The sequence below is a fragment of the Sciurus carolinensis genome, chromosome 17 (assembly GCF_902686445.1).
Source record: "Sciurus carolinensis chromosome 17, mSciCar1.2, whole genome shotgun sequence".
Lineage (NCBI taxonomy): Eukaryota > Metazoa > Chordata > Mammalia > Rodentia > Sciuridae > Sciurus > Sciurus carolinensis.
Genome location: NC_062229.1, coordinates 897610 through 964692, shown reverse-complemented (window position 1 = coordinate 964692; position 67083 = coordinate 897610). Strand labels below are relative to the sequence as shown.

The 67083-nt window shown below is 60.6% G+C and overlaps 3 protein-coding genes and 2 long non-coding RNA genes across 7 annotated transcripts in view; 4 read left to right on the top strand and 1 right to left on the bottom strand.

Moving 5' to 3' along the window:
- Mknk2 (MAPK interacting serine/threonine kinase 2) overlaps positions 1-1153 on the top strand; it is a 12732-nt gene extending 11579 nt beyond the window's left edge. The window contains exon 14 of the mRNA XM_047532053.1: positions 1-1153. This exon is cut by the window's left edge and continues 1183 nt beyond it. The gene's annotated coding sequence lies outside the window, so the exon portion shown is untranslated.
- A 2636-nt stretch (positions 1154-3789) lies between these two features.
- On the top strand, positions 3790-7675 carry LOC124969251 (uncharacterized). The gene is made up of 2 exons (XR_007105943.1): positions 3790-4052; positions 7334-7675. It is a non-coding gene; the product is annotated as an uncharacterized LOC124969251 (long non-coding RNA).
- Positions 7676-14727: 7052 nt separating this feature from the next.
- Positions 14728-30189, top strand: Btbd2 (BTB domain containing 2). The gene is made up of 9 exons (XM_047531508.1): positions 14728-15104; positions 22831-22950; positions 24463-24619; positions 25160-25265; positions 25605-25802; positions 28016-28208; positions 28353-28440; positions 28591-28737; positions 28954-30189. Exons 1-9 carry the CDS (start codon positions 14728-14730, stop codon positions 29113-29115), a joined length of 1548 nt encoding a protein of 515 aa, XP_047387464.1. The 3' UTR covers positions 29116-30189.
- Positions 30190-35854: 5665 nt separating this feature from the next.
- On the bottom strand, positions 35855-60476 carry Csnk1g2 (casein kinase 1 gamma 2). Of its 3 annotated transcripts, none has more exons than XM_047531220.1 (12): positions 60218-60473; positions 43337-43790; positions 38814-38854; positions 38654-38723; positions 38429-38577; positions 38122-38356; positions 37972-38057; positions 37821-37905; positions 37582-37730; positions 37267-37350; positions 37079-37185; positions 35855-36908 (listed from the first exon to the last, which is right to left on the bottom strand). In XM_047531220.1, exons 2-12 carry the CDS (start codon positions 43521-43523, stop codon positions 36854-36856), a joined length of 1248 nt encoding a protein of 415 aa, XP_047387176.1. In that variant the 5' UTR covers positions 43524-43790; positions 60218-60473; the 3' UTR covers positions 35855-36853. The 3 variants fall into 3 exon arrangements, with proteins under 3 accessions (XP_047387176.1, XP_047387177.1, XP_047387175.1); XM_047531221.1 differs by lacking the exon at positions 60218-60473 and adding an exon at positions 38947-39098 and having other exon boundaries at positions 43337-43470; XM_047531219.1 differs by having other exon boundaries at positions 37079-37350; positions 60218-60476.
- Positions 60477-60646: 170 nt separating this feature from the next.
- On the top strand, positions 60647-64028 carry LOC124968611 (uncharacterized). The gene is made up of 3 exons (XR_007105787.1): positions 60647-60966; positions 63494-63720; positions 63894-64028. It is a non-coding gene; the product is annotated as an uncharacterized LOC124968611 (long non-coding RNA).
- Positions 64029-67083: the final 3055 nt, after the last annotated feature.

Genomic DNA, 67083 nt, shown 5'->3' with positions numbered 1-67083 from the left:
GTGCCCCTTCTCAGGGCTCAGTCTGACTATGCCCATGTCCTGCCCCACATTTGCCCTGGGTCTGGGCTGTGGAAATTCGCCCCCTACCCATCCCCAGAGCTGGGGCCAGACCCAGGGGTACCCCACATCCCTCCCACCCCCACCTCAAAGGGCAGCGACTTGTGTGTGCCCACCTTCAGGAAAACGGCTGCAGCTTGGCCTCCCTTGGGGCCACCAGGAACTACCAGGGAGGGGCTGATGGGTGCCCCAGCTCTGACCCACCGCACCTGGTCAGCCGGCTGTGGGACCTGGGAGACCGCCGCCGGGTCGGTGGCCGTGAACTACTATGCAATACCAGTTCCCATTTTCTATGTGCATGCGCAGCCCTGCTGGTCCGGGGGGCAGCAGCAGGGGCTCTGGGCACTGCCCAGTCCAGTCCAGGCCTGCTCAGGTGTCTTGGGGCAGGGACTGGGTAAGCCCCCTGGCCTCGGGATCCGGGTCGGGATCGTTCGTCGCGTTAGTTAGTTTTTTAACCATCATTTGACTTGCTTCCCTGTTGAAGAATACTTGAATGTCGGAGGGGCCTCACGGGTGGGGGCTCAGACACTGCCCAGCCCCTCACCGTCGTCTGGCGGCCTGCGGGGGGCGACGTCCCTCCCCAATCCTCTGCCCTTCTGTATCTGTGGACTGACCTTTCCAAAGACCCGGGGCGGGGGGCCGCCCGGGCCGCCCCCTCTCTCCCCGTGGTGGCTCTGCGCTTGGCGCCTGGGGATTCCCTGCCTTTGTGTGAGAGATCGAGGGAACGGACCTCCCCAGCCGGGGCCCTGGCCACCTTGCCCCGAAGGCTGCCAGCAGCTCTCGGCCCCCTCCCCAGAGGCGGGCTGCCAGGTCCTCTCCCGTTGCCTCCACGCTGCGACCGGAGGACTGGCTAGAACCGTTACTGTGAATGGGCCGCCGTCCAGCTCCCGGCACTGGGGAAGGGCCGGCCGCTCGCCACGTGGAGAGGCCCAAGGCTCGCAAGAACCGAAGCAGAAAGTGGGGCGAAGACATCAAGCACTTTAACTCCATTGTACCAGGTGAACTGACAGCTCGAAAGTCTTTCCCTTACACCAACTGTCGATGCCAGAATTTTGTATTCTGTTTTGTAAGGATTTAATAAAAACCGTAAAAAATGGCCGTGGTGCCTGCAGGAGAGGGCTGGGCCCCGGAGGGCAGCAGGCGGCCCTCCCGGTCTTCCCGCGGGGCGGCGCAGTCCCCGTGTTCTCCACAGCAGGGCGGCTGGGCGACCTTGCAGGTGGCCTGCCTCAGGGCCGGGGGTCCCTCCCTGCTCCGCACCCCTGAGCGCACGCTGGTGTGGGGGGCAGCACATGCCGTCCTTGCACAGGTGGACACCGGCAGCCACCCCTGTACGTGATCTAAGGGCGTGGGGGATTCAAGCCTTCCCAGCCTGGCCAGTGCCCTCCTCGGGGCCATCGCCTCAGCTGGGGCCGAATTCCTGCTGTATGCAGGCTTCCCTACCGGGATCGGGGGCAGAGGGGGCAAGCCGGACAATGGCTGCGGATCCCAGCGGATGAAGAGATCAGGGAGAGCTTCCTGGAGGAGGGCGGCGTGGCTGGAAGTCCAGCTCCATCCAGAGGGCTGCGTGCCTAGGTTTGCAGATCCATCCAGTCGGGTCCGAGAGTGGCCAGGTGTGGTCACGTGTAGGTCCCACTACGCAGAGCTAGGCCAGGCACCAGCGGGGGTCGATGACGTTACCACCGAAGGGCGAGACGCGACAGGGAGGTGTGGCTTATCTGATGGGCGTGGCTAAACGTCGGGAGGGGGTCCCGCTCTCCCAGCAGCAGGGGTGCGAGAAGGCATGAAAAGAGACTGGTATTTGCAGACCCGCAGGGTGGAGGCGTATGGAACCGCGTTGGGGAGGCTGCAGTCCAAGGAACCTGGGGAGCCCCTGCAGCTGTTCATTTGTATTAATTTTTGCGGTGCTGGGGATTGAACCCAGAGCCGCTGCACCACTGAGCTACGCCCCAGTCCTTTTATACAATTTTGAGATGGGTTTTCCGGTTCTCGCTAAACTACTCAGACTGTTCTCAAACTCGGCGATTCCCTTGCCTCAGCCTCCTGAGCCTCCGGATGACGAGTGCGCCCCACTGTGCCCAAGTAGGCTTTATAGAGAGAAGATCCACACATCAGACGTACCCATTTAAAGCGTGCACTTCCCGGGGCTCAGGAGGATGCAAGTTCTCAAGGCCAGCCTCTGCAACTTAGTGAGTCCCTGAGCAATTTATTGAGATCTTGTCTCAAAATAAAAATAAAAAGGATTTGGGGTGTAACTCAATGGTAAAGTGCCCTGGGTTCAATCCCGAGTACTGAAAAAAATATTAAAAATTAAGTGTGTCCTTCAAGCCTGGTGTGGTGGCTGCACACCTGCAATCCCAGCAACTTGGGCAGCTGAGGGTTCTAAGTTTGAGGCCAGCCTCAGCAATTTAGCAAGATTGTCTCAAACAGGATGGGGGCCCCCACAAAAATTAATAATAATAAAATAACAGAGCGTGAACTGCGGTATCTTTCAGTACACTCACAGGGCTGTGCAAGCATGACCTCCAATTCCAGGCGTTCTCAAGTACTCCATTCCCAAGAGAGTCGCCCCCAGGTCCTGCACCACGAGCCATGTCCTGTCTCTGGACTTGCTTGCTGTAGACATCTCCTATCAGCAGACTCCACATGTGGGCCTTCTGTGTCTGGTTCTCCTGTTTGTTTGTTTGTTTATTCATTTGTTTATTTGTTTGTTTGTTTGGGTTTTGGTACTGAGGACTAAACCAAGGGTCATTTTACCACTGAGTCGCATCCCCAGCCCTTTTTATTGTTTGAGACAAGTTGTCACTAAGTTGCTTAGGATCTTGATAAGTTGCTGAGGTTGATGTCAAATTTGCAATCCTCCTGCCTCAGCCTCCTGAGTTGCTGGGATTCCAGGCATGAGCTACTGTGCCCAGTTTCATATTTTTTTAATAAAATTATTATTTTTTTAAAATACATGGCCATGTACGGTGGCATATGCCTGTGATCCCAGCAGCTTGGGAGGCTGAAGCAAGAGGATTGAAAGTTTAAAGCTGGCTTCAGCAACTTAGCAAGGTCCTAAGCAACTCAGTGAAACCCTGTCTCTAAAATACAAAAAAGGACTGGGGTGTGGCTCAGTTGCTAGGTTCAATCTCCAGTATAAAAAAAAAAAAAGAAAAGAAAAAAGAAAAAGAAAAAAAGAAAAAAAAAGAAAAGAAAAGAAAGAAAGTTAGTTTTAGGTTTGCAGAAAATTTGTGAGGACCACAGAGTTTACATACCCATTTCTGACCTTGACTTTGGCATGTCCCACTGACCTTCAAAGGACAGGGAGCACAGACATGATTTTGACGGGACGAGATGCAGCAGCCTGCACCCCTTACCCAGCTGGGACACATAGGCCAAGTGCTGGCTGCGCCCTGGCACCTGGTGGTGGAGACTGGCCAGGGGCATTGGGGTGGCCCTGGTCACCTGACCTGGAAAAGGCTCCAGGGTCTTCCAGTTCCAGGATTTTCCTGCCACTGCTCAGGAAGACCAGCCGTGGCCGAGGGCGGGCTGGGCTGGCTGAGAGGAAACCACAAAAATAAAATCTAGAGCAAGCTCCGCGGACAAGCTGTTCCTGGCAGGCAGCAGGGGGCAGGGAGCGGTCAGTGGCGTGGCCAGGCAGGGGCGGGCAGGATGTGGTGCCACCTGGGAGGCAGGGACTTGGCATGTGGCACCACCATGCTCCCTGTACACACGCACAGATGTACACATGTGCAGTCCACAGCCAGGCCTGGCAAGGGACAGGGAAGCTGGCCAGGGAGCCCGGGTGCGGGGGGTGGGCGCCGGGCAGAGCTGAGCTGTCCTGCTGGCTTGCTCAGCATCTGCTGGGTGACTGTGTGTGCAAGATCCTTAGCTAGGGCAGAGGAACCAGCAGCCAGAAGCCAGGCACAGCTCCATGGTGGACTGCCATGGGTTCAACCCCGGCACTGAAGGAAAATAAACAGGAACATGGAAGCCGCCAGAGCACCACGTACACAGTAAGCGCTCAATAACTGAACTGAAAAACAGCTTGTCCTTGGAGGCTGGCAGCCCCCCCCCATCCGCTCCCCGGCTCAGAGCTGCCTGTCATGTCCAGCCTCTGCCCGTCACATATGGCCACCCGTGACCTCTCTCTCTGTGGGTCTCTCCTTTGCACTTGCTCCTAAAGTGTCCCACCACCAAAGGTGGCCCCACAGCCCGGCCGCATCCCTGAATCCCCATGAAGGAGGAGAAACTGGCTTCCAGCAAAGTGTGAGTGGCCAGGCACTGGTGAGTGGGTGGGAGCGAGGTGTCCGGGGGCCTTGCTCAGTCTGAATTTTTCTGTCAGCACTAGGATTGGACAGAGGTGTGCTCTACCACTGAGCCGCACCCCCGGACTCCTTGTTTTATTATTTACTTATTAATTTGTTTTTGTGGTACCAGGGATTGAACCCAGGGGCACTAACCACTGAGAAACACCCCCAGCCCTTCCTTTTCATTTATTTATTTATTTTGGGGGTCAGGGTCTTGCTCAGTTGATGCTTAGGGCCCTGCTAAGTTGCTGAGGCTGGCCCTGAACCTGGGATCCTCTTGCCTCAGCCTTCCGAGCCTGGGGCAGGGATGGCAGGCGTGGGGCACAGCACGCCTGGCTCAGATCTCAGATCTCCCGTTCAGTCTCTCGAGTCCTGACTTCAAGATCCGCACATCACAGACCATGTGGGATTCAGTCACAGCTGCCCCGTCCCTCACCCTGCCTGGGACGAGGGCACCGAGCACCTGGTCACTGGCCATGTGCCTGGTCCTCAGGGGACCCAACGCAGCCTGTGTCCCCTGCTGGTGTTCACCTGCAGTCCGCCTCCCCTGTGTCTCCCAGCCCCTGGGTGCGGGCTCCACGTCCAGTGCGGTGAACCATGACAACTGTGCAAGCCCAGGACCAGCCTCTCCAGGACTGGGGCTGGACGTGCCCACAGGAGGTGGGCGAGGAAGCTCGGCTCTGTCCTCCAGGTCCAGCCCCACCATCGGTCCGACTGCAGAGAGTCCTGAGAGCTGCAGGGGCCTGCCGGAGCAGTGTTTCCAGAATATTCTAAGGTACCCAAACAAATTTCTGGCCAACAGTTCCTGGAATAGAAGCCTCGGCCCCAGTGAAGATCCTTAGGATGTGTTTTAATGAACTTGTCTTAGTTGATAGTTAAAACATGCCTCTTTAAATGAAAAAAAGCATCAGCGTGGGGCTCAGGCTTGGAAAGCGTCCCCTGGCGGGGCGGGGACGGCGAGGCGGCCAGACTGTCTGACTGGAGGCCGTCCCGTCTCCCGGGGGAGCAACCCGGCTCCTGGCCTCAGTACCCCTTGCTGCTGCTTTTCCCGGCAGCTGGTTTCCCAGCAGAGGGCTCGAGGCAAAGGTTCTGCAAGAAAATCCAGTGGGACCTGCTGGGTTGATGGCAGGGGGTGCTGGCCACCTCCAGGGCCATGTGTGCTGTCCCGACTGGGCCGGGGTGGCCTGGAGTGAGTGGAGGCCAGGGACACCCACCCAGAGAGAGGCCCTGCCCCGGGTCCACAGTGCGGGGACCCTGTGTAGGGCAGGCGGGCTCACCAGAGAGAGGAAGGGAAGCAGGACAGTCCCCTGCAGGACACCCACAGCCCTGCCCTCAGCGGTCACACCCGCGAGGTGTTTGCACTCCTTGGGGACATACCACCCCCACGGGGACAGAGCTCCCAGGGACACCTGGCAGTGCCCGAGTCCAGGTGAAGTAGGTGCCAGGTAAAGAAGCTGGCGCCAACCGTAGGGAGCGACAGGGAACTTGTCGGTGGGCCATATCCCTGGGCCACACCAGCCGAGTCAGTGCAGCTTGGACAGCTGACCAAGCGACCCAGGGCTGTGTTCTGACCTGGAGTAGGATTCATCCCAGCACGTGGCGGCAGACACGGGCGGTCAGAGTGGATCTCCTGCAGCACCTGGAACAAGAGGAAGGCGAAGTCTATTTAAAAACCTCGGTGGCAGGTCGCCCTCACAGTGGCCGCGCCAGTCACCCAGGGCCGCAGGAGGCTGGGGCAGGAGGATCACAAGGTCAAGGCCAGCCTTGGCAATTTAGTGAGACCTTGTCTGCAAATAAAAAGTCAAAAGGGCTGGGGGTGTAGCCCAGTGGTAGAGCGCCCCTGGGGTCAACCTCCAGTACTGCAAAAATAAACTTTAAAAAATAATGAAATAAAAGTCCTGGTGTGTCGAGCTGGGCTGGGGTCCTGGCTCAGTGGTACAGCGCTTGCCTAGCACGCGTGAGGCACCGGTTCGATTCTCAGCACCGCACATAAATAAATGAATTAATAAACACGTAAAAGGTCCATCAACAACTACAACATTTTTAGAAAAGAGCCCTGCTGTGGGTCCCTACATGTGGGGCCACTGGGGTGGACACCAGTCTCTGTCTTGCATCCTGGATGGTCTTCATACCGCCAGCCCTGAGGTGGCCCTCCACAGCTCTCTACTGAATGGGCTACCAGGGTACCACGGCCCACAATGCACTGGGCTAGGAAGGGCAACCTAGGGGACACCTGCAAGGTGGCAGAGTGACCTCCGAGGTCAGATCTAGCACACACTGCGCTTCCACCTTCCCCTGAAGCGCCCGGTGGAGACGACCCTGTGCCCAGGGTTGGGCCAGCTTGCTTTTCTCCCCTGACCAGATAAGACCACACCACCTGTCTTGCAAAAGCTCCACCTTGGGCGGCCGGGGCCTTCCGGGGAGCTAATTTTGTCCCCCCTCTCCATGGCTCATAATGGAAATTAGATTCAGAGGCTGAATGGGGTCAAGGTGACGTTTTGGGCTTGCTGTTTCTGTTTCCTCTGTCCCGAGGTTCTGGGGATGGACACAAGCCAGGCAAGTGCTCTGCCACCCAGCCGCTCCCCAGAATTTTTCCTTTTTAAGTTACCCAGGCTGGCCTCCGATTTTCGACTCTCCTGCCTCAGCCTCCTGAGCCACTGGAATGTGCCACATGCACAGCTGTTGGAGAGGGAAGGGAACACTGGAGGAAGGAGCAAAGGGAGGGGAGCAGAGGCCAAGCAGTGGGCGGGGCGGGCGCAGCCTGCCGCCCCTGCAGCCCCGCCCCCTGCCTCTTGAGGGGAGGCTAGGCCACTCGGGACCGCTGACCTCTGCGGAGGCCCTGCTGCCCGGCGGCGGACTTTCTGGAGCTCGGATGCTTTCAGCTTAAAACGAGCCTCACGCTCAAGTGCCCTCATGGGGGCACGCCCCCATGCCTCTTGTGGCCTCCCGGAAGGTTTTGCTGACCTCTGGTTTTTTTTCTTCTTCAGTGTCAGGCATTCTGGGTGTGAATGCTCTTCCCATGTGAACAGGAGAGAGAAAAATGACACCCCATCTCGGGGTGCTGGTTCCATGCCCTGGAGGCCCAGAATTGAACTTCCCGGCAGGAGCGCCTGTCACCCCAGAGCTGCAGGAGGCTGGGGCAGGAGGATCACAAGGCCACTGCCGTGGGTGGGGCAGGCCGGGGTCGTCGCAGGATCGGGGAGACCTTCAAACAGACCCTTTAAAAATCATTTACTCCACGAAACATCTGAAAGGGAGATGAGGAAAACAACTCCTCTTGCAATAGCCTCAAAAAAAAAAAAAAAAAAAAACTTGGGCATCAATCTAACCAAAGAGGTAAAAGACCTCTACAATGAAAACTACAAAACACTGAAGAAAGAAATTGAGGAAGACCTTAGAAGCTGGAAAGATCTCCCATGTTCCTGGATAGGCAGAATTAATATTGTCAAATGGTCATACTTCCAAAAGTGCTATACAGATTCAATGCAATTCCAATTAAAATCCCAATAACGTACCTTACAGAAATAGAGCAAGCAATCATGAAATTCATCTGGAAGAATAAGAAACCCAGAATAGCTAAAGCAATCCTCAGTAGAAAGAGCGAAGCAGGGGGTATCGCAATACCAGATCTTCAACTATACTACAAAGCAATAGTAACAAAAACGGCATGGCATTGGCACCAAAATAGACAGGTAGATCAATGGTACAGAATAGAGGACGCGGACACAAACCCAAATAAATACAATTTTCTCATACTAGACAAAGGTGCCAAAAATATGCAATGGAGAAAAGACAGCCTGTTCAACAAATGGTGCTGGGAAAACTGGAAATCCATATGCAACAGAATGAAATTAAACCCCTATCTCTCACCCTGCACAAAAATCAACTCACAATGGATCAAGAACCTCAAAATCAGACCAGAGACCTTGCATCTTATAGAAGAAAAAGTAGGTCCAAATCTTCACCTTGTCGGCTTAGGATCAGACTTCCTTAACAGGACTCCCACAGCACAAGAAATAAAAGCAAGAATCAACAACTGGGACAGATTCAAACTAAATAGCTTTCTCTCAGCAAAGGAAACTATCAGCAATGCGAAGAGAGAGCCTACAGAGTGGGAGAATATCTTTGCCACTCATACCTCAGATAGAGCACTAGTTTCCAGAATATATAAAGAACTCAAAAAACTCTACACGAAGAATACAAATAACCCAATCAACAAACGGGCTAAGGATATGAACAGACACTTCACAGAAGAAGATCTACAAGCAATCAACAAACATGAAAAAATGTTCACCATCTTTAGTAATAAGAGAAATGCAAATCAAAACTACACTAAGATTCCATCTCACCCCAATTAGAATGGCGATTATCAAGAATACAAGCAACAGTAGGTGTTGGCGAGGATGTGGGGAGAAAGGTACACTCATACATTGCTGGTGGGGCTGCAAATCAGTGCAGCCACTCTGGAAAGCAGTGTGGAGATTCCTTAGAAAACTTGGAATGGAACCACCATTTGACCCAGCTATCCCACTCCTTGGCCTATACCCAAAGGACTTAAAAATCAGCATACTACAGAGATGCAGCCACATCAATGTTCATAGCTGCTCAATTCACAATAGCCAGATTGTGGAACCAACCTAGATGTCCTTCAATTGATGAATGGATAAAGAAACTGTGGTACATATATACAATGGAATATTACTCAGCCATAAAGAATGATAAAATTATGGCATTTGCAGGCAAATGGATGAAACTGGAGAATATCATGTTAAGTGAGATAAGCCTATCTCAAAAATCCAAAAGGCGAATGATTTCACTGATAAGCGGATGATGACACATAATGGGGGGTGGTAAGGGGGCAAGAATGGAGGAAGGAGGGACTATATAGAGGGAAAAGAGGGCTGGGAGGGGTGGGGGGGAAGGAAAAAATAACAGAATGAATCAAACCTCATTACCCTATGTAGATGTATGACTACACAAATGGTGTGCTGTTACTCCATGTACAACAGGAACAACGTGTATCCCATTTGTTTACAATAAAAATAAATTAAAATTAAAAAAAACAAAAAACATTTACTCCAAGATGGAGTCGGGGCAGGAAGATCACTGCCCCATGAACGTGTGACTCTGTAGGTTCAGCTGCAGGAACGAGAGGTCGTGCCTCGATCGTGTACAGCGAATCAAAATGCAGTCTGTTTTTTGTTTTTTTTGGTGCTGGGGATCGAACCCAGGGCCTTGTGCTTGCAAGGCAAGCACTCTATCGACTGAGCTATCTCCCCAGCCCCTGCAGTCTGTAAAAACAGAAAGAAAACGGCCCACTGCAGTGGTGAAGCGGGGCCATTCCCAGCGCGGGGGGTGGCCGGTAAAAGAAGACAATTGCTGCAGGTCAGGTGCTGTGGCTGGAGAGGCCGAGGCAGGAGGATCTCAAGCTCAAGGCTCAGCGGTGGATGCTTGCCCAGCACGTGTGTGGGCCCTGGCTGGCCGCATCCCTAGTACCCTGAGGGATAAAAACAAACCGAAGAACAAAGAGAAGGAAGCGTTGCTTTGCTGGCGGGTGCGTAGCTTGGTGGCCAGAGCTCACATCGGCCTTGGGACGGGGCCTGCGCTCCCGCTGCGGGGCTGACGCTGGCCCTGAAACTCTGGGCACCAGGGTCCTCGGGCCTCAGCCTCCGGAGTGGCTGGGCCCACGGGTGCGCCCCGTGCCCGCTTTTGTTTTGTCCTGTTGTGAATGCAGGGAACCAACTCCACGCATTCGCCCCTCCACCACAGAGCTGCCCACGTGCCCGCCACCACAGCCAGTAGGGCGCAGGGTGCAGCCGAAAAGCCCAAGCATCGCAGCCAACTCGGAGCATGGGCTCTGCCATCTGGGGTTCCCCATAGCTCGCAGCTTGAAGAGCTCGCCTTTCGCAGACATCTAAGGGGTTACCTGTGTTGGAGCCCATGGGGTGCTCCACTGGAGAATCGTTTGGTACCAGAGAGTGAGGCCGGCTGCTCTACCGGCCAACTGCACCCCAGGCCTTTATTTTGATACAAGGCCTCATGCCTCAACCTGAGATCCTCCTGCCTCAACCTCCCAAGCTGCTGAGATTACAGGTGTAAGCCACGGGCCCGGTCTTTTTCTTTTTCCTTCTTTCTTTCTTAAATAATCACTCTAAACATAAATAAGAAAGGCAAGCAATTCTTTTAAAAGATGGACAAGAAGAAAGGGACATTCAGTGAGCCCAGAAATCAGGTTAAGTTACCACAAAATATATTTTAAACAACAGAAAATTCTTCCCACTAGGAGAAAAAAGAAAAAAACCTGCCACCATCCCACTGATAAAATCTTTTTTCTGATGCCAGCTGTAATATAGCTGTGGGCTGGACTTTTTTCTTTGAAAGTAAAATTTCAGACAATGACTTGCACGAATCTTAAGTGAACACTGACTGAGTTTCCAGGCAGACACACCTTTGTCACAGAAGGGTCTCTTAGGATACAGAACTTGCTGTCACCCCATGGCAGGCAGAGTAACAGCCCCCAGAATCGTTCACCTCTGACCTCAGACACTGCAGAAGGGGCTTTGCCATCAGGGCCCAGCGTCACCCCAGGGTCCTCAGGAGAGGAGGCAGCAGGACTGGAAGACGCTGCGCTGCTGGCTCTGGGGCTGCAGGAGGGGCCGGAGCCCGAGCCGAGGGCTCTGGGGCTTTAGGAGCAGGAGCAGGAGCAGGCGGGATGCAGACTCTTCCTGGGGCATCAGGAGGGGCCAAGATTTAGCCCCTGAAGGCCCACGTTGGACCTCTGGCCTCCACACTGTGAGGGCACACGTGTGTTGCTTTAAGCCACGGTCTTCGTGACGATGTTATAGCAGCCACAGGAGACTCACACGCACTGCCAGAGACTTCCTCCACGTGGTCCCCACCCGGTCAGCTCCACGTTCCCTGGTGTATCCAGCTCTTAGGCCAGAGAAACCACTGCCAGGCAACTGCTGGTGTAAATAACCACGCGGTGCTGGCCGTCCTCACGGCACAGCTAGAACAGAATCATCAACGGAAGGCACTGGAAGGTGGCCACCAGGGTCAGCCGCAGCAGCCACACAAGTGGCCACGAGTGACAGAAGGCTAGCTGGTCTTGCCTGACACAGCCACGACACCTATTAGCTCTCAGAACCAAGGGCGCTAAGCCAGAGCAGCCCACAGGCAGGGAAGGCAAGGCAGTGCAACCCCTCAGGCCACACCCGGGGCTCCTTCCGTCCTCTTGAGCCTGGCATAGAACCCATTCCAAATCCCTGCCCAGGACTGGCCACATGGTGCCCAGGGCTCACCCAGGGAGCTGCTGCCTCTTGGGCTTTCTCTTCAGGCAGCAGCTGTTTTTGATTCTACTTATTGCTAGTTTGATCCAGACTTACATTTTATGTTGGAAGAGAAAAGAAGAAAGAAATGACACAAGTTAACACTGACCACCTTCAGAAAGACTCAGGCCTGGCTCAGTGGCCCACGCAGCTCATCCCAGCAACTCGGGAAGCTGAGGCAGGAGGATCACAAATTTGAGGTTAGCCTGGGCATGTCGCCAGATCGTCTCAAGATAAAAAATAAAGAAATTTACATGGCTCACCAAAAAATAAAAAGGGCAAAATTACATTTAGGGTCAGAGGCTAAAAATTTAAGTAGGGATTTACAGAGCAGAGGTGGCGGACACTTTTCATAGAGAGTCAGAGGCGAGGCATGGTGGGCACACCTGTGACCCCAACCACCTGGGGTGGAGGCTGAGACAGGAGACCGAAAGTCTGAGGCCAGCCTGGGCACGTGATTGAGAGCCTGTCTCAAAATAAAATAAAGATAAAAATAAAAAATCAAAAAGAACTGGGAAAGTGGCTCAGAGGCAGAGCACCCTGGGTTTGAACTCTAATACCAAATCAAAAAAAAGTAAAGAAAAAAAAACCAGGCAGACAGAGAGTACGTGTTCTTGGCCTTACCCGAGCTCCACTCTGCAGGTCAAGGGTAGAAGACCACAGAGGACATGAAGGGGTGCAGCTGTGCCTCTAAAGTTTTATTTACAACTACAGGAAGTAGGCCAGAGTGGCGGGGTGGGGGCTCTGTAGAGTCCCGGGGAAAACAGCACTGTGAGCTGGGACCATCCTCACAAGGGAGGAAGCAAGCTCCTCTGTCTCCTCCCTCTGTCCCCTCAGTCCTTCCTTTCTGGTCCTGGGGACTGAACCCAGGGGCTCTCTCTGCCACCGACCTACACCCCAGAACTTTTCATTTTTAAATTTTGAGATGGGGTTTCTCCAAGTTTCCCCAGACGTGGCCCCTGCAAACAGCTAAGATTTTCATAAAACCTGTGAAAGACACTTGAAAATAACCCTGTCTGCTGGCTCTTTAATCCACAGTGTCTCCAATTGGTGTTTCTGACCTTTTTCTGGGGTTTCCAAAGTTACTCCTTTATTGCTCATATATTTAGAGTGAAAAAATAAAATGGGTTTTTGCCTGGGGGTGGCCTCAGTGGTAGGGTACTTGCCTAGCACACGGGAGGCCCGGACTACATCCCTGGCAACAGGAAAATAAATTCATTAAAAAATGAAACACATGAAAAACATTTTATCCCAACGCTCTGGCTGCCTTCGTCTGTGGTCATAAAGGTTTATGGTCGGGCCTCAAGTAAGTTTCTGATTCCAAAGCCAGAGGTGGCAGTCCTGACGCCATAAAACCCAGCTGCAGAGGCTGATGGGAGAATGTTCTGGAAGATGGGGCTGGACCAGGGCAAGCAGATGGAGGTTGTCCCCAGTACATGGGGATGGTGGTTTCCATCCAAGAGATCCCTGATACCTGGGCACAGTGGTGTACTTCTGTAACCCCAACGACTGGGAGGCTGAAGCAGGAGGACTGCAAGTTCAAGGCCAGCCTCAGTGATTCAGTGAGGCCCTCAGTGACAAAAAAACCATCCAAGAGTGGCCCCTGGAGGGCTGCAAGCAGATGCTCCAAGAGACCTCCTGATGGAAATTTGGAGAATGGATTGTAAGTGGAGCAGGCGGAGGAGCAGAGGGGATGAGGAGCTATTCCGAATTCAGCAGGGCAGTGAAAAATGAGAACATGGGGCCCCTATTCAAGAACTGCAGGTCAGGTACCACCCCGGCAATGCAAGCAAAACTACAGAAAGGCCATTTAGGAGTCCATGATGTGGGCACCAGAGCTGGCAGTGAGGCCACTGGCCAAGGCCTGGGCAAAGAACGGTGGCCTGGAGGGTGGAATTTGCGCTAGTGTGTCATTGGTCCCAGATCCCTTCTACGTGTGAGTGGGCAGGACAAGACCCTGAGGGGGGTCTCCCACTGCTTATGAGGTGCCAGATCACGTAGGGTCAGGTAGGGACAGCCTTTGGGATGGGCCAGCTCTGACCTCTGCCCAAGGCACCTGAGGCTGCCCAGGGCCTTTGTGGGGCTCCAAGTGGCTCACATACCTCCCTGGGGGGCACAGTCCTCTGGGGTCCCTTCTGTGCTCTCCAAGCTCACACCTTGTCCTGTGGATGTGCTTAGTGTTTGGGGTTCCACCTTCCTTGACACTGGCCCAGACACAGCTAGAGGGCACATTGTGTAGCATGCACAGAGCACTGCCACCCAGGGTCAGCCTCCTGGGCCTCAGTTTCCCCTCTGGGTAGTGGAGCCCTCTCTATACCACAGGCAGGCCATCTGGGTCTGGGGTCAGGGTATGGGGCTCAGGAACAAGGGCTTAGAGTCTGGGTCTTGAAAGTGGGATCTAGAATTTGGAGTCTGGGGTGTGAACATCTTAGGTTCAGAATCTTGGGACTGTGGCCTAGCCTTTAGGATCTCAGTCTGGATTTGGGACCCAGGATTCAGGATGCAGGCTGATGTCCCTGGTTCAGCATCTGGAAGGTCTGGGACTTGATGTTCAAGGTCAGGGTCATGAATCTGGGGCCTGCGGTGCCAGTTCTGGGATCAAAGGTGTGGAGTCCTGGGTATGAGTTCTTGGGTCCTGGATCTGAACCTTGGCCCGGGGGCCCATCTAGGTTCTGGGGTCGGGATCCAGAGTGGGGCGGGACCTGGGGTGCAGGGTCTGGGATCCCAGCCACGACCCCTTCCCATCTCCCTCCGGCCCCGCCCCTCCTCCCCATCTCTCCCTCCCGCCCCTCCTCACTCCCTCCCTCCCCCCCATCTCCCTCCCATCTCGCCGCCCCGCCCCTCCCGCCCCTCCCCATCTCCCCGCCCCCATCTCCCTCCCTCCCGCCCGCCCCTCCCCATCTCCCTCCCGCCCCGCCCACCTCCCCGCCCGCCCCGCCCCATCTCCCGCCCGCCCCTCCCGCCTCCCCGCCCCGCCCCGCCCCATCTCCCTCCCGCCCCTCCCACCTCCCCGCCCCGCCCCTCCCGCCCCTCCCCCGCGCCGCAGCGACAAGATGGCGGCGGGTGGCAGCGGCGGGCGCGCGTCGTGCCCGCCGGGGGTCGGCCCGGGCGCGGGGGGCGGCCCCGGGCCCAGCGCCAACGCGGCGGCCCCGGCCCCCGGCAACGCTGCTGCCGCCGCCGCCGCGCCCGGGCCGCCCCCTCCGCCGCTGCCCGGCCCCGGGGCGGACGCGCAGGCCGCGGGCGCGGAGCGCGAGGAGGCGGCGGGCCCGGGCGCGGGGGCCGCGCTGCTGCGCGAGCCGGTGTACAACTGGCAGGCCACCAAGCCCACCGTGCAGGAGCGTTTCGCCTTCCTCTTCAACAACGAGGTGCTGTGCGACGTGCACTTCCTGGTGGGCAAGGGGCTCAGCTCGCAGCGCATCCCTGCGCACAGGTGGGCGCCGCGGCCGCGGCCGGGCCTGCACCGGGGGCCCCTGTCCCCTCCGCCGTTCGGTCCCCGCGCCGGAGTCCCGGGTCCCCTGCACCCTCGGGTCCCCGCCGCCGTCCGGGCCCTGCGCCGGCACTCCGGGACCCCAGCACCCTCGGGTCCCCACCGCCGTCCGGGCCCCGGGGCCCCTGCACCCCCAGCCCCCGCGCTGGAGCTCCGGGACCCCTGTACCCTTCGTCCGGACCCTGCCTCACAGCCGGTCCAGGCATCCTTGCACCACTAGGTTCAGACTCCGCACCCGCAGCCCGCTCAGCACCCGTTGTCCAGGCCCTGAACCTGGACCCCTGCACCCCCTCACCCAGGCCCTGCGCCACAGCCTGCCCCGGAACCCCTGCCCTCCTCCGTCCTCAGACCCTCCTGTTGCCCTGCACCAGGAGCCCCTGCAACCCTCCACCAAGTTCTGCACCCAGACCACCTTGGAACCTTCCGAGCCTGGGCCCTGCTGCTCTTGCACCATCCCCAACCTCCCCCAGCTACCTCCCCAGTATTCCATCATCTCTAGCCTGTCCCCGTGCCTGCACCCCCAACTTTGGGCATTGGTGACTCCATGCCCCTAGTTGTCCCCCTGTAACTCCCCACACCTGCTGCCCCCTCCTTCCCCATTCAGCCGAGATCCACCTCCAGTCCCTTGGAGACCCAAGCTCCTGGAAACCGTCTACCTGTCCTGGACACTCTGTACCTGTAGGTTTCCTTTGGAAAAGGAGTTTTTGGTTCAGGGACAGCCCCTAGATGCCCCCTGCTGCAGGTTTGAGGGGTGTTGCTGCTTGGCCTGGAATGTTCTTTCAGCCGGCTCTGAGCCCTCCTCTGCCTCTCTGGCCTGTGACTTGTTCTGATCCTGTGCCCTGGAGACCCCTCTTGCTACTCTCCTGGGTATTGCTGTGCATCTGGGTCTCCTGTGGGTTTTTCCAGAGGGCCTTGTTCATGGAGTATCCCCAGGACCTTCCCTGTCTGTATTGCAGGCTTCTGCTCTGCAACAGGGACTGGGCCTCTGCTTCCCTGTAAGCTTGGAGTGAGAGGCTGTTCAAGGCCTGGGACCCCTTCCCTGCGTGTCCCCCAGCGCCCTCATAGCCATCCTGTCCTGACGACTGGAGGGAGGGATTGTGAGCAGTGGTCTTGAAGGATGACCCTTCTCCCTCCTGACCCTGCGCCCTTGCAGGGTAGGGCAGGGCTCCTGCCCAGTTGCACAAGGTGTCGGAGACTCTCAGGGTTTCTTTTTCTTTTTTCTTTTTATATTTTCATCTTTTTGGTACTGGGGAGTGAGTCCAGGGCCGCTTAACCACTCAGCTGCATCCCCAGCCCTTTTTATGTTTTGAGACAGGGTCTTGCTAAGTTGCTGAGGCTGGCCTCTAACCCTGTGATCCTCCTGTCTCCGTCTCAAATCCCAGCAGTTCTGTTGAGGGTCCCACTTCATGGCGGGCACCTGCGCCTGATTGCGTTTGAAGGTTCATATGTTGGTGGCGAAGTGGGGACTCTAGTGGTGGGTGTAAGGACCTCCAGAGAGAATCGGGGCAGGGGTCTGTGGCTGCCGGGGATGGTGAAGCAGGGAGGAGAGTACAGGGCTACAGGTGCAGGACTGTGCAGGCTCAGAGGCCAGAGGAGCTGGGCAGGTGGGAGCCATAGCAAGTCAGAGCAGGGGAGCAGGGGTGCTGCAGTCTGGAGAGCCTGGGTCAACTGAAGTGTGGAATGGCAGCCCAGGATCTTGCAGACGGTGGGGACCGGTGCAGTGGCCGAGGTGGAAGTGGAGGACTCCCCTTCTCTGTGGAGCACCTGCATCCCAATGGCAGCACGGAGGTGGTGGGCGGGCCAGGGAGTGTGGGAGGCTGCAGCAGGGGTCTCCAGACTTGTGGTCAGCGTTCTTGGTCGGCTTGGCCTGGGCGAGGGCCCTCTGAGCCTGAGTTCCCACAGGGTGTGACGGGCTGTAAGCCATGTCTGTCCCACAGCTTGTTGCTAAGAGCAGCCTCCAGGGTGCGTCCTCAGGCGGGTGTCAGTGAAAGCTGAGGTGGGTGTCCACGCTGCCCTGGGGCAAGGATGCAGGTGGGGTCACTCCCGGAACCCGTGTCCCGCCTGCCTCCAGCCTGGTGTAGGACTGTCATCTCAGTGACGCTGGAGGCTGAGGCAGGAGGATGGCGAGGCCCAGGCCAGCCTGGGAAACTTAGCGAGACCCTGTCTCAAAAATAGAAAGGCCTGGGTGCAACTTAGTGGTCGTGCCCTGAGTTCAGTCCCCAGCACCTCAAGAGAGGCGGGTGTAACTCAGGTTGGCGGGCCACCTGCTCAGACCACTGCGTGGGTGTCCTGAGGCCGCCCCCCTCTGTGTTCTTCCTGGGGTCATCGCCCCAGTGGGTTGGATGGTAGCCCCCGAGGGCCTATATCCTGACCCCTGGGGCCTGTGAATGGGACCTTGCTTGTAAAAGGGTCTTTGCAGATGGCGAGGTCACCCTGGATTACCCAGGTGGGCCCTAAAGCCAGTGATGTGTCCTTGTGAGACAGACACAGAGGCAGCCTGTGACTGTGGAGGCCAGACGGATCCCTGGAGCGTGTGGTGGTGTGCGGGGCGCAGCACCCCCGGGCCCCGGCGCTGGCCTTCAGGACGGAGGGGCAGGGCTGTGGTTTTAAGCCACAGCACGGGGTCATTTCTAAGGCAGCCGGAAGAAACCGACAGGTGCCGTGGAGTCATGAGAAAGTCGACCCGCCTGGGGACGCACTGCAGGACACCGGGCCGGGCCGCAGGCCTCTCGAGGTCACCAAGCCAAGGCGCGAGTGAGGGTCTGCCGCGGCCCAAGGAGGCACAGTGGCCAGAGGCTGCCAGGGATCCTGGGGTCCTGGGCAGGGGTAGACAGAGGGCGCTCCCGGAAGAAGAGTAGCCGCCGGGCAGAGACGGCCCTCTGGCCGCCCTTCTCAGGACTGGGTGGGGAGCAGGGCCCGCTGTGTGCAGAGGCTGGGGTCCAGCGGAATCGCGACCCAGCACCGTGACCAGAGCGTGCAGGCTGCAGCAGAGGGGTCAGTGGGAAGCCCTACTCCCGAGGCCTGTATGCAGCAGGTGCTCAGAAGGTGTTGACCGAGCTGCCGGGACTCAGGGCAGCACTTGGTGTACACGCCAGCCCAGTAGAGTGTGAATCGCGAATGCCTTCCGTGTGTCATGGAAGGACCGTTCCTGGACGCGCTGTGGTCAGTCCTCCACGTTCCTCAGTGGCCGTCAGCATGTGCCGACCAGAGCAGATGCTTCCTGGTTTTATCTGTCGAGACTTCTCTTTGCGGAGCTGGGAAGAGCCCAGGGCCTTGCCTGTGCTGGCGGGACCCGCCCCAGCCCTGTCCATGTGCATTTTGAGGTGGGGCCTCCCTAATTTCTCAGCCTGGACTTGAACTTGCCCTCCTCCTGCCTCCCCCGCCCAAGCAGCTGGGACGCCAGGCGTGGCCTCTGCACCGGCTGGGGACTTCTAGTGGTCGGCGCTGGCTGTGGACGTCGCCTCTCAGGTTGGACGTCTGCTTGGTGACTGAGCCTCTGAAGCCCGGGTCTTGTCGAGGGCCTCGGCTTTGGTGTGCCGCCTGCGTTGGCTGCTTGTCTCTGGGCAACGTGGCTGCTGAGGTGCTGCGACAGTCCCCGGGGCCGGTTTTGGGGGATTGGGCCACCCGCAGGTTTCCTTGCTCTTCCTCGCAGCTGGCGCCCGGCCCGGGCAGTGGCCGAGCTGGTGACCTGACGTGGCCAGGCGCACGCCCTGCCGTCCTGGTCTGCTTCTCTGATTTCACGTCATGCCTTGGGCCCTCCCTGTTGCATCAGGAGTCCTTCCTTTTCGTTGCTCAAGTAGGGCTACTGCTGGATTCCGTCAGGACCGCGGTTTGCCACCAGTAGGCGCGGACCTTCCCGGGTCCCCTTGGGGCTGACCTGGCCTTTTCTCTTGGTGAGGACCTCAGTGGAAGGGCTCGTGCATCCCAGGATGATTTATGTTTTACATGCTGAAGGAAACTGCTGCCAGGTGCAGAGGCTGTGCCTGCCTTCGCAGCAGGTCAGGAGGCTGAGGCTGGAGGCCCGCAAGTTCCAGGTCAACTTGGTGACGCTGTGAGGCCGTCTCAAATAAAAAGGGCTTTGGCCATAGCTCAGTGGTAGAGTGAGCTCTTGACCCTGGGCTCAATCTCAGCACCAGAGGGAAAAAAGCAAAGCCAGAGGACCGAGACGCCCCAAGCCCGTGCCCGCTTCTCCTGGGGAGGATTCGAAGTCGCGCAGGCTCTGGACCGGATCCCTTCCCCGGCCCTCTTGGCAGCAGCCATCCTATTCCTGCCGCCCGCCCTGGCCTGCCGAGAGCTGTTCCCGAGTGGCTCTGGGTGGGCAGTGACGCCCCTGCCCGTGGCCGGCTGTGGGGCCTGCCTTCCTCCTGGTCGTGAGCAGCCTCCTGACCCTGGAGCCTCTGTGACCTCTTCAAAGCGCAGCCCCTGGGTTTCCTGGATTCCCCTCTCCCCTGTTTCCTGGACCTGTTCTGAGCTGGCCCACGGCTTCCTGCCTGGGCTTCTCTGCTCCTCGCTTTCCCGGCTTCTCAGCAGGCGGCCTGCAGGGTGCTCCACTTGGGAATCCCCTGGCCTCCCTGCGTTTCTTCCCTGACCTGGCCGTTCAGAGGTGTGCTGCCTGCCGGCCAGGCATTGGGCCCCTTCTGGACGTGGTGTTGGCCGCGTGCGTGCCGGGATGGCGCCCGCGGGGACCCAGCCGCTCTGCAGCCCCGAGGTGCTCAGATCCGGCGGTGTGCTGGGACTCGCCCGCCAGACGCCTCCCCTTCTCTGGTCTGGGACGGCAGAGCCTCCCCCAGCTCTCTGGCACTCGAGTCGCTGAGCTGCGGCCACTGCTCTGCTGCTGGACCCCGGGACCTGGACTGCTCAGCTCTCCAGTGCTGCTGGTCGTTCCTGAGGGGAGGACCCGTCTGCTCTGTGCTCTGGGTCTGTGGGCCTGGCCTGGCGAGCGCTGCGTGCTGGGGTCAGGCGCTGGCCTCCCTGCGTCCCCGCTGTCCCCGCCACCGTGGTTACACCGTCTCTCCTGGCTCCCAGGGCGCGGGTGTTGTGGATTCTGAGCTCTGTTGTTGGCTGTGTGTGTTCATTTTTTGGTGCTGGGGTTGAACAGGGCCCCTCGCATGCTGGGCAGGAGCTCTACCCTTGGGCCATACCCAGCCCTTCTTATTTCACTTTTTTTTTTTTTTTTTGTGGTGCTGGGGATCGAACTCAGGGCCTTGGGCTTGTGAGGCAAGCACTCTACCAGCTGAGCCATCTCCCCAGCCTTTATTTCACATTTTGAAGACAAGGTCTCACTAAGCAGTTGAGGCTGGTCTCAAACCTGCGATCCTCCTGCCTCAGCCTCCTGGGTCACTGGCATGACAGGCGTGGCCACTGTTCATGTGTTTAATTGTTGAGAATTTCCAGCGTGGAGCCTGTGTTCCTGGGAGGAAGGTCCCCTTGCTGCTGAGATTCTGGCTTCTCTTGACGTCTCCTTGGATAGTAAACTCTGCAGCTCCCTGGGTGTCCGGGCCAGTCGAGGAGCTCTTGGCTGCTCCAGCGTCTGACACCCCCTGTGTGCCTGGTGTCCTGCAGTGTCCTCACCCAGCTGGCCCTGCAGGGATGCCCACAGCTGGCGTGGCCTTGCTCTCTGTGCAGTTCCTGTCACAACTCCTTCCCAGGTGCCATGGTTTGCTGTGGCAGCTCAGAGGACTCGGGGGACACACACAGGTGCCGGGCTTCCTCTGAAGGTGTGAGGAAAGAACGACCAACAGCCACGGGGACAGGAGCACCGGGTGGGCGGGAGGGCGGCGCCCTGGGGCACCGCGGGCTCCCAGGGGCCAGGGCTGCCGCGGGGTTTCACTGCTGGGTGAGAGCGCTCCTGGCGGTGGGCAGGGGCAGCCCTGTTGGTCTATTGCCTTGGTTTCCAGAGGTGCCTGGAGCTTGTTCCCAGCCTGCACCGGGGTTTATCCTCCTTCACTGTGTCAGCTTTTAAATTGTGATACGCGCCAGGCGAGGGGTGACCAGGAGGCTGAGGCAGGAGGATGGCAAGTTTGAGGCCAGCCTCAGCAGCTTAGCAAGACCCTGTCTCAAAATAACAAAAAGGGCTGGAGGGGGCGCTGAGTGCTCGGGCAGCCTGGCTTCAGCCCCAGTGCCGAGGCGAATCAGCGTGTTAAGGTGACAGTGCATCCCGCGTCTCACACCAAAACTCCGTCCCCTCCCCAGCCCTGCACGCACGGTCCACGTCCACCTCTGGATCCCCTGTCCCCTGTCACACACGTGGCCCTGCTCTCACTGAGCACTAGGGCCTCCGGTCCGTCACCCGCTCCTGCCCTGGCCGAGGATGCTCCAGGTGTGCGTGGCCACACCGTGTCCCTTCCCCCTTGGCCAGACACCTGTGGACGCGGTTGCGTGTGCTGCTGTGGACGTTCTTGCTCCCTTCATTTGAGAGGAGGAGGCTGACTGGGAAGGCTGGGGGCAGGGAGACTGGACCCACAGAGGCTGAGGCTGCGGTTAGCAGGGGTGTCTGAGGGGAGTGTGGGTGTGCGGCCACTTGGGGTGTGGCTCCTGCTGCTGTGGTCTGCAGGGCACTGCCCGTGCTGGGCGGCCCTGGGCTCTGAGCCACGTCAGGCCCAGCTGGGGACCCTTAGTTCCGCTTTGGACTTCTCCATGGGCTCAGAGGCTTCTCTGCAGGAGGCCGAGGTGCGGTCTTAACGGGGCAGGCCGTGTTCTGGAGGCTCTTAATCGTGGCCTGTCACGTGTGGCTGGGGGGCCTGGAGCGGCCGCAGGCAATGAGCTGTGAGGTGCGCAGCCCCCTGGGGCCAGGAGGGGCGGCCAGCTGTGGGCGTGTGGCCGAGGACCAGGTGTGTGGGTGCTTCCCTCCCGTCACGCGGCCTCTGCATTCCTGCCTTCTCTCTCCTGAGGACCCCACCGCGGGGTTCAGGGCCACCCTCCTCCAGCAAGATCCCGCGCAAAGGCTTGTTTGCATGTGAGGTAGCAGAGCCTGCTGGGGAGCGGCCAGCAGGGAGGGGCCAGGCCCGCCGGAGCAGGGCAGGGTGGGTACTGGTCCAGTCGCGAGCGGGTCTGCTCTTGAGGAGTCTGGGTGCGGGAGGCTGCTCAGGCCTGTTTCCCTCAACACGACCCTCCTGGGAGGAGCTGACGCAGAAGCGCCTGCTCTGGGGACAGTGGGGAAGCTGTCCTGTCCCCACCCCCTGCTCACCCAGGAGCCGTGTGGGGGCCGCCCTGTGCAGAAGCTGTCCTGAGCCGGTCACCATGGAGGCCTCCAGCCACACAGACCAGACCACCTGGGTGGCTCACGGCTGGGTTTCACAGAGGCCAGGGCCCACCTGGCCGCCTGACCCTGCCCGTCCTGCCTCCTGATGCCCTGGTCCCCCGCTCCGGGGCCGCGGCACCTTCCCGGCCTCCCGCGTTCTCTCTCCCAGCTCAGGCCGACCAGCCACTTGGTCCTTGTCTGCCTGCCTGCAGGCCAGGCCCCTCGTCTAGCCGGAAGCCTGGGCGAGGGCGGGTGCAGGGGTGCTGGGCGGGTGGGGCGGTCTGCCCTCTTTCCAGGGCCCCCTCCTGCGTTGCCCTCCGGCGGGCGTCGGCTGGGGCAGCAGAGGTCCCCAGCAGCAGCCTCCGCCAGGGACACGGGCCAGGGCCGGGCTGGGGCACCGGCGGCTCACGGGTGCTCTCTCCTGCCCAGGTTCGTTTTGGCTGTCGGCAGCGCTGTCTTCGACGCCATGTTCAACGGGGGCATGGCCACCACGTCCACGGAGATCGAGCTGCCTGACGTGGAGCCGGCTGCCTTCCTGGCGCTACTCAAGTAAGCTCCGCCTGCTCTGGGGGCGGGCAGGGCGCAGTCGGCACCCAGACCTGGGGCCGCGCGGGCCACAGCGGCGTGGGGAGCTCCAGCGTGGGCCCGGGTGGGCGGGCGGGCGCCGGGGACCCCGTCAGGTGACTTCTCCTCTTTTTAACTGGGACGAGGCAGGGCCCTGCGTGTGCTAGGCAGGCGCTGTGCCGAGCGCACCCAGCCCGGGCTGCGCGTAGACGGTCCAGCGGAAGCAGTCCCGTGGGGGAGCCCGCTTCACGGCAGCCGGGCGGCAGGGTTCGGACACGGAGCACTTGTAGATAACTCGCCGACCTCGTGATCTGAAGCCGATTCTCGGCACCTGCGGGGCAGCCTGGTCCGCACCCTTCACAGCTGAGAGGGCTGCACAGGAGGGCGGCCAGCTGCCAGCCTGGGGTGCCCACCCTGTGAGCCCAGCACGGGGCCCCGGGGAGGACGCAGGTCCCAGGGCAGCCAGGGCAACCTGACGAGGCCCCGTCTCCAGATAGAAAGTGACAAGGGCTGGGGTGCGGCTCAGGGAACCCTGGTTCCATCCCCAGCACCAAAAAGAAAAAGAAGGTCACGTGCTGGTTCCGACTCTGGGGTGGTGCGCCTACCCCGCGTTGACCAGGGCTGGCCCTACGTTCAGAGTTGTGCAGCTCTCCATTCTGTCTAGTTCCAGAACCTTCTCCCCAATCATGTCCCTGTGAGCAGCCCCCCGCCCCTCCCCAGCTCTGCACCTACAAGTCCACCTCCTGTCTCTGGACGCCCCTGTCCTGGACCCCCCGTCACTGGTCACACACTGTGGCCTGTGTCTCTGGCTCTCACCGAGCACGAGGGCCGCAGGTTCACCCACGCCCAGCTGTCGCCTCACCCCTGCCCTGGCTGAGGGACGTTCGGGAGTGCGCGGCCCACCCGCATGTCCCCGTGGACATATGGACCGCCCCCTTGGCTGTGTGAACGCCTGCTTGGTGGCCCTGGAGTGGGGTCAGAACTCAGGTCCTCGTGCCTCGGGCCCCTGCTTCCCGCCTGGATTTTCACCTGCCTTTTGCCGTAAAAAGAACCTGGCCTTTATTCCACCTGCTTGTTCCGTGCAGAGGAGGGACCCCCGCGCCCCTCGCGTGCTCGGCCAGCTGCAGCACCGAGCCCCCGCCCAGCCCGCTTCCGCTCTTTTGACCAAGCCCAACTCTGGCCGTGACGTCCACGCTGTGCAGGGCTCAGCTGGCCTGTGGGTTCTGCCCCGTACCCAGGAGTGGTCGGGGCTCACGGCGGGGAGAGGGGGCGAGCGGAGCCTCTGGTGGGCGCTGAACAGCACTGGCCCGAGAGGGCAGGGAGCCGGCACTGCAGGCCCAGCCCCGCGCAGAGTGCTGCCCGTGCCCGATCTGGATGGTTCCCGAGGGACCCTCGTGGCTGGCGAGCGGGGTGGCTGGATCCGCCCGCTGGAGGGCGGGTGCGGGTCTGATGATCGAGGGCACCGAGCCACCCCTCGGCGGCCGGCCCCCTCCCCAGGTTCCTGTACTCAGACGAGGTGCAGATCGGGCCTGAGACGGTCATGACCACGCTGTACACTGCCAAGAAGTACGCCGTGCCCGCGCTGGAGGCCCACTGCGTGGAGTTCCTCAAGAAGAACCTGCGGGCAGACAACGCCTTCATGCTGCTCACACAGGTGGGCCAGGGACAGCCAGGGAAAGGCCCGGCCACTGATGGGGGCACCGCGTGGCCAGGGAAACGGGGAACTGGGCTGGGGTGCAGCCGGAGGCTCAAGGGGCCCAGGCTGGGCCTTTTGGACTCCCCAGGTGGAGGCTGGAGTGGCACTCTAGCCGAGCAGACCAGGGCGGGGCCATGACCTGTGGGACCTGCGAGCCCCTGGCCTGCCCGGCCCTGGCCGTGGGGTGGCAGGGTATGCAGGAGGGCGGCCAGAGTGGCAGCCCCAGGAGGGCACGTCTTGGGTCATGGCACTGGGCGTGGGGTGGTGGGATCCACAGGCCCCTTGCTGGGGCCTCCCTGGGCCTGGGCCCCACACCCGCCACCGCTCCATTCCCTTGAGGTGGCTGCCCTGAGCCCTGGCCTGAGGCTGAGAGAGGGGCACTGCCCAGGGCCAGGAGGCAGGCGTGTGGGACTGGCAGGAGGGTGCGTGGAGAGGGCGCTGCCCGGGCTGGCCTCCGCGGTGCTGCGGGCTGCAGCTGACGCCCGGCCCCGCGGGCAGGCGCGCCTGTTTGACGAGCCACAGCTGGCCAGCCTGTGCCTGGAGAGCATCGACAAGAACACCGCGGACGCCATCACCGCGGAGGGCTTCACGGACATCGACCTGGGTGAGGCCTGCGGGCAGCGGGTGCGGCGCGGGCCGGGGCAGGGCCACACGGGTTGGGAGCGCCCACAAAGGGACTGAGGGTGGGACGGGATTTTAGGGTGGCCACAGGCTCTGTCCAGCTTGGCAGAGGGCTTGGGTAGGCGAGGACCGGACACTGCCCTGTCCACCTGGTGGCAGGTGGTCCATTTGGGGACGACTGGGAGAAGTGGCTCTTGCTGGGTTCCGGTACCGCAGGGCAGATGCTGTGCCTCCCGGGACCGCGGTCACAGCCCGAGCCCCAGCCGCTGGCTCTGCGTGCCTGCTGGGTGGGCGCCCGCTCACGGCCCCCTGCCCGCCACAGACACCCTGGTGGCCGTCCTGGAGCGCGACACGCTGGGCATCCGGGAGGTGCGGCTCTTCAGTGCTGTTGTCCGCTGGGCCGAAGCCGAGTGTCAGCGGCAGCAGCTGCAGGTGACGCCTGAGAACAAGCGGAAGGTGCTGGGCAAGGCCCTGGGCCTCATCCGCTTCCCGCTGATGACCATCGAGGAGTTCGCCGCAGGTAACCACGGGACCCCGCCACAGCGCCCGCCCTGGTCCACCCGAGTCTGACCAGCCGCTCAGGCGCTTCTCTTGCTGATGATCGTGGTCCCTGGGTTCCTCATGGGAAGCTGGGGCAAGCCTCCGGGTAGGAGCCCGCCCAGGCTCCGGCCCCGCTGCCCCGAGGGGCCTGGGCGCTGCGGGTCTGCATCCCGGGGCTGCTGGGCTCTGGTCTGGCTCGGTCCTGTGTCTGGAGCAAGGCCGTCTGAAGCGGTGGGCCCCACTGCGTGCCAGGGCTGGCCACTGTGCACTTGTGGGTGGGTGTGGGGTCCCCTGCTGCGAAAGGGGGCCAGCCTTAGCCATGCCTTCCGCCCTTGTGTGGACACCCAGGAGGGCCCAGCCCTGTGGCTGGTGCATACTGTACCCGTCTCTCCAGGTCGGGGCAGTCCCTGCTCCCCCCGCGTCTCACAGTGGAGGCCAGCCCCTCAGTCTGATTTGAAGAGAGAGCAGGGTGGGTCTGGTGCAGGACCCCGCTTTGGGCGGGACCTGAGGATCGCTCATGCGCTGCGCACTGAGCGCCAGCTGTGGGCCAGGCTCTGGCCGGGCAGGACGCAGCAGCTTGGTGTCTCCCACCCTACACTCCTGCCTGGGCTGTCCCTGCACACCGTCTCCTCTGCCTCCTCAAGGCCTCCTGGGTCTGCCTCCGCACACCTCCAGTCCCTTGTCTTTTCATCTGCCCGGCATCCCAGCTCCCCCTTGGGTGCCCAGCCACACCTTCCAGAGCCCACCTCCTGTCTCCATCTCACGTTCAAACCAGAATTCCAATCTTGCCCCAAAAGTGTCATCTCTGCCTTCCTCATCCCCAGAAATGGCTCTGTGGGTCACCTAGCTGCTAGGCCAGACACCTGGGAACACCACCAGGGTCTCCAGGCCCATCCCAGCCCCCACCCCGAGATCAGCGCCATTTCCCCGGATCCTGGACCAGGTGGCCCGGATCCCAAGGCAGCTTCCCTTACCTGCAGAATGGAGGCCCCCACCCTTCTCCTGCCCCATGGCGAAGTCCACAGGTGACTTGGTGGTTGTAGGAGCCTCCTGTCCAGCACATTCCTCTTTGGTGGGTACCCCAGAAGGGCAGAGACATTGTGGTTCTACTGGGCAGGAGGAGGTGCAGGAGCTGGGTCTAGAATAAGTAAGTGGCCTCTTGCCCACACACACTGGGGCAGTGCCAGGCACCTCACCCCTTGCCCACTCCACCCTGCTGGGAGAATCCCCTGCTCCTTGAGGTTCACTGGGAAAATACCAGGTGGCAGGAGGAACTGCCTAGTATCTTGAAGCTGGACACCTGACTGAAGTCTGCTCCTTTACATAGATCTTAGAAAATGCTGGCCTTCTCACCCTGTCCAGCTTTGCTGTTCAGTCGTGTGAGTCGGTGCTTTCTCCTGTTGTCAGGAGCTAGTCAATGGTGGGCTGTCACTCCTGAGTCCTGTGGAATGGGCCCCAAGCTGGTGGACCAGGGGTCTGGTACAGTGAGATGGAAGGACGGGCCCACAGCTGTGACCCAGGCAGACCGGAGGAGCTCCTGTCTCCCTCGCTTTCCTGGATTTGGGCTGCAGAAGGACAGGGCTGTGAGGTTTCTGCTGGCACCTGACCGTCTGCTGCCCACACCCTGTGGCCTCAGGCTATGTCTCTACCTGTGTGTGGCCATCACCTGGCTCACCCATTACTTAGCGAGGCCTGGCCACACTCACTTCCAGAATGTGACCTGCCACTCACCTGCCACTTCTGTGCATTGGGTCTCACTTTCTGGACTGGCCCTGCGCCTGTCCAGGGCAACTGGTCATCAGCCATTGGAGCAGGTTCTTTGGAGCAGGCAGTCAGGGCCCACCCTGAAGCCAGGGGCCCTGGCTGGCTGCCTCATAGGAGCTGCAGGGGAGCCCTCGGTGGCCAGGACCCTGTGTGGCAAGCAGGCGGACCTTCGCTGTGAATGGAGGCGGTTCCCGGGACCAGGGAATGGGCGGCCCCTGAGGTTTCACCTAAGTGATCGAAGTGCGACCCTGGGCTGTTCATACCCTGCCCCCCAACTCCAGGGCCAGAGCGGGTGGGCCCCTCAGGGGTTGAAGATCAGGTAGGACCCCTGCGAGAGGAAGGAGCGAGTCCTCCGGCCTTCTGGGGCTCGCCAGGCCTTGCCTTCCTGGCCCCTCTCCACAGTCAGCCCACCAGTCCCTCTGCCTGTAGGCCCCGCACAGTCGGGCATCCTGGTGGACCGCGAGGTGGTCAGCCTCTTCCTGCACTTCACCGTGAACCCCAAGCCCCGGGTGGAGTTCATCGACCGGCCGCGCTGCTGCCTGCGGGGCAAGGAGTGCAGCATCAACCGCTTCCAGCAGGTGGAGAGCCGCTGGGGCTACAGCGGCACCAGCGACCGCATCAGGTGCAGCCTGGCGGGGGCGCGGGCCAGCGCGGGCCCTGGGGACTGGAGCCGGGTACCGAGTCCACGTGGGGCCACGTCCCATCTGGTCTTTTCTCTTTGAGGTCCTCCCGGTTTTTACGTAGCTCGTCTGTCACCCTTCCGCAGGTTCTCAGTCAACAAGCGCATCTTCGTGGTGGGCTTTGGACTCTACGGCTCCATCCACGGACCCACCGACTACCAAGTGAACATCCAGGTGCGCGCGCCCCGCCCCGCCCACCGGGCCCCGCCCAGGACACGCCCCCTCCCCACCCCGACGCAACTTGCACCGCCCAGGCCCCTCCCGCAGCCGCCAGCCCTGCGCCCCTGGGGACCCCTGGGCGCTGACGGTCCCGCCCGCCCGCAGATCATCCACACGGACAGCAACACCGTCCTGGGCCAGAACGACACGGGCTTCAGCTGCGACGGCTCGGCCAGCACCTTCCGCGTCATGTTCAAGGAGCCGGTGGAGGTGCTGCCCAACGTCAACTACACGGCCTGCGCCACGCTCAAGGTGCGCCGGGGGCCCTGCCGCGAGGGCCGGCCCCTGCTCTGGGCACCCCGCCAGCGCTGCGGCCTCGGGGTCTGCCCCTGCTGGGGACCCCTCTGGTGGGGCCTGGGCCACCTGTGCCCTGATGGGGCCCTGCACTCTCTCCACACCAGGCATCCCTCCCTCACCTGCTGGGGCCCTGGGGAGACCTGAGCTCTTTGTGCCTCCCACTCCCCACAGGGTCCCGACTCCCACTATGGCACCAAAGGCCTGCGCAAAGTTACCCACGAGTCCCCCACGACGGGGGCCAAGACGTGCTTCACCTTTTGCTATGCGGCTGGGAACAACAATGGTACATCGGTGGAGGATGGTCAGATCCCTGAGGTCATCTTCTACACCTAGGCCACCCCACCATGTCCCGTCCACGGAGGACGGCCAGGCCCCAAGGCCATCTACGCCTAGGCCACTCACCATGTGCTGTCCACAGAGGACAGCCAGGCCCTGAGGTCATCTTCTACACCTAGGCCACCCCTTGCCACCACCCATCCTATGGAGGACAGCCAGACTCCTTAGGTCACTGTCCACACTTAGACCACCCTCCAGTGTGTCCCCAGCCAACCTCCTTCGGCCATGCGTCTACTCCCTGCCCCTTCTCAGCATCAAGGAAGGTGACATTGTGGCCACTTGTTTAGAGGCACCGGGGAAGTGGCTGGGCCCCTGAGAGACAATCCCTCAGACTCTGGGAGCCGGGCTGTGCTGAACCTGCCCACGCCAGCCAGGGCCAAGAGTCAGCGAGGTGCCAGGGTGGGCTTCCCGCCCTGTCCTGCCCTGTCCCTGCAGCTCAGGGCCCTCCGACCGCAGGCCAGGGCGGGTCTGTGCGTGTTTGGGACAGACTGTGGCGTGACCCGTTCCTCTGGGGAGGCCCTGTGGGAGGAGCTTAGAGCCACTGGCGTGAGTCTTGAATTCCTTGTTCTCTGCTCACTGGGGTCTGACCCGCCACGCACCCGAGGCCATGCGGACCCCCTGCCTGCTGGGTGACCGGAGTCCCAGAGAGCAGACTCAGTGTGGGGCTCCGGCTCCTGTGTCATCCCGAAAGGCAGCCCCTAGCCCGGGGGCGGGCAGCTCGCTGCTTCTGTTCTTGCCCCACGGGAGGGCCAGCCAAGGACCATCCCTGCCGATCTCTCTGGACAGGCCGCCCCAACCCTGTGTGCCTGAGGGACAGTGCCACAGGTTGGGCCCCGTCCAGGTGGAGCTGTGGTGGGGCCCAGAGGGCACCCCCTGCCCTGTACATACTGTAGCCCTGGCCCTCCTTGGCCGCAGAGCCCTGTGCAGAGGCTCTGGAGGGTGCGGCCTGCCCCACACCCCCGTGTCTCCCCCATGACTCCTCCTGGAACCCACGTGCTCCCCAAAGCCATGGAAGGTGTGCCCGCACACCACATCCCCAGATGATTTTTTTAAATAAAGGAAAGAAACGCACCTGGCCTGTGCTGCTGTGTGCTGCTGCCCACTTATGCTGTTGGGCCCCGCAGGTGGATGCTCGTCCACTCGCCAAGGCATCTCCCCTGGGTCAGGCCAGGGCAAGAGCCGAGCAGAGCGCCGACCTCTCCAGCAAGGGCTGTGCCTGGAGATGTAGGCGCGGTCCTGGGGGAGGAGGCTGTGCAGAGGGCCCTGGGGTTCCCGGCTTCTGGTGGGTTCCAGTGCCCTCGTGCAGAGCAAGACCCAAGAAATCCAGCCCGAAAGGTTGCCAGGGCCTGAAGGCTTAGCAGAGCCTGGGAAGGTGCGTGTGTGGCGCGCAGGTGTCGGAGGGGAGCCCTGTCCAGCAGGGGCGAGGGCTGCAGCTGGAGAAGGGCAGGACTGGAAGGCTGCTCGGAGCCAGAGACCGCAGGCCTGGGAGGAGCTGCCGGGACCAGTTCTCGCTGAGTGGAATGTGAACTGAGGCACCACCGGCCGAGGACCATCAAGATGCCGGCAGCATGGAAACAGGCCCCTGTGCCCAGAAATTGGAGCTATCAGAGAGCTTGTGTCCTTAAGACAGGCAGAAGTGGACAAAAAGGAGATAATGCAGAATTTGACAGCAGGAACATGCCTACACCTGCCATTCTGGGATGAAAAGATGACAGTGATGAAGAACTTTTTAGCTGGGCACAGTGGCACATGCCTGTCATCCCAGCAGTTCAGGAAGCTGAGGCAGGAGGATCACAAGTTCAAGGCCAGCCTCAGCTACTTAGGCCCTGTCTCAAAATAAGGGCTGGGGTGTAGCACACTGGTAGAATACCTCTGGGTTTGATAAACACACACACACACACACACACACACACAGAAGAAGAAGAAGTCAAAAGAAGATGGTAGAGTTAAATTCAATTCTACCAGTGATCACACTAACTGTAAATCACTTTTTTCAGGCCTGGGGAGTGAACCCAGGACTCCACCACTGAACCACACCCAGGCCTGTGTGTGTGTGTGTGTGCGCGCGCTGAGTTGCCCAGACTGACCTGGAACTTGCTGCTTTTCCTGCTACGGCTGCTGAGTTGCAGGATGACCTGCAGGGTCAACGGTGGCATGTCCACCACGCCCAGCAAACACAGTAGACTGACCCGTGCAGGGACAGGATGAGAGTGGTCGGATGTACACAGTGTGGACAGCTGCAGAGATGGCCGGGGAGCACCCAGATGGCTGGCCCCCACACTCAGAGATGGCCGGGGAGCCCCCAGACTTTTTTTTTTTTTAATATTTTTTAGTTGTCAATGAACCTTTATTTATTTTCAGGTGGTGCTGAGAATCGAACCCAGTGCCCCGCTACATGCCAGGCAAGTGCTCCACCACTGAGCCACGTTCATGCAGACACAAAACCGTATGGAAATTGGGGAACACTGAATGATTTTGAAATTATACCACGATTTGAGGACCCAACTAGAGAATGGAGAGGAAAATCCATGACTTACATATAGATCAGAAAAAATGAAAGGATGGGGCTGCAGACCGCGGGCAGAGGCGTCGAGCCCTGGGAAACGCGGCTTTGGACTCTGAGTTGAGCTGAGGAGATGCAGGGCGGGCGATCTCGGTGGAGGGCACCTGCCTTGCAGGTCACCCCGGTGCACATGCACACAAAGAAGCAGGAGGGGAAGGAAGGTCAAGGTCCACGTCTGAGCTGGCCTCTCAAGAAATCAGGAAATCTACAAATTCAACCCCAAAAGGAGAATGAGTGACAAGAATGCAAAAATCGAACAAGACGAAGGAGACGCAGCCATTAGCGGGTTCTCGATGGAACCACAGCAGTTTTCTCCCAGCTTGGGGACTAAACCCAGGGCTGCTCTGCTGCTGAGCCACACCCCAGCCCTTTTAGAGACAGGGTCCTGCTGAGTTGCTGAGGCTGGCCTTAAGTAACTGTCCTCCTGCCTCAGTCTCCCAAGTTGCTGGGGTGACAGATGTGGCCATCATGTCCACGATTTTTCTTTCTTCCTCTTCCTCAATTAAAATTTTATAAGTCCTTATTTTTGTTTTGAAATAATGTCAGATTTATGGAAACTGAAGAAACACTACAAAGAATTCCTAACGCAGTTGCCTTCTGCTCAGCTTTTCTGAATTTCCCTGTCAATGTATCGAAGTGAAATCTGTTGAAACAAGAAGTGTCTCTTTTTTTTTTAGTTGTTGATGGACCTTTATTTCATTTACTTTATTTTTATGTGGTGCTGAGGCTGGAGCCCACCGCTGAGCCCCAGCCCCAGCCCAAGAAGTATGTCTTACTACCATGTCACCAAGTGCTGACTCCCCGCTTTATGCCAGACTTAGAAGAGTTGGGGCTCCTATGCCTCTTACTTTTCCCACACTGGGATTAGAGGTCTGGTTCAAAACATTTTTTAAAAAGAGACAAGACCAGTTTTGAGAATGAATGAAAGGAAGCATCACTACAGATCCTAGGGACTCAGAGGTAACAAAGTGTTCAGTTTCTAGTTAGGAAGAAGACCATCATGGCCAAAGATAACTGGCCAGTAAAACAACAGTGAGAAGCTGGGCACAGCAACTCAGGAGGCTGAGGCAGGAGGCCAGTGGCTCAGTGGTGGAGCTCTTGCCTAGCATGCATGAGGCCCTGGGTTTGATCCTCAGCACCACAAAAATAAATAAATAGATAAAGGGTAGGTGTCCACCTACAACTAAAACAAAATATTAATAAGTAAACAAATAGGGCTGGGGACCCAGCTTCGTGACAGAGCACCCCTGGGTTCAGTCCCCAGGAAAAAAAAACAAACCCTCAGTGAGAAAAGGGTCAAGTCACAAGAGATGTGGAGGCAAATCTAAAGGGTCTAAGTTCCAGGGAGGGAAAGCTTGGTAGGCGAGCAAGGTCTCGTCCCGGGCACCGCGGGTCTTGGGCTCGGGTGGGCTGGTGTGCTGCCGCAGGTGTGTCCTCCGGGGAAGGAGCAGCCCAGGGTGCAGCGGGCACGTGTGCTGAGGTGGGCGGACACAGGCAGCTGAGGAGCTGGGTCTTCTGCTCGGGCTGGTGGGTGCACTGGGGCAGCGCTGTAGAGGCAGGAAGGCCCCACTCCCGAGTCTCTCCAGCAGGAAGCCAGCGTAGAGGATGCCCAGGGGTGAAGGAAGTGCACCAAAGTGCTGACCAGGCCCCACCAGAGGAGACCTGGCCTCCTGCACACTGTGCCCTTGCTGGGAAACACTGTCCTTCACTTTGTGTAGCACACAAGTCAAGGGACGTGGGGAAGATGGAACAGATCCTGTAGCCAAGAGGGGAAGGGTGGCCAAAGGCACACCTGGAGGGCCCAGATGCTGGAAGGGAGGTCCAGGCACCGAACGGGGTGCAGACCAGCTACAGCACAGAGGTGGAGGGAGGAGATGGAAGAGCTCCACGAGTAACGACGCTGCAGAGGCTCAGGCAGAGGGCAGGGCGAGGAGAAGGGGAGCACGTCCCGGGCCGTTCAGCTTGCTGCGACGCGTGCCTGAGGCTGGGAGGTCGTAAGGAGGAGACCCACTTAGCTCGCAGTTCTGCAGGTCCAAGAGCACAGGACTGGCATCTGCTTGGCCTCAGGGCAGGCAGCGTCAGGTGGCAGGAGCACACGAGAGCGGCCGGCGGGTGTGCGCAGAAGAGGGCAAAGTGCCAGTGTGACGTTGCTGTCCAGCGGCCGCCCTGGCAGTGGCATGCGGCTCAGTCCAGGGAGCCTGGGCCGGTCACTGGGGAGACAGCGATGGACTGGATGCTGGAGCCCAGGCCTCGAGTGTCCCTCCCCGGCTCCAACACCTCGAACGCTCATGTTGGGCACTGGATTTCAGCTTCAGTTTTTTGGGGACAAAACAGCAGAAGGAGAGAGAGATTCTACTAACACAGTCTCAACGGGCGGGGCGCGGCTCGGGGGCAGAGCCCTGGCTCAGGGCAGGAGGCCCTGGTTCACCCAGCACAGAGACGTCGTGGGACAACCTGAAAAGAATTCACTGCAGGGTTTAAACACAGGCAGAACCACAAGAAAATCAACAGGCCAAAAGAAACCGTCCACACTAAGGAGAGAGGAAAACGTGGAAAAACCAGAAAAGAGCGGCGGAGAACATGAGGTAGTATAAAGCATTCCCGCGGGAGGGGCTGCAGTCCTGCAGGAGAGCAGCAGCTGGGGGCAGGGTCTGAAGAGCAACCCACAGATCCAGCAGGACACGGGGAAGGAGAGGCCCAGCACTCGGCTGCAGACCAGGCGGAGAGCAGCTCCTTAGCGCAGCCAGACCAAAAAGGGCGCAGCTCTGAGGGAGGACGGCGGCAGCCGACTCCTCACAGAAGCCCAAGTGCCCGGCTTTGCTGAGGAGGCAGAAACGAAGAGGTGTGGGAGGCACAGAGCACCTGGCAAAGCGTGTTCCAGAGCCTACACAACAAACCCAGTCAAGGAAGTCGTGGGCTTCACACGTGTAGAAATAAAAATAGCACAAAAAGGAGGGGGGACGGGGCTGTGGCTCAGAGGTGGGCGCCTGCCCACCACGTGTGAGGCCCTGGGTTTGAGTCTCAGCGCCACATAAAAAATAAACAAATAAAACAAAGGTACCGTGTCCATCTGCAGCTTCTCCACCAGTATCAAAGGCCACACCCAGACTGACTCTGGCTCTGGCCCTGCCCAGCTCCTGGTCTCTCCGCCCAGGGGCACTGCTCACCTGGCACGTCACCCTCTCCTGCACAGGCAGAGGTACGGGCCACCTCCGCGTACCACCAGCAGGGCTGGTGCGGTGCCTTGCCGTCATCCTGGCGACTCTGCTGCAGCTGCCCAGGGCAGGTCCGGGCTCCGAGGCTGCTGTGCACGCTGCAGAAGGGAACTGAGGCCTCTGTGGTCCAGCTCGTGCGTGGGCTCTGCCGTCTGGAGCCAGCTCTCTTGCCCTTGTGAACCATCTTTCCTGTTTTCAGGGGGCTTCGAGTGGAGACCATCGTGGTCTTTCCAAGTCTGTCCAGGTCTTGTAGGCCGCTCTGGTTTGCTTTCCTCAGGGACCGCTTGTGTGGAGACTCGGGTCCTTCCTGGGCAGCATCCCGGGACCAGTGTCGAATTTGTGTGACTTCCTCCGAGACCACCAGAGACCCGGTCCTCAGCTCTTCGAGCCTTCAGCTCCGGTTCTCTAGGCTGCCTTCCCGCCCCGAGGACACTCCCCAGTCCTGTCTCAACAGCTCGCCGCTCGTTTCTGACCCGTGGGGGCTGAGTGCAGCCCAGTGCAGGGCTCCCTCGGCAGGCCGTCCCCTCCTGGGCTCCTCCCGGCTTCCCAGCCCGCCCTCTGCTTGTTTTGAGCTTCCTCCTGGCGTGAAGGAGGTGGAGAGGGCAGGAGGCTGGGAACCCCCACTTGCGGTTGGCCCCTTTCCACTTGGGCGTGGGCAGCCTGGCACGGCAGGGCAGCCACCTCCCGCCTCTGGCTGGAGACGGCTCTCTCCACTCCACCCACGGCAAGGGAAGGTGCTGCCTGGTTCCGCCTGGTGCCGCGGGGATGCTGCCAGACCCAACCAAACACCTGAGCCAGCAGCCACCTCTGGTCCCCTGCAGACCCGTGGCTCTCCTGCCCCCTGCTTTCAGGCGTCGGTTCTGCCTCCTGCCCCTCCACTTCCCTCCCTGCCCTCCTGCGAGCCCTGGGCATTCCCTGGGCCAAGTCCCTCGGAAATACCAGGCACAGCATCCAGGAGTGGTTTCCTTTTTTTTATTTTTTAAAAAAGCCCCTAAATTCTATGGCTTCAAGGAAGCATCAGAGAAACGTAAATGCCATTTCTGTACACTTTGTAAAGCAAGTACTACTCTCGACCACCCCTGGGGAGGCCCAGGCGCCTCCGCCCACCCCCGCGGCCTCCAGGCGTCCCCACCACATCCTGGTGCGAGGCGGGGGATTTAAGGCGTTTGTCTCCTACGGCGGAGCCCCTGTGGAGGCCAGGAGACCAGAAGCCGCAGCCGGCAGGCAGCAGGGGCCCAGGTGGCCCCTGTGCCAGAGCGGGAACAGAGACCACCCACCCTTGGGGTCCTACGCCTGGGCACAACTCCGGGAGCAGGTGCGCCCCCGGTGCAGGCCGGGCTGGAAGACGCCGCGGCCCTGGCGCCAGAGCTTTGGTGCAGCACTTTGGTTGGGGAGCTGGCTTCCGCTGCAGCTGCAGCCCCCACCCCACCTTCCCCTTTGGTTTGGGGGAGGCCCAGGGGTGGCCTCACCCCGGCAGCAATGCCTGGGCCCCTCCTGGGTGGCCTGGCAAGATGGCCCCAAGCACCCCTCCCAGGCTGGGCCTGCCCCCCCCGGAGAAAACGGCCTTTGGATTGAGGGAGACAAGCTGGACTTTATGAGGCTAACGAGTGGGCGGCGCGGCCGGGGGGCCTCCAGGGTCACACTACGCATCACCACGGAGACGGCAGGAAGGGCTGGGGCAGGGCGGGCCTCTGTTTTTTTTTCCTTTTTTCCTTGTTTTAAATAGTTAATGCTCTCGAAGGGGAGGACTAGACACAGGTGTAGACATTTCGGCCGAAGTCTTAAGTGAAGGAAGTGACCCCACGTCCTGGGGGTGAGCGCCTGCGGTCCTTGCACCCTGCGGTCTGCCCTGGCTTCCGGCCGGGCTCTGGCCCCAGGCCACCTGGAGGGCCGCCAGGCCTCCTGGACAAGCTCAGCCAGGGGCCGCGTGGAGAGGTGCAGGCGCGGTGGGCACCCGTCACTTGTGCCGCTGTAGGGATTTTCTCTTCCTCCTCTTGAAGAAACAGCAGCACCTGAGAGAGGGCACCAGGGCGGCAGGTCCACACACAGTCTGCCCCCGCGTCCCCCTCCCCAGGCCAGCCCCAACACAGACAGTCTGCCCCCGCGTCCCCCTCCCCAGGCCAGCCCCAACACAGACAGTCTGCCCCCGCCTCCCCCTCCCCAGACCAGCCCCAAAGCTCACTTGGTATCATCTGTCACTTCCACCTCTGCAGGGGCTGTGATTGGGGCATTGGAGTGACCAGCTGTAGGGTCGTCTGCGTTCAGCTCTCCATTGGTGGAGTTCAGCGCCTGGGTGGGCGGGGGCAGTGGGAAGTCATGCCAGCCGCCTGGCACCTCCCCGGGGTGTGGGGGGCCCCGGGCCACCCTCACCTGGTTTTTGTTGTGTGGCTGGGCTTTGTCCCGATGTTGCGGCTGGGTAGGCAGGTCCGTGTGGACGGTGCCAATGGGTGTCGGCTGCGGGAGCGGGTGTCAGGATAGCTCGGGAGCCCCGGCTCTGACGCCCTAGGACGGGGTTCTGACCCACTACCCCTGCACATAGGTGCACCCCAGCGCAAAAGGGCCGAAGCCCCCCTCCTGCAGGGGGCTTCTGGGCCCACTGCCCAGCAGCACCTACTTGGGACTTGCGGGCCCACCACCCAGCTCACCGACTAGGGGCTTTCTGGTCCACTGCCCAGCACCACCTACCAGGGGCTTCCCGGCCCAGTCGTACTCGTAGTCAAACACAAAGCCACTGCGGTCGAAGAGGTCGGTGAAGAGCTTTCGCAGGTAGTCATAATCCGGCTTCTCAAAGAAGTCCAGGCGCCGCACATAGCGCAGGTACGTGGCCATCTCCTCTGCGGAGGGAGGACACAGGATGCGGCTGGCGGAGGGGACAGGGGATGGATGGCGGGCTTGTGGAGGCGGGGCAGGCGCGGGCCTCTCACCTGGGAAGCTCTCGCACAGCACCTCGATGGGTGTGGCCCTCTTGGTGTCCCCGATCTTCTGGTACCGCTCCTTGAGCGTGTCGGCCTGCGGGGCGCAGGGTCAGTGACCACGCCCCGCCCGCCCCGCCCGCCCCCCGCACCGCTGGCCCACCTTGAGCCCCTGCCAGGGCAGGCTGCCGCGCAGGAAGTACATGAACATGTGGCCCAGCGCCTCCAGGTCGTCCCGCCGGCTCTGCTCTGCGGGGGACAGCAGGCTCAGCGCGGCCCGCGCGCCCGCCCCCCGCCCGCGCGCGCAGCTCACCCTTGCCCAGGTGCGTGTTGATGCTCATGTAGCGCGCCGTGCCCGTCAGGCTCTTGTGCTCGCGGTACGGGATGTGCTTCCTGGTCTCGGGGTCGATGTACTCCTTGGCCAGCCCGAAGTCGATGATGTGGATGGCGTGCTGCCGCTTGGTCCCCGGGCGCCCCACCAGGAAGTTCTCGGGCTTCACGTCGCGGTAGATGAGGCTCTTGGTGTGCACGTACTCCATGCGCGTGATCTGCAAGGGCCGGGCCTCAGCGCGGGCTCCGCCTCCCGGCCGCGCCCCGCCCCGCCGCGCCCGCCTCCGCACCAGCTGGACGGCGATCATGAGCACCGTCTTCAGCGTGAAGGTGCGGTCGCACAGGTCGAACAGGTCCTCCAGGCTGGGCCCCAGCAGCTCCAGCACCATGGCGTTGTACTTTCCGCACGGGCCGAAGTAGTAGACCTGAGGGATGCCCTCTGCCGAGGAGACACGTGTGTGCTGGGCGCTCGGCGGCCCGGCGGAGGGCGCCCCCACCCAGTCCCTACCCCCTACCTGCGGCGCTGAGCTGCTTGTAGAACCGGTACTCCAGGTGCAGCTGTGGGGCCCGAGACTTGATGGGCTCCTAGGAACAAGAAGCCGGTTACCTGCCCCTCCCGGCCTACCCTGGGACCCAGGGGCCGGACTGGGAGGGACGGAGGGAGGACCCACTCACCAGTTTTATAGCCACGTACTCGTTCGTATAGAGGTTCTTTCCTGTGGGGACAGAATGGCCATCAGGGCAGCAGGGCCCAGTCCTCCCACAATGCACAACCCCCTGATCTGGTCCGCACCCCACCTTTGTTCACCTGAGGCCCCAGGGAGGCAGAGGCATGCCCAGGGCTCCAGTCCCCGGGCAGCCCACCAAGTCAGTCCAGCCCAGCTAGACAGGAACCTGCATCCCAGGCTGGTCAGGGCAGAGACCCTCTCCATGAGACCCTGAGGCTTCAATTCCTTGAAACTGCAAAACATGCCACAGCAGGTCCCTAACAGTTTGGGATCCACTGCTGGACTGAGAGGAAGCTGGCCTGCCCCAGCCCTTGGCCCCTGAGGGTGATGGGACTTAGTCTAGCTCCAGGCCATGACCTGCCACAGGCCCCACACCAGGGAGGCCTACTGCATGGAGCAGACCCCCACCCCAGGCCCACAGGCCCAGCTGCCCCACGACCCCAGTGTTCCCTGCGCAGCACAGAGCACACACCCCACACGCCCACCTATGCTTTCAACGTGGGAAGGCCACTTCTGGCCCTGGCACCCCAGCAGCTCTGTCCTGCCCTGGCTCTGTCCCCTGGACCACAGTGTGTCAAGGGCACGTGGCCTTGCTCCTGCCCAGAAGGGCCTCGTTCTCTCCACTCACTGCAGCTGGGCAGCTGAAGGGGCCTGCGACAGCAGCATGGACACCCTGACAAGGCAGGTGGCTGCAGAGCTGGGGCTCAGGCCACAGATGTCCACTCTGCCCTGTGTGCCTGCAGTAGAGTCGCAGTGGCTCCCTGCAGCCTTGCTGTGTCCCTCAGTCTTACCACCATCTCCAGGTGGCCTGCCAGGCCAGATCCTGCAGGATTCAGGAGTGCGGAACTGCCCCTGGTGGGCAGCCCCATCCTCACTGTGCACTGCCCCTGGCCTGGCCCCAGGTTGTTAGCAACAGGGCTGTCCAACAGCAGAGTTCCAAACATGCCAAAAAGTTGAGGAGAGCAGTGGAGGTGGCCTGCAGACCACGCCACACGCAGGGGCAGCCCTGCAGCACAAAGCTGCCCACGGTGCACCCCTGCTTCTGCTGTGTCCACGCACTGGGAGATGCACGGCTGGTTTCTGGTTTGGGGCCCTCCTTACAACTTGCACCACCAGGGATGCTGGCGTGCAGGCCTCTGCTTGGCCGGCTTCCCTGCAGCCCAGGTGGGGTGTGCTGGCCGCACCTGCCCCTCCGCTGCGCTGTGGCCTGGTCCATGGGCTTCTGAGTGCTGTCTGTTCAGATCTTTTGCCCTTTTCCATGGGCTGTCTTCTTCCTGTCACATAGCGTGGCCGATCCCTTTATGCTTCCTGTTCAGTACTGGGGACAGTGGGGGTGTCTGCACCACTGAGCTACACCCCAGACGGGCTCATTTTCTATTTTGAGGCAGGGTCTCGCTGAGCTGCCCAAGGTGGCCGGGAACCTGCGATCACCTGCCTTAGCCTCCCCAGTGTGGCGAGGAAAGGCGTGGCCTCTGCACCTGGCAGCCAGCGCTTGGTCAGACAGGAGCTGCAGAGGCCCGCTCAGCGCCCTTTGCCAGGCCTTTTGGCAGAGCTCTGAGGACATCGCCATCAGTCTTCCATGGTGGTTTTCTTCCTGTGCTCTGTGGGAGAAGCCTTCAGTTGCCCCAGCTCTGGCCTTCTGACTGCATGTCTGAGAGAGTCCAAGGCCTTGGAGGTGGCCTGGGCTTGCAGGGTGCGTGTGCACAGGCGTCTGAGGTCTCTGGGGACCTGTGTCCCTGGGGGTTTTTGCTCTGGCTCTGAGGGCTGCAGAAGGCTCCTGTGGGGGCCCTAGCCACACATGCAGAAGGCAGGAGGGCTTCCAGGCCTGACGGGGAACCGCTCCTGGGGGACTGTGGGCCAAAGGGAGAGTCCAGGGCCACACAGGCAGAGGAGACTGGAGCCTCAACCACTGAAAACAGACAGCCTTGGGAAGGGGATTTTGCAGCCCTGAACGTGGCAGAGCTGAATGGAATAGACGTGAGTGGCCAGGACCCAACACAGCCCCCAACCCTGCCAGACAGCACAGTCCCTGTGTTGACTCGTGGTACCAGTGCCCAGCACCACAGGACTTCACTGGGCCCTAGAGGAGTGAAGTGCGCCTCCTGGCAGGGGAAGCAGTGCGAGGTACCACAGACACGGGCATGGAACAGCACCGCGGCTCCCCAGGACCCCGCGGTTCACGCCTGGAGGCGGCAGCACCTCCAGTGCAGTGGTGTGGCGGGCGGTGCCTGGGCCTGGGCGGCACGCTCGGGGCGATGCACCTGGTCACATCTGTGAGAGGGGCGGACACAGAAGGCCCTCGAATAGACTGCTGCTCACTGTGAAAAGCCGCGTCCATGTGCTCTACTAAGAAGCATGAAGCAGACTGAAACAAACAGCCACGGCAAACAAGGAGGCTGGGCGCAGTGGCCACACCTGGCATCCCAGGGACTTGGGGGCTGAGGCAAGAGGATCACAAGTTCCAGGCCAGCCTGGACAACTTAGCGAGACCCTGTCTCAAAATAAAATTAAAAGGGCTGGGGACGTGGCTCGGTGGTTGAGCCCAGAACCAAAAAAAGGTTTTTTGGTGCTTCACTCATGCTAAGCTCCTACACTCAGAGACAGAGGGAGAGGGTGAGTGCGGAGCACCCAGAACTCTGTGCTGCCCGTGGGAGTTCCCGTGGGAGGCCCCTGTGGGAACAGAGCCCGGGGTTTCTCCCGAGCACACACCGACTCCGCGGCAAGAGCAGGAGGGTTCAGCACAACCTATCCGAGGAGCACCACATGTCCCTAGCAGGGGAGTGAGGACACAAGCAAAAGGCCTCGCGGCGGCACTGAGAGACAGCGGACACACTGCAGCACAATCACTCAGAAACACGCTGAGCCACAGGGCCAGCCATCCGGCCACTCCTGTCATCTAGCTGTTCAGGAGGCCCTGCCTCAAAAACATAACAAAAAAAGTAAAACAGAGCTGTGGAGACCGCTCAGGTGGACGAGTGCTCGCCTCACACGCACAAGGCCCTGTTCCATCTCCAGCACCGCAAAAAAAAAAAAAAAAAAAAAAAAAAAAAAATGCTGATCCAAGAAGCTGGGCTGGCAGAATCCGCACTGCAGCTTCGGAACCTCGTTACAACAGAGGCCCCACCCACGGCCCCACGGCACATGCTCGTCTGCATGAGACCCGTGCTATCTAGCTGCTGTCCCCTGCCCAAGGACAGAACCCCTAACACTCACCTGGGTCCCCAGAGGTGTACGGGGCCAGCCTCGGCTGCCCCAGGGCCAGCTGGGCGTGTGTGTGCGTGGCTACCACGCTCGTGTGTCTGTGTGAGTTTGAGGGTGCACGCACACGTGCCCAGTCTTAGGGGCAGCAGGGCTGGGACGAGGCTGTTCCCATCAGGGGAGGCAGTCTGCCCCTGAGAACCTTGGAGGCTGGCTGCAGGCAAGGAGACTCTGGGCGGGGTCAGGCTGGCCACTGCCCGCCTCAGGAGGGAGGAGGGGCTGCCCAAGTGCGTGAAGCAGGTTCCAACCTGGCGCTGACCATCACCTGTCACCCTGACCAGTTTCCTGAAATCCAACTCAGCCCCGAGAGGGGAACCATCATCCACCCCGTCAACAGGTGAGGAAGTCGGGTGGAGGAGGGGGTCGCAGACCCCAACACACAGGTAAGGGATGCGCGTGGGGCCTGGGGTGTCCACCAGCCGTGTTCCTGGGCCTCCAGGCAGCTGCCACAAAGGTGCCGCTAGTCAACACCCGCTCCTCAGACCGCCTGGGGGTCTGGTGAGGCACCCTGGCATGGGCGTACACGAGGGGCTGGTCCTGCTGCCACCTGTCCCACAACTGCCCTGCCTATCCCTGCTTCTTCTCAGGGACCCTGGTTCCCACGTGACGGGCACCAGTGCAGGGTGGAGCTGTGTGCTCAGGTCTCTCCAGCAAGTCCTGGGTAGGCTCAGGAGCCTGCGCTGCTGGGAAGCCCCACAACCCCTGAGACAGACCCCCTGGGCACCCAGGACCGTCTGGCCACCTGCTGAGGAAGGAGCTCCTAAGGTGTGGGTGCTGACCTCCAGGGCCACAGAGGGAAGGGCCCGGGGGTGCCCCAGGCTTCCAGTGTGTGCCCCTGGGGCCTGGCTGCGCCACATGTCACCTGAAGGTGGAACCAGCCTTGGCCCTGGCGTGGGCTCGGCCAGAGCTCTCCTGAGCCGCCTTCCAGGCAAAGCCGAACCTCTGAAGCGGCGAGGGCTTTGCACAGCTCAGAGACCGAGACGGGGGCCAGACACCTGAAGAGCAGCCTGGGCCCTCCCGAGTGCCGCACCCTGCTCCTCGCGAAGCCCTTCCCAGACTGGAACACCAGGAGGGAGCGCTGGGCCCAGGGCTCCCTTCCCCCGAAACCCACTCAAGGGCTGGAGAGGCCGACCCACATTTATGACCCACAGCAATTCGAGGGGCGTTTGCTATGACGACAGCCACCCCCCTGCCGCCAAGCGGGTGGCTCACCTAGGCGAAGCTCCCCGAAGTTGCCACAGCCTATCTTCTTGCCGACTCGGAAGTTGGGGCCCACCATCAGGACCCCTGAACTGGCCCCCGAGCTCCGGACGCCATGGCTGCTCCGGCCCGCGCCGCCCTTGGACATTCTCCGGCCCTCCTCCAGCTCCCCTTTCCCTCCTTTCTTGTCAAAATCCATCAGTTTGTGGTACCCTGGCCTCTCCACGGTGACTCTGCTGCGTGCAAAGCCCGTCTGCGAAACCGGAGGTCGCCACTCCGTGCTAACACGCCATGGCGGCCCAGCGGCGTGGCGAGGCGGCCCTGCGGCTCCCGGCGGGGGAGCTAGTGAGACGAGGGTGCTCTGGCGGGCCCTGCTGCGGTGCTCATCGCGGTGGCCTCAGGGTTGCGCGGGGGCAGAGGCATCCTGCCGACAAAGTCCCACTGCCTCAAATCTCGCGGCACCCAGCTGCAGAGAGACAGAGGCATGGGTCAGGAAGCCAGGAGGACACTGGGGCAGAGCACCGCGGTCCTCTGCAGGAGAGGCACTGCGCAGGTGAACTGAGGTCAGCACCCGCAAGGGGACCCAGGTGGCTGGTGTTCTGGAAGGATCTTTAAACGTCTGAGCAGGACAAGTGACATCCCTGTCCCAGACTCTGGGAAGCACTTGTGAGGCACCCCACCCTCACCAGGGACTGATGACGAGAGGTCAGAGGTCACAGCAAAGGCTGGTGGGGCGGCCCAGAGGAGGCCTGGGGAAGTTTCGGGGGACGCTGGGGGAGTGGCTGGACCCACAGGCCCTACCGTCCCCATCTACCACAGGCTGGAGGAGGTCCCCAAACAGGAGCAGAGGGCCCACCCACCACTCCGTCTCCACGCCAGCAGACAGTGTCCTGGGCAGCGACGTGGGCCTCGCTGCCTGACCTCAGCTGGCATCCCTGAATGGCTGGTGACGCTGGGGAGGACGGGGCCCGGGAGGGGCACGAGGCCGCCCGCTGCCCATTAGCCCCAGCAGCTTCACGCTGTCTTACGCCAGCAGCCAGGGCGGGAAGCCAGGCTGGCCAGTGTGGGGAGCGAGAAGCACACCGGCTGCCTGGCCCCTGCAGGCGCAAAGGAAGAGCTGGGGGTCAGGAACAGCAGGCCCGAGAAGGGGACTGGCAGGGGGAACAGTCCGCTAAGCAGGGCCCAGGCAGGGAGGCGGCCAGAAAGCCCTGTCCTAAGAACCAGCCCCGTCCAGCCCACAGCCCCACTCCCCAGGCCTGCCCGTGTTCTCCGCTTCAAACCCAGGCCCCAGCACCAGGGCCTTCCCCAGCCGGGTTCTGGGTCCCGCCTTCCTGTATCTGGCCTCAGCTGCCCCCAGCCGTGGCCACCAACCTCCGGAACGGCCTTGCAAGCACGACCTGCTCCCTCAGCATGGTGAGGCCCTAGGCCGGATCCGGAGCCCAGCGCCCCGCAGCAGACCATGCCTGGCACCTGGCAAGGCTGTGCCTGCCCGCTCTGGCCTCGGTGCCCAGGGCACACTCCTGCCTGGCTGTTCTGTCCCTGGCCCACCTGGCAGTCAGGGAGCTGGGCATCTGAGAAACCAGCCCCTCAAAGCACCGTACGTGATCAGGATGAGATGCAGGGGGTGGGGAGCCGGAGGGGGATGGGTGGGCACGGGCTCACGCCCGCAGTCCTGACGCCGCCCGTCTGTACTTGGACGGCCCTCCTCTAGCAAGGACCCTCCTGGGGTCAGCGGGTGACAAGGGGGCCACTGGGGTAGGTATGGCAGGGCTAACACCCCTGCCCCCATCTCACTGCCCTCACAACCCCAGTGCTGTCCACAACAAAGGCCTGGCCAGCCGCAGGTGGACCAAAGGCTGAGTGCCAATCCTGGGTCACAGATGGGGATCCCGGAGGTGACAGTCACAGGGTCATGATGACATGGGGCAGCCTCAGGGTGGATTCAACTGTGAGGCCCCCTCAGGGGCCCAGACCTGCTGACCAAACTGGTGCCTCAAGGCTGCCCCACCCCTAGTGGCAGAGCAGGCCTGGGGACAGGGGCCGGTGCTGGAGGGAGGCTGGTGTCACTCCAGCTCCTGCCCATCAGGGTGAGAAAGGGCTACACTCAGGGCCCCTGAGAACCAGGCCCAGGACAGGGCCCACCCAGCATGTGCCTGGGTCCTAGGAGAAATGCGCCCAGGCTGCGCCTAGGGTCCACACACCTGGAAGGGGCCCAGCCAGGCCACACTCCTGCAGGCGCACCCCACCACTCACCGTGCAGACCCACGTGATTCAGGGCAGCCCTAGGAACATCTGACTGCTGCCTGCTGGCTCCCAGCAGCTGCAGCCCCGCCAGGGCCCCTGGTGACCCCTTCTTGGGAAGCTGCCATTGAGACCCCAGACAGTCAACAGCAGCCCTGCTGCGGGGACATGGGGACTGAAAGGGGAACAGACTGGCCGTGCACAGCACCAGCTCTCGGGATGCAGCCGCCAACCAGCACAGCAGCAGTGTGTGAAGAACATGGATCTAACTGCACCCCTCTGAGCGGAAGCAGGGCCGTCTATGGTCGAGAGGGGAAGGGGCCACCTCTCCAGGGCCAGGGGACCAGTGGGCTCCCAAAGGCACACCCCACAGGTGAAGGCTATGACCAGGAAGCCTCGGCCCAGCCTTAGCAGGCAATCCACAGAAGGGGAAGCCAGACAGCAGGCCGCAGGCCTAGGGTACCAAGGCTTGGAGGGCAGCAGCCTTGGCCTTCAGGTGTGTGAAGCCCAGGAACAGGGCTGTCACCTCCCAGCTGGCCCTGCTCACTCCTGCCTGACACAGGCTGCCACTGCTCAAATCCTTATTTCTGTAGCTTCCTTTCTCCAACCAGGGAACTGGCCACTCCCTGTCACGGGCAGCCACCTGGAAGGGCAGACATAAGCCCCTGCCTTCAGTGCTACCAAAGCCACACGTCAGCCACTCTGCCCTTCGGCATGAAAGGCCTAGAGACACTGGGAAGCGCTGCTGAGGAAGGAGCAGACCTGCAGCAGGCTGCGCCCCAGCCCCCAGGCCTGGGCCACTCCACGCCTTCCTGCTCTGCTCTGACCGGCTTGGGAGGCAGTTTCCTTTGGTGGCATCTGAGTGGACAGACACAGAACGAGGAGTATGGTGCCCTGGGGCTGCGCCTGGGGTGACCCTCACACCTCAGCACAGAACCAGACAACTCCACCCAACCTTCCAGGTGGACCTCGGCGGACAGGAACCACAAAGGACTGAGAGTGACAGTGGTCGTGGCTCTGGCCACTGTGTCACAACAGGGTGGAAACTAGGTCTCCAGCTTCAAGGACTGCTTCGGCTCAGGCCCCACCAGTCCAGGTGGAGAATCAGCATGGCACACATGCTGCACACCCCACGGGAACCCTCGTGGACAGGCTGACGACACAGGACTCAGCGAGACCAGAAAGCACTGAGAACAACGGCTGCACAGAATGCCAGCTTCATCACTTTATTTTGATTTGTAAACTGTGCCATAAAATTCACATACACCACCATCCCTATGTCCCATCTCTGGACTCCCCTGTCACTGGGTCACACACCGTGGCCTTGTGTCTGGCTCTCACCGAGCACGAGGTCCTTGGGTCCGTCCACACTGCAGCTGTCACCTTGATCCTGCTCGTGGCAGAGGGACACTCCAGGTGGATGGGCCACGCATGTCCCTTCATCCACCCTGGACACTTGGGCTGTCGTGAACGGGATGTGTGTTTCTCCCCGGCACACACCTTGGAGAGCTCCAGGAGTGTCACGTGAAAACCCTCGGTGGTTTCCAGAAGCAGCGCCCCATCTTCCGCAGCTGCCCACGCCTGCCAGCTGCGAGGCCCCTCCACGCCCTCCCGCGACTGCGCTGCCTCCACTGTGCCCATGGCCTCCTGTGGTGCGAGGCAAAGCTGCAGATGGCTCGCCACCTCCTGTGTGCTCAGAGCCACACGCTTCCCCAGACCAAGCAGGGCAGTCGGCCCTGCCACAGTGCTGGACACAGGGAGGCGGCCAGCAGCACTGGTGCACGAGTGACCATGCCTGAGCAAATGATAAGGATGCAGGAACCCAGGTGACGGGTCCATTTCCCCACCTACCCGCTGTCCAAACTGAACACCCCTCCTGGGCACCTGGGGCCCTTCACGCACGCGCACAGGGTCTCCCAGGGGGCCTGCGTCCTCTCCCTCTGGAGCAATCCTTACCCTGGGTGGGGAGCTGAGGGGCACCATGCATGGAGAAGGGAGGCCAGTCCTCAGCAGCAGATCCAGGCACCACTGGCCAACGCTGGAGCCTCCTGGCACAGCTGTGCTGACATCCAGGGCAGAGCCCCAGCAGGGCCTTCCTGGGGAAGCATGGGGGTGGCAGGACCACGTCCAGAGGCCTGTTTACCAGAGGCTACTTCAGAGGAATCCATGCTCTGCACCCTGGGCCAGCAAGACTCCCCAGAGGCCAGTCGCACCCAGCACCTCAGGGCAGGGTCAGAAACTGCAGGCCGAGCCAAGTCCACCTGCTGCCTCCACTCACAGGGCTGGTCCCGCCCCACCCAGGAAGACCAGGAGTGGGCACCCCAGCTCTGTGGAGTTTGCCAGGGGCTGGACTGGGCCTGTCCCAGTCTGTCCTTCTGCTGTTGGCGCCTTGCTGCCAAGGAGACAGGAGTGGAGTGGCGAGAGATGCTGCACTGCAGGGGGCCTCGCGGCAACAGCCAGGGCACAGCCACCCCAAGTGCAGACGCGGAGGGAATGGCGGTGGACAGCGGGCGGCCCCTGAGCGGTGCTGCTGGGGGCTCTCATGCCTGGCAAAGGCATCCCAACACAGAAGACCAGCTGCCACACAGTCAGGCCCCAGCTCTTGCCCTCCCATGTCATCCGGTGTCCGCCAGACCCTTCCTGGTGGTCAGGGCTGTGACACTGTGAGAGCTCAGACCCGGCCACTCTGGACTAAGACCATCTCCAGAAAACTGGGGACGAAGGGACCTGAGCTGAATTCTAGGGAAGAGATGGGAACCCAGGAAAGAAGCAGGCCCAAGAAGCAGGCAAGAACACTGCTGGCTGTCACAGGACTGGCAGGACCCATGCTCGCAGGGCCAGGACAAGGCACCAGCAGGAAGTGGCAAGTGGCAGTGCTCCGGGCAGCGTGCCAGCGGAGCTAGGTTAGGGGAGAGGTGCCCGCAGGTGGGTCCATCCTTGAGAACCTGCGGTCAGAGCGTGAGACGGCCAGGTCAGGAGCCTGGACCTCAGTGAGACCCACACTCCAGCCAGCACGAGGCACCGGCACTGGCGCGGTGACCCAACAGGTGCTCTTCACAGGTGTGTGGGAGCGCTTTGCGCTTTAGTTTTTCTATACGCTTAAAACTGCTCTAAAAAAATTAAGCCTATCAGTGAAAAACAAGAAAAAGAAAACTGCGAATCCAACAGACTTGCTGGCTCCCTCCCTTTCACAAGGCCGAGCCCGACAGCCAGCGTCCACACACCCTCCAAGGCCCCAGCCACAGCGGGGGCGACTGCTGAAGCCTGCAGCGAGCAGCCGCAGGGCCGCGCCTGTCCTGTGACTCTGGGTGCTACTGCCCCCAGCCCTGCTTCCCACTCCTAGTGACCAGCACCCTCCCCAAGCTCCACGCAGAGCCAAAACCTGCCCGGAGCAACGAAGACAGGGCTGCATGAAGACACTCAAACCTCCCAGCTTCCCTCAAAGGTGCCCAGTCCAGCAACCGAGGGCGTGTCCACCAGCTGGTGGAGCACAGAGCTGGGCAGCAGGGCCAGGCAGGGGCCGCGATGGCAGCCAGACTCACACTTCCTGGGCGGCCCCACTCACCCAACCTTCTAGAAAAGGCCAGCGTGCAGGCCAGGACCCACAGGTGGCTCTAGGGCCCGCTCCCTGGGGCCACTTTGGGGTAACAGGCCTCTCCCCTTGATGGTGGTGGGCCGACGCAGGGAAAACAAAGCTTGGCGCTTTCTCAAGGCAAGGTACTCGGCCCCTGAGATCTGCCGGGAGAGGAGCACCCAGGGCACCAGCCAGGAGCTGTGCGCACTGTGGCGTGGGTCCCACAGGGCATCCCGCTTGGGTGGTATAGCAGGTCACTGAGGCCAAGCAGCTCCCACACCTGCCTGGGAAGGGGTTGGGGCCTCCGCACATGGCTCCATCCACATCCTGCTCTGGGGCCGCAGTGTGAAGCTCACAGCCTTTTCTCTCCACCAGTTGGAGTCAGCTCTACCTCCCAGGCCCAGGAGGGCAACCCAAATCTCACACCTGCCTGCCCCTCTGGCATCAGAAAGGTGACAACACCTGGGAGAGCCCAAGGCCCCTCCCAGCACCGGAGCGCGAGCCCTGGGCCAGGGCCAACTTCTGCCAAGCCCTGACCCTTCCAAAGATCATGTCCCCTGGGAGCCCTCCTGGAGGGCAGCCCTTTCTCCACCTGGCCTTTCCTTCTGTCATTGGTGGCACCAAGCTGGGTGTGCCCACCCTCTCTCCTGCACTGCCTCAGGCCTGTGCTACTCCCTGGCAAGAAGCACAGACTCACCCTGGGTCCTGTGTGTGTGTGTGAGTCCAGAGCTCCTGCTTGCTAGGGGAGCACTCTGCCAACTGAGCCACACTGAGACAGGGTCTTGCCAAGCTTCTAGCTGGCCTGCACTTGCAGCCCTCCTTCCTTCTCCGGAGGGGCTGGGATGACAGGTGTGACCACTGAGCCCACAAGGGTTTTGTTTCCCAGCCCTACTCCCCCCTCACCCTAGGGCACTGAGTCTGACCGGGTGGGATCTGACCCACTCACACAATCAGCCACAGGCAGCCTCTGCAGGCCAGGGCCATCGGTCCTTTACTGTCCTCCCTCTGCTCAGTCTCATGACCCATGCAAACTTCCCATATGCCTGTGGAGCTGCCCACTCGGAGCCAGAAAGCCCCGAGGCAATCCCCAGAGGCTGGTCTTGGGTCCTCCTCCAAGTCTTCATGTCCAACCCCGCAAGACAGAGGCTGCACTGGGGACCACCTGTGCAGAACTAGATCATGCCTCGACGCACGCTCTGAGCACAGCTGAGCGGCGAGCCCAGCGTGGCTCACCCATCTCTCAAGGAAGCCAGAGCAGAAAGCAGTCAGTGCCGGAGGCCAGAGAAGGGCACGGAGGAGGGACCATGCACCCCCCAAAGTACCGGCTGCCCTGGGCCAGGTGGGCATGCAGACGACAGCCCAAGTGGAGAGGGCACCCAGACAAAGCAGGAGGTGCTCATGTACCTACCAGCCCTGTATGTCCCCTGGGACCACGTGTCCTCCACACAGCCAGTGGTGCCCTGATGGCCACTGCCCATTCTGCCAGAGCTCCGCAAGGCCAGGAAGGGTCAGCAGACCAGACAGGTCCGTCCACCCTGGGGGACAGAAAGTCACAGCCCCAGACCTGGACACCACTGCAATCCCCTCCATAAGCGAGAGCTGCCACCTGCCTCAGGCCTCCTGGTCAACCCTGGCCCAGGCAGTTCTGGAGCATGGTGGCCACCCACCAGCGACACAAGGTGTTAGCTTATCCTGGGGCACTCTGACGCAGCAGGGCTACCCACAAGGGGGCCAGACCTGGGAGTGCAGGACGTGGCGAGAGTGAGTTACCTAGTGCAGAGCAACAGGGGAAACCCTCAACCACTAGGCACACCCTTGCCTGGGAGTGGGTCTTGGGGTGAGTGGAAATGCCACCATCAGTCCCAGCTGGGCTACAGTGGAGCTAAAAATACCCAGGGGGAGGGAGGGGTCACTAAGCCCTCTCCTTGCCCTAAAATTAAACCCTGTCTCAGCCTGAGCTGCAAGGCCCACAGAAGAGCTCTTCCCCCATGCCAGGCTGCCCCCAAGGGCTGAGTTTCAGGGCACAAATGGGGGACAGTTCCTGCCCACTGGTCTGGCCCAGGAAGAGGACAGGGCCCAAGGCCAGCCTATGATGCTAACTGCCCAAACAGCTGACCAATGACAGGGCAGAAGTGGGGTGCCAACTCAACTCAATATGGCTCTGGGGTGCGGCATAACCCCTCCCTGTGAAGGCCTGCCCAGGAGAGTTACCTGCCCTGTTCTTTTTTGGGTTTTCCATCTTGCCAGGTCCAGGCCAGCTCCCCTGCTGGAGGTACCAGGGGCCCCTTCTATGCCTCCTCCACTCAGTGATGTCATAGTCCCTGGCTGACATCACCAGCACAGCTCCCAGGCTAGAGCAGGCCCCAATCTGAGGGCACAGGACAGGTAGGCTCTCACTGGGGGGGAGACCTGGCGGCAGTCTGGATTCCCATCCCAAAGCATCTGGATTCAGGGGTGAATCCTGGCTCCGGCCCTTGTCCTCTACAACACGGGCACTGCACGGCACAAGCTCAGGCTCCTCCCTGATTCACCTACAACCCAGGCTGCAGCACCCAGGACCCACAAGCAGGAGCCCAGGGTTGTGACCAAGGACCCACCCAGAGATGCTGCTGACCCTGGGGCTGCAGCAGACAACCCAGCAGCCTGGGGCACCTTGCAACTCAGGGCCAACAGGAAGGAAGTGCTCCAACAGGATAGAGCCAGCCCCACCCACAAACCTGGGCAAGTTCAGTCAGGGTGCCAAGTCAAAGAAGCAAATCCAACCTTTAGTATGTAAAGGAGGGACAAGGACATGGCCTCACCTGGCAGGAGAGCACCAGCAGGGTCAGAGGGAGAAGCAGGCAGGTGAGGGCAGTCTTTGTGGACCAAGGCCTGCCAAGGGGCAGCACTGTTGCTTGGGCCCAAAGGACAGTCACAGGGGGCCTCTCAGTTCTCAAGAGGAAAGGGCCCTTGCTCTTCAGGGTGGCTCTTCATGGCCTAGAAGGAGTCAACACACGCCATGTTGATTCTGCCTGAGAAGCCACTTGAGGAGCTGTTCCAGAAAACGGGACTTACCAGTCCAGCGTCACCATCATCAAGGGCAAAGACAGGCAGGCAGGGGCACAGCATAGGATGAAAGGGCCAAGGCTGGGCTCTGGCCAGGCAGGGGCAGTGGTGAGCCCTGGTGTGTAGTGCTGGGCCATCATGGTCAAGCATGGCTGTTGACGCACAGGCTGAAGCAGCACAGGGAAGGGCCTACTCTGGAAAGATCTGCACAAATGTGGCCAATGTGACAAGTGAGACGGTGAGGGGCCAGGCAGGGGTCCAGGGACCTTCTGACAGGCGTGTGACTTCTTCAAAGTTCAAAAGACGAAGGAAGTACAGCTGATCCTGATGCCAGAGGCTCCGGCCACACCAGACATGGGGAGACGGGTCTGTGCAGCTCTGACAAAGCATCGTGAATACTTTTGGGACATCCAGGGAACAGCAGGATGAGTCCTGGCTCAGAAAGCCATGTGAGCCAGAGGGCATGTGGCAAATGCAACCTGGAAACCTTCTGACATGGGAGGGGTAGATGGAATTCCACAGGGAAAAGCCCTGACCACTGTGGACCTACCACAGACCCGGTACTAGCACAGAGTTCACGGCATGTCTTCTCTGCAACTGGGGGCACTTGAAAATTTCTATAATAAACTAAAGAAAAAGGAAGCAGAGCCAGGTGAGGAGGAAGGGCAAGGGAGACACGGGAGCATCACCTCCTGGGTCACAGGAGAAAGTGGGTCCATCCCTGCGCCTGCTGCTTGCAAGTCAGAGTCACTGCTGACAGGCCAGAATCAGGAAGCAGGGGTCTCAGTTTCTGGGACTGACCTCCTGTCCTCAGCTAGTGGGCTTCAAGGTGGGCAGCATCCTAGGGCTGCAGGAGGGTAGATGCCCACAGGGTACAGTCTTGGGCCCCATGGAATCTCAACACAGAAACCTCGCCCACAGGGAGCCTTGGGCAATGCCTGGGGATATCTGCAGGGTCGGATTGGGGAGCTCCTGGCACGGGGTGGGTGGAGGCCAGGGATGCTGCTCAGCACCTGCAGTGCCCAGGACATCACCCAGAGAATGATCCAGCCCAGGAGTCCACAGGGCCCAGCAAGGACCATGGGCTAGGGAGAGAGGTCCACACTCGCGCAGGTGGCTACATAGTCGTACAAAGGTCTGTAAGATGCAGAAACTGTCACCCAAAGGTGGCAGCAAAAGCTGTGGACAAGCTTTCATGGCACAGTGGCAGTGAGGAAATACCTGTCCAGCTAACCACAGGTGGGGGCTTCCTGTGTCTCAAGGTAGTAGAAAGTCACCTGGGGTGGCCAGACAAGTCCTCCCAGCCACATTCCTACCTGAGAGGAAATTCTGGGGTGGGGGAGATGAGGGGTCCAATTGAATCCTTCAGGAAATGTAACCACAAAGGGCCACAAAAAGCTCTGGACTGACATTTTGCATTTATTTGTCTGCAGTGCTGTGCGTGAACCCAAGGCCTCACGCAATACCTCTGATACACCTGGAGATTCACAGTGGCTTTTTTTTTTCAGTTATAGATGGATGCAATACCTTTATTTTATTGATTTTTTATGTGGTGCTGAGAATCAAACCCAGTGCCTCACTTGTGCCAGGCAAACCGCCTTCCCACTGCACTACACCCCCAGGCCTTTGGATGTTGAGACAGTCTCGCTAAGTTGCCTAGGCTGAACTGGCACTTGCCATCCTCCTGCTTCAGCCTCCAAGTAGCTGGGGTGACAGGCAGGATGGCTGCCATGCCCTGCTGCGTAGACTATTTTTATAAAAACCAAGATAAATGTAAAACTTAATTTTGAGGGAGCTCCTGTCCTGGCAAGTGTATGGAAGGCACCGAGTGCAGAAAGACCTGGAGGATGCCACATCAAGGCCAGGGCTGACCTCGTGGGGGGCAGTGCACAGAGGGCCAGGTCCAAATGCTTGGCCTCTGTTTGGGGAAAGTGGTTGTGTGAGGTATAGACCATGAATAAAACCGCTAAGAAACAGCGGGCACAGCAGTAGTCAGCGCCCAGGGGCCGGCTTTACAGGCCAGGAAACAGAACCTGTTGCTAGGTAGGATCCGAGCCCTGCCTAAACTACAGGCTTCCACCAAATCCACATCTCCTGTTGGGGTGGGGTGTTCGACTGGTTTTCACTACGGGTGGCATGTAAACACTGCAGAGGAATGCAGAGGTGTGCACCCACCAGAGGCACAAGACACGAGCTGGTAGGCAGAGGAGTGGGCAGGGCTGTGGGAGCTCTGGCAAGTCAGCTGCTAGCCCTGGGCCCCAGGGTGCAGCCAAGGCGCGAGCTCCCAACACAGCACACCCCCAGCAATTCACAGAAACCATCGGTGAGGTACGGGGCTCACCTGGCCTGTGCACAAACACCAGAGTGCCTCACAGCCCCAAGAGCTTTCCTAGACCATTCTAGGGGCAAAGAGGAGGGGTGCCCCAGCAGCATCTGCTTCCAGGACCCCCCCAGTCTTTCCTATTATAAGTAACTGGGACCTGCTGGCTGAGGCTTCCTAATTCCTAGAGGCCCAGATTAACTTGCAAAACTGAAATTCCAGAAGCCAGCTGCTCGCTCCCCTGCCAGGAAGGCTAGACCTCTCTGACCACTCCTCCTAGGGGTGATGTCTGAGGTTCCTAGGAGGGATGTTCCTGGCCCTGCCCTTAGATGGGCAGCTCCCATCAGGCCCTAGCTGCATTCTGCCTCACACCAACCAAGGAATTCAAAAGGCCCACACAGGAGAACAGAGGAGATGCGTGCAAGTCCCTGTCACTCCTAGGTCGTGGGTAAGCACAAGCCCACCAGGCACTTACCCAGGCCAAGTCACCCAGACCCACAGGGTATGGCAGGGTCCTGTGTGCAAATTGGTCTTGCCCAGGTGTTCCACGAGCAGAAGTACACAGACCAGTAGGGTCACCAGGGACCTGGGGACAGTCTCATACACACCACCTCCTTCTCACCTGGGAACTGGGGGGATCAGACAAAAAGGGCAGAGGTCACTAGGAGTCATCAAACATCCTGTAGGCACCTCAGAAACAAGGTCCCTGAGGAAGGTAAGCCTTCTTCCACACTGCCTCCAGACCACGTCCTCATCTGGTCTCAAAGACGGAACTTTTCCCACAGATCTAAACTAGGCCATCGCATGGCTGAGTTCCAGGGAGCAGAAACTTCCAGCTAACTGGAGGGTTTCCTTGAAGCACAATTGTTTTAAAACTCCAAGGTGAATTATGTATCAAGGTAAAATCATGAGCTACAATAAATCATCTGCGATATCAACTTCTGCTTTTCAAAGACTTGGACAGCCTGGGGGGGGTCTTCTCTGAGCCCATCCTCGGATCCCTTAGTAGCCCAGGGTGACACAGGATCAGCCTCAGGTGGTACCCACACTGCCCTGGGGTCAAGGACCATGGTCCTCACAAACATCCCTCCAGCACGAGGGACTGGGAAGCAGAGGCCAAGCCAGGGAGAAAGAGACCCAAGATTCTCCCCTGGGTACACTCTGCTGTGCAGGGTGCTCTGGGGCTTCTGGACTCCAGGCAACAGTGTGTGCCCCTCCAGGTCTGGCCAGACCTGCAACGTCTTTCCAAACTTCCACCAGGAAGCTCCAGCGCAAGGTGTGCTCATATGGCACTGGCCGGTCAGGAAGCCCTTCACTCATGCCCTGAGTCAGGGGCAGCCCAGGACGGCTCCTCTCTGGAGAGGGATGTGTACCTTCGCCCCAAGAGGCCCTCAGAACCTGCAGATGGACGTGGAGCAGGCTCTGCAGCACAGCCTACATGCTCCTAGGCAGGACTCTTAACACACGCTGAAAGCAGCAGGCAGAGCCTGGCGGTTACTTAACAGGATGTGACCTAAAACTGTCGGCCGTCCCAAGGGGTGCAGGCAGGTGGGGGAAGCCTCGGGGAGAGTCCTGAGCTGCTCTCTATGGGGACCCTTAGAGTGTTCTGGGGGAGGGGACCCAAGGCAGGCAAGGCTGCACCTTGACCCCTGGGCCCAGACCGTGGCCAGTTCCTGTGTGTAAGGGAGATACTCGGGCTGTTCAAACAAGGAACCACCGTGCCACTACTTATGCTTCCCCGAGAGCCCTGGGAGCCTCTCGGGAAACCCTCACCCCACAGAACAGCTCTAGAACGCTTTGTGGGAGCACCTGTAGTGGGAAGTCAGGTGTCCTGCCCCCTGCGTGCTGATGGGCATGAGCAGCAGTTTCCTTTGGGGCCTGAGGCACTGCTCCGGTCACGCTGCTCTTTCTCAGCCAGCCCCACCTGCAACAGTGACCTGGCACCTCAGAGACACACACCAGTTCCCACAGGACCCCTGAGAAGTGGGCGTCCTGAGCAGAACCTGGGTGAGAGGAAAATGTGCTCGATGGAGCCTGAATTCCCTAGAAACTCAGTCAGGTCTTGTTAGGGACAGCAAAGGACACAAGGCTGAGGGGACGGACCTGGTGCCTGTGGACTCCCAGGCTCAGTTCTGACGGCCTGTCGCCCCACAGGCTTCCTATGCTCTCCCTCTGTCCTGAATGGAGCCAGCAGGTGACAAGGTGTGGCAGAGCAAAGGAGTGGTGGGTGTTAGGATGGCCCTATTCCTTCAGAGGCTGACAGAACGCCAGCTTGTGGGGCCACACTGGGCCCCTGCTCAGAGGTGAGCGAGGACTCGGTCCCACCCGCACCCAAGTGTCAGCAGTCAGAGAAGGTCTCATCAGGTGACAGTGGTGTACCCAGACGAATTCACTCACATCAGCTGGCAGTCCCAGCCACCCTGGGCCCAAGGTGGCTACCCAAATGCTCCAGGGACACGTTTCTGTTTCAGGAGCTCGTGAGGTCCTGCTGCGGTCCACCAGTGCCTCACCTTGAAGTTCAGCCCTAGCCTCAGGCCCACTGAGCAGCTGTGTCCTAGCCAGGGCCCTAGAAACGGTATGCTCCAAAGCCACAAAGCCAGGCCAGTTCCAGGACAGGTGCCCCTACACAGTCACTGTACCTAAACATGGGTAAGGTAGAGTTGGCACCACTGGTAGGATCAGGGAAGACACCAAAAAGATGGGAGGCATGTCCTTACAGCCCCACAGGACCAACCTGGCCACCAGTTGGGCTTCACAAAACACAGTTCTCCTTGCTTCTGCACCACAGACCACTGCTGCAGCCCCGTGTTGAGTCAGCCTCACCAATCCCAGGTCCTCCTCCACCCGAGCAGGAGAGCTGGGTCCCTCTGGAAGCAGGGTGCCACAGTACAGCCACCTCAGAACCAAGGCAGCACAAGTGCCAGCAGATACTGTAACAAGCGCAGACCTAGGGCACCCTCCCAGCCACCAGGAACTCCCCTCTCAGCATGCAGACGTGTGTCTGCTGCTATAAGCCAGCTCCAAAATACTCAACAAACGAGTCCTGGGGACATTCACAGACTAGCTGGAGAGGCTCTGCCAGCACACCTGATGCCCAGCTCAGGAAAACAGGCCACAACTGTGCACAAGCAGGGCCACCAAGCGCAGTTGCTGGACACTACATAGGGCATGAGGCCCCAGCTACTGCCCTGCCATCACCACAGCACTGCCCAGGTCTCCTGGCCCAGGACCTCCTTTGCATGGACCCTGTCTGTTCTCCAAGTCAAGAGAAAGCTAATCAAGCCGATGCTGACCTGTCCAACATTACCAGGGGCTGGAGGCCACACCCAAGCCAGGTCACACCGCCTCTCCTACCTCTTTCCCAGCCCCACCCATGCAGCCTCGGTCAAGACCTCCATGGACTGTGAGCCCCCTGCAGAGGAAAAGGCTGCTGGCTGCCCCTGTGGGGTCTAGGGCAGCTTTGTGGGGACCCAAAAGGGACAACAAATGTTTCTCCATGGAAGCTCCCAGGGGAAATGCCAAATACCAGCACAGCGTTTGTCCCAAGTAGCTGTGAGCACACGTGTCTGGCAACAGGGCTGGCCAGGGCCCCAGGGCCTGTTTCTCAGATGGGCACCAACCCACCCACAAGTTCCCACGCATGCAAGTGGCTCCATGTCCGTCTGGCACACCACATAACTGCCCTGATTCCCAGATTAATGGCTGGCATGCTGGCTTCCCCAAAGCTGGCATGAGCAGATAGGGAGACTTTCAATTAAAAAAAAGCCTCACCTACTTCCTTCTGCAACCCAGAGGTAATTACTGTATAATTAAAAAGGAGGAAGAGAATAAGGTAAGAAGACACAGGAATTGGTAATTCAAAGAAATCTGTCTGCACAAAGTTCCGCACTGTCATCGACAGCACCGCAGCCAGCTGGTCTCCCAGACGCGTCCAGAGCCCACAGTAACAATTCATCCCTCATTTCCCAGAGGAACTGGGGTGATCAAACCAGACAGGAGGCTGCCTGACGCCAGCAGGTCCTACTGCAAATGGGGCATGTTCAAACCAGACCTGTGGCAGGATGACCACTGCAGACTCACCGGCAGCCATCTGCCACTGTGGCGAGGAGGGGAACAGGGCCAGCTCCTCCTAGAGCGCACCCCACCTGCCCACTGGCATCCCACCGAAGACCCCAGTTCCCCTGCAGGGGGCCCTCCCACACATGGCTCCCAAGCAGCACCAGAGCTCAGCATGAGGGGCTGAACACAACATCTGGGCCCAGGAGGCCCAAAGCAGGCGTGTATGTGCCTGCATGCACTCTGGGTGCTGCCTGGGAAATTCATCAGTCAGCGCCACCCAGCCTTGGTGGAGACACAAGCAGAAAACAAAAACAAACTACCGGCGACAACCGCAAACTTCCCCCTTTCAAACCTGTGGGTCCTGTGCACAATCTGCCCTCTCCCCAAGGCCCCTGCAGCAGGGCAGGGTGCCCAGGCCCAGAGGACATCCCCATGTCCCCTATGAGAGGGCAAATTCCCCAGAGGTGGTTGGGTTTTCTCCTAGACTGGAGGGCCCTCCTATCTTCCCACTGGTCTCATGCCCACAAGCTCCCAAAGCCTCGGCACCAGGGACACCCAATGAGGATCCTGCCTGTCCCAGTGGTGGGGAGGAAGGACCCCAGGAGGGGAAGGTCCATTGGCTGGGGGCTCAGACAGTGGCCCAGGCATGTATTCTGTGGAGGGGACAGAGAGAAAAATGCTGGCCTCCACCTACACAGCCTCAAGGGCTGCTTCCTGCAAACAATGCCATCCGGAGGCCAGAGAATAAGAACCAGCTGCCCCAAAGCCAGCCTCCTCCTGGACGAGTCTCTCCATCCCAACCTCCAAATGAGCGTCATCCCCGGCGAAAGTTGGGGCAGAGGGACTAAGCAAAGATCCCAAGGGCCAGCTCAGACATCTCACCCCTCCCTCCCTGATCCGTGTGCTTCCGCAAAACAAAGCCAGTGGCCAGGGCGGAAGGCAGAGGACGGCCAGACGGGCTGGGAGTTCCCCAGCAGCACCCGCAACAGGTTCCCCCAACGGACCCCTTTCCTCGACCCAAATCCATCGGCTCTACACCTCAAAAGCTTCAGAATCACAGAGCGGAGGTGGGGTACAGCAGAATAGGGAAGGATTGGGAGTGAGGAGGTACAAGGAGCCAGGTCCAGACAGCAGGAGGCCATGGGACCATGTGGGCAGGGACCCTCAGAAAGAGCAGGAGGTGGAGGAACACCTATGGGTGGGCGGTGGGGCTGAGTCTGGGGAATCAGGAGAAGGGACCACAGGGCTGGGGACCACACGGGGTCAGTGGAGGACAGCAGGATCCGGAGTGTAGGAGTCAACAGAGCAGGGTCGGGAGTGCGGTGGACACTGGGACAGAGCCTGAAGGTCCAAAGCAAAGGGTCAACAGGGTTCGGGCCCCCGAGGTCCACAGCGCGAGGACCGCGGGCTACAACAGATCCCCAGCGTGGAGGCGGGGTCACAGGGCGAGGCCCGGGCCGGCGCTCGGGGCCGGCGGACCTCGGGCGTGAAAGCAGGGTCACTGGGGGTCATCAGGGTCCCCAGCTCGGGGTCAGACGGTAAGGCACGGCGGGGTCCCCAGCACCGGGGCAGGGCTCACAGGGGCCCGGAGCTGGGGCGGGGTGGTGGGGTCGCGTGGGGCGGGTACCCGGGCGGCGGGCGCGCGCGTCGTTACCTGCGCTCCGCCTGGGGCCCGCGGGCGGCGGCGGCCGGCCCTCAGCAGCGCGGCGTCCCCCGCTCCGGGCCCCGCGCGCGCTCGCGGTCCGGCTCGGGCTCCGGCGCCCGCTCGGGCCCCCGCTCCGGCTCCCGCGCCGCCGGGGCCGGCCTCCGCATGTTCGGCGGGAGGGCCGGGCTCGCAGCTCCGCCGCGCCCGCTCCGGGGCCCGCGCGCCTTACGCCGCCAGCGTCGGCCAGCGGGGGGCGGCGGCCTGAGCGCGCCACTGCGCAGGCGCGGCTAGGGAGCGAGACGCGCGCGCCGCGCACGTCACAGCGCGGGGCGGGGCCGGGGCCGCCGGGGCGGTGGCACGTCTCTTTGCGACAACGCGGGCCGCCGCGCGACAACCACTGCGCTTTGCGGCCGCTCCGAGGCTGTTGGGCCTCGGTCCTCTGGGACGCCGGAGACGCGCGGCCGCGGGGCCGTGCGCAAGCGGGGAAGGGGCAAGCGGATCCCTCTCTCCGGGGGGCGTGGCTTGTGCCGCCCGCCCGCCCCGCCGTCTCCATGACGACGCGTGTCCCGGCACCTCCCCGCCGCCGCCGTGTCTGTGACGCCACGGTCTCGCCACCTGACGTCATAACGGGCGGTGCCGTGGGGCGTGGTTTGCGTGGGCGCGGCGGGTGGTCGGTGGGCGCGGGGCCCGGGCGAGTCGCTGTGGCTCCGAGGGCATTGCTGCGCCGCGAGGAAGCGGTCGTGCGGAGAGGCCCGCGAGTGCGTACGGGACGGGGTCGCCGCCGCGGATTTCCGCCCTGCCGCGCCGTGGCGACTGTCCAGGGCCCAGCGGGGCTTGCGGCCCCGGGCTGCGGCGGGTCCCCCGGGCCGCCGTCCAAGCGCACCGCTGGGCCTTCGGCGGCAAGCGCGCAGCCGCAGTCGTTCCCGAAGTGCTCGCTCTTGCATTGTCTGCCTGCCTTCCGCTGAGGTGGGACCGGGAGGGGCCTGCCCAAGGCCGCCGCCGAGCTGCTCCCTTACAGGCCTCCAGAAATGGTGCCTGGTACCCCCAGGAACCCCACCACCTCCCGGTGGGCGCGGTTTTAAAGTTGGAGGACACACGTCCACTCAGATATGCACTAGGTACCTGAGAACAGAGTGGTGAGCTAGGCGCTTGGCAGCATGACCCAGGAAACGGGGAGGCACAGCGAGAAATAAATGGACACGATGGTTCCGATGTATAAATTGGTGTGTGGCAGCGCCTCTGGGGCAGGGTACCTTCTTGGGCCAAATGATCAGAGCAAGCCAGACCCTAAAGGCTAAATGCTGAATGTAATCAGAAGGGAGGAAGGGTCCTTGGTCTCCTGCAGGTCTGTAGCCACTTAGAACTGCAGAGAAGAGAGTTCATCCCCGACGGGAAGGAAGGTTGAATGGCTGCGTTCCGGGGGCCGTCGGGAGGTGTAGGTAGCAGGTGTGTTCTGCAGCATTGAGAGGCTGGCTGCACAGCCCCAAGGCTGGTCCTCCTCCACTGCCACGCGAAGCGTCAGGCCCTGGAAGCCCGTATTACCCTTTGTTGCTGCACCTCAGGGAATGTGCTTGTTTATCTACTGTCAGTCTCCAGTTCTGCCTGCTGGAGTCACACAGGGAATGCACACAGTAGGTGCTCAATCTTTGTGAGTGACTGAACATATATTGTGAACGGATGAAAGAACAAACTCCACAGCCCTCCCAGAATTTTGAAGAAGTCAGCCTTTTATTTTCTGACTTCTGGTCCTTGGCTCCCATTCTTGACATTCAGGAAAATCTGCCTTCGGGCACTCAACCCCAAAATGGGTGCATCCTCCAGGGACTTTTGCACCTTGAACCTCAGCTCTGGCCATGCAGCTGAGAGAATGCAGGACGCAAGGCCAGGACTGGAACTGTACCAGCCAGAAGCTGTGTGTCTCGGGCCAGTCACTCGCCCTCTCAGTCCTTTGCATTTTTGTAAACCACAGTTGCAGATGGTGCCCAGGATAGGGCCCAGGGGTACGTCATGCCACGAATTAATGAATGAAAACTGCTGGCAGAGGACCAGCAGATGTGTCTCTAACCGTGTGGTATTTGAAAAAGAAAATGATGCCGGTGGTGGGCATCACCCTCCTGTCTTCCCAGTGAGGCCAGAGGATCATAGGTTCCAGGCCAGCCAGGGCACTTCAGCGAGGCCCTGTGTCGAAATGAAAGGGCTGCAGAAGTGGTTCAGTGGTGGAGCGCGCCTAGATTCAGTCCTGGTACCACATGAGGAAAAGCAATGGCTTCCGTGCTCCCGGTGGTGGAGGCGTGGTGTTTGCTGGAGGGTGAACCCAGGGCGTGCGTGCCAGGCGAGTGCTCCACACTGAGCTGCCCCCTTTTAGACGTGGTCTTGCTGAATTGCCCTGTTGCCACCCTTCTACCTTAGGGTCCCCAGTGGCTGGGTCACAGGTGCGCACCCCCACACCTGGCCCTCACTGGCCCGCCTCAGCTGCGCTCCACACGTACCTGTCTACTTTTAGCTTCCGTGGTGGGGATGCCACTTCGGGAAAGCTGGCTGGGCCTCCTCCTCTGCCTCACTGAGTGCTGTAGCCAGGGGTCCCGCATCAGCCCAGGCACAAGAGGAGCCCTGGTTCACGTTTATCAAGTCAAGTTGAGTGAACACTCCTGGCCTCCAGGCCTCCTTCCACAACTGGGTGTGGGGCCTGTGCTTTTGGGAGGCCCAGGGGTACCTGTGACCAGTTGCCCCAGATGACCCGCTGCAGACTGGGGACCTTGGGTCACTCCTTTTCTCTGCTGATTTGCATATTTCCATTTTCAAAATGTGGAAACAGGTGTAGAGAAAGTGAACTAATTGCCCACCCTGTCTGGGATTGGAGACTCCAACGCTGCTCTTAACTGGCAAGAGCACCACTCCAATGCCACCTGCAGTGGGGACCAACACGGTGCCCTCCTGCCCCAGTCACAGCCCCTGCAGGACGCAGGGCTCTGCCCAGACTGGAGGACACACGGGACTGGCTGGGGGTCAGAGTTCCTGTCCTACTTGTTGTGTCCCTCGGGGAGGCTAGCTGGAGGCTCGGGGATCCAGATGGAGTCAGGCAGAAGGGTGTGGTCGAGCTGACCACCCCATGGACCTCCCATCCCCCACCTGGCCGCCAGCTCTGACTGGCACAGTGTGAATAGTCTGATTGCTTGCGAACGTTGCCGGGGGGTGGAGGTGCTGATCCCTGTCTGGTATTAATGGCAGGACATGGTGGACTCAGCCTGGTTGGACTTCCTGAGCATCTGCTCTCCTGTTGTCCAGGTAGAGGCAGGGTGACCTGTTGACCTGAGCTTCCTAAGACCTTGGAATTTCAACAGACCAGCAAAGCCCTGACACAGACACCGAGTATGGGTCCTGCAGTGCCCTTTGGAGGACGCGGTAGCTGCATGCAGCGCCGCCGCGCACCCCGCTCCCTAAGTCTCAGGTGGAGGGATGTGGATACGGGGTAGCCCCCGAGAAGCCCACCTGACAGAGCAGGAATGTCAGAGGTGAGATGATTGGGCTGCACTGTGACCTGATGGGTGGACCGATGATCCGATCTGGTAGATTAATGGTCTGAATGGATCACTGGGTGGTAACTGTAGGCAGGTGGGGTGTGGCTGAGGGAAGTGGGTCACTGGGGTGCCCTTGGGGACTGGGCTTTGTCCCTGGCTCCTTGCAGGTGTGTACACGCTCTGCTTCCCGGCTGCCCGGCCATACCCCATCATGGTCTTCCGTCTCTGCTCAGCCCCAGAGCAGCGGTCAACTGACCATAAACTGAACCTCTGAAACCGTGAGTCCCAAATAAACATTCTCTCCTCTCAGTCGTCACAGCAGTGAAAAGCTAAAACCAATGGTGTCCCCTCCATAACTCATGTCCACCTGGAAACTCAGAACATAAGCTTATTTGGAAATGGGGTTGTTCCCAGTTGTAATTACTTACGTGAATGTCAGGTCATAGCTGGGTAGAGTGGCCACACCTGCAACCCCAGCAGCTCGGGAGGCTGAGGCAGGAGGATCTCAAGTTCAAAGCCAGCCTAGCCACTTAGCAAGACCTTGTGTCTAAATACAGTATAAAAAGGGCTGGGGATGTGGTTCAGTGGGTTCAATCCCTGATGTTTAAAAAAAAAAAAGCAGGTGGGAGATGTGATCGTGCCTGTCACCTCGGCTACTTGGGAGGCTGAGGCAGAAGGATCACAATTTTGAGGCCTGCCTGATCAACTTAGCGAGACCCTGTCTGAAAATGCAAAGGACGGCAAGTGCTGCTCAGTGGTGAAGTGTCCCTGGGTTCAATCCCCAGTACCAAAAATAAATGAATAAATGAAATTTCAGCAGGGCCTGAACCCAGCGGCGGGTGTCCTTAGGAGAAGCTGCACGGAGAACAAAAAGTCACTTGGGTACAGTCAGAGATGGGGGCGATGCCGCCACAAGCCAAGGGTGCCTGCAGCCCCAGGGGCCGGAAGAGGCAGGATGGACCCTCCCCCAGAGGAGAGAGTGGCCCCTGCCAGCAGAAGGGGAGGACTCTGAGCAGGTAACAGCGGTCTGTGCCCTGGACATTCAAAGAGGATCCAGTTACAAAGGGCTTTCCCGCCTGGAGTGGCCAGGTGCCCAGTGCCGCCAGCCCAAGCAGATGTCCTCTGAGAGGGTGGGACAGTCCTGGTCAGCACCTCATGGTCTGGATCAAGTTGGGACTGGTGGACAGCAGGAGTGGAGTGACTCATGCCCAATGCTGAAACACTCATGACCATTGCATTTTCCTGAATTTGCTCCTGGGGCAAAGGGCCAAGCTAACTCTCAGAAGGGCAGAAGGAGACAGGGAGGACCTGCCCCTGTCCTTCACCGGGTCCCTGGGCCTCAGCCTCTGTTTGAGATTGGAGTGGACCCAGCCTGAGCAGCCTAAGGGATTTCCGCCCAGGGAAGCCATTGCTGGCAGGCTCTGGGTTGGTGGCGTCTGCGCTGTGCTCAGGAGGGAGGGAGCAGTCTCTGGCGGTCCTGTGCTGGGGGCTCGGACCCGCCTCCAGCCCCACATTGGACGCCAGTTCTTCTGCAGCTTCCCTCCATTTCCTCACTTCCAGCCATTCCGTTCTCTTTGGAAATGAGACGGTCAAGGCTGAGGGTGGGGGTTTGCAGAGCGGTGGGCCCTCCCCTGGGAGACGCAGCCCCGGGCTGAGGGCACCGTGAAGAGCAGTCCAGTGCGAGGCCAGCCTGGGAAGAACAGGGGCCCGGGAGCCGTACAGGGGCCACTGGACTTGCCTGTCCTGTAGGCAGAGGGCAGCGGACGGGTGCCTCTCCACCGGGCATTTGCGTGGCTGAGCGTGTCTGTGTGCTGTGGCTGGCAAGGCAAAGGCCCATGTGTTACAGGAGGTCCTCAGGCAGAGCTCGGGGGAGGTGGGCTCCGTGGGGACAGCCTGCCCGTCCTCTCAGTTGCCTGAGATGTTCCCACCAGGGTGTCGGCCCTGCTCCCCACAGACAGGGCCCCAATCTTGACCTTGGCCGCAGAGCCTTGAGCTGAGGTGACCCTTTCTTTCTTCCTGAGCACCCGGTGTGCACTGTGAGCCTGTGGCGCGAGGACTGGTGGCTGCGTGAGCGGAGTGTGTGGGCTGGGGGTGCCCTCTGCTCTGCGGGCCTCCCTGCTGGCGGGCTCTTCCAGGTGATGGCTGCTTCCCAGAGCAGCAGGGTCCTGGCAGGCACTGCGGCCTGCTGGAAGGGGGCTTCCGCTGGTGATGCTTCCTGGCACCGCGGTGCTAAGGAATTGCCGGAAGGGACCAGGTCTCCCTGAGTCTCCTGTCCGAGACTGGCTGTGCAGTGCCGCCCATGGCAGACAGGTGCCCAGGGCAGGGAGACCGCCTGTGGAGGCGCCAGCTGGACCCCCTGCCCCATCCACCAGCTCCGTGTGAGCCTGGTGGCATTGCCCTGTGGAAGGTGGCCTGTAGGTCCAGGCAAGGGGTGGCCACTGATGACCTCTCTACATCGAAGACTCTGTTTCTGTGCTGGGGACATAGCGTTCCATCCAGTGTGTAAGGCCCTGATTCCATCCCCAGCACTGGACAAGAGACGGCGACCAGAAGAGACCACAAACGTACACCTGTGCTCCTGTCTCTGGACACACAGTGGCCTGTGCCATCCTGGAACCCTCCAGCAGGAGGCCAGCACCCATGGGGCCCTTAACTTGGGGCCTCCAGAACCATGAACCAAAATAAGCCTCTGGCCTTCAAAGCCAGTGCAGTCTGTGCTTCAGCAACCGGAGACAGGCTGACCCAAAGCACCCACCTGCTGCTCCAGGCCTGGGGGCCAGGGAGGAAGGGAGGGACGGGAGGAGCAGAGAGGACCAAGCTCCCCTGCAGACCGCAGACGGGACCCGCCCTCCTCCCAGGACCAGGCCCTGGGAGGGGCACCACTGGGGGCCAGAGGGCAGGGCGTTGTCCACACCGCCACCTGGACACAACAGGACAGTCACCCAACCTGAGTCCCACCAGGGACAGTGGCCACCAGGGATCCCAGATCACCCAGTCCCTTGTCCCTCCATGACGGTTTCCTCATTCCCTGGACCATCCTGGGGCCCCAAAGGGACATGGCCACTCAGAGAGAAGCCTGTGTCCTGCTGGTTTCCTGGTCTCGCGGGAGCCCAGTGGTCCCCACTGCTGCTCCTCCACTCCCCGGACTACTTGGCAGGTGCGGCAGATGGACAGGGGACACTCAGGAATAGCTGGAGCAGGACATCATCTTCGGGACTGTGACGTGGGTTTCGGTGGGGTTCTGGCTTTGGCGGGGACAGGCTCACAGAGGTGCTGTGGGGAGGCAGGTTGTGGGCATGGCCAGGGCAGTCTGGGCCACTTGGTGAGGCGAGGGCACCCCCAGAGCAGAGCAGCAGG

What these genes read in the sequence shown, in the direction of transcription:
- Btbd2 (XM_047531508.1), top strand. Translation starts at nt 14,728, where the DNA reads ATGGCGGCGGGTGGCAGCGGCGGGCGCGCGTCGTGCCCGCCGGGGGTC. An exon ending in CCTTCATGCTGCTCACACAG is followed by an intron (nt 24,620 to 25,159) that starts GTGGGCCAGGGA and finishes CCCCGCGGGCAG; the next exon opens with GCGCGCCTGTTTGACGAGCC. An exon ending in CATCGAGGAGTTCGCCGCAG is followed by an intron (nt 25,803 to 28,015) that starts GTAACCACGGGA and finishes CTCTGCCTGTAG; the next exon opens with GCCCCGCACAGTCGGGCATC.
- Csnk1g2 (XM_047531219.1), bottom strand. Translation starts at nt 43,523, where the DNA reads ATGGATTTTGACAAGAAAGGAGGGAAAGGGGAGCTGGAGGAGGGCCGG. An exon ending in TCATGATCGCCGTCCAGCTG is followed by an intron (nt 38,357 to 38,428) that starts GTGCGGAGGCGG and finishes CGGCCCTTGCAG; the next exon opens with ATCACGCGCATGGAGTACGT. An exon ending in ACTGGGCCGGGAAGCCCCTG is followed by an intron (nt 37,351 to 37,581) that starts GTAGGTGGTGCT and finishes CCGCTCCCGCAG; the next exon opens with CCGACACCCATTGGCACCGT.